The sequence below is a fragment of the Jatropha curcas genome, unplaced genomic scaffold (genome assembly GCF_041381405.1).
Source record: "Jatropha curcas cultivar XTBG-Jc1 unplaced genomic scaffold, XTBG_Jcur_1.0 HiC_scaffold_99_pilon, whole genome shotgun sequence".
Taxonomy (NCBI): domain Eukaryota; kingdom Viridiplantae; phylum Streptophyta; class Magnoliopsida; order Malpighiales; family Euphorbiaceae; genus Jatropha; species Jatropha curcas.
In genome coordinates, this window is record NW_028322355.1 from 1 (window position 1) to 62,019 (window position 62,019).

Consider the following 62,019-nt stretch of genomic DNA (forward strand, 5'->3'; position numbering starts at 1 on the left):
CGTTGGCCTTTTATCCTTTGAACTCTTTGAGGGAGGTGGCCCTTCCTCATCAGAGACCTCTTCAATAGTGCATTCCTGAGCATAGGAAAAAACAACTCTTGGTATGCAATGCCAAAATCGAAAACAATTAAAAATACCAAAAGTAAGCAGCATATGTAAATATGAAGTGCCATCATGGGATGGAGTCAGTTCTAGAGATTATTATGATGCTGCTAATAGAAAATCGTAGGCTAACATATAAAGAGTTTTGAACCAACAAACAATTTAAAGTGGGTAATGGCCACAATCTTCAGTTCTAGTAAAGATGTACATGCTAGAGAACACCAAAATAAATAAATACATAGATAAATACAACTTAATATACCTTCCCCCAACAAAGGCCCCTCCACAATTTCCACCACCACTTACAAAACATGCTAATTTCCCATGTTTACATTTGTTTCATTGCCATTAGCTGAGTTTCAAAACATATCAATACCACTTTTTTCCTTTAATTGTGTTATTATTATTATTATTATTATTATTATTATTATTATTATTATATTAGTTGCTCCTTGCTCATTTGATTTTTCCTTTTTCTTTTTTCGCCAAATACATAATTTAACCGCTCTACTTTCATAAAAAGATCGTGTCCCCCCCTGAATTTAAAAAATGACCTTGTAGCCTCTGAACTTCACTTCTTAACCTTGTCCCCTAAATTTATATTTTCTGCACTTGTAGGCCCCTGAAGCTTATTCACTTTTCAACCTACAAGGTGTGAGATACAAAAAAAAAATCCAGAAGCACTTAAGGTGAAAAAGTGAAGTTTATGATGTCACAAGGTCATTTTAAAGTTCAGAGGGGGCCATAATGCCTTTTTGTGAAAGTTAGGAATAAAATGATATATTCCGCCTATTTTTTTTCATTTGTTAGCTACATATATAGTGCTAGGTTACTGTCACGACCCATTTCCATGGACCGGACCGGCACTAGGACCTGGGGGGCTTAAGGCCCCCGAAGCCCGTAGTAAGCCTAACTTATTTAAATCTCACTTTCTATTCATAATTATGGATTCAGGCCCATTAACATTTTATACATATGCATCCAAAATGCAGTTCATATATTTAATATGGACTTTTACTATTTATTTACAACCCAACTGGAATACAATTGCGGAACTCTACCTTTACATTCACATCGTTATTTCTATCATTAACAATCTTCTATAATACGTGTTCAACTCCATAGGGCTTTCCTTCTTTCTATTACCTGAAAAAAATAGTAGGCAGGGATGAGCGCCAAACTCAATGAGTAGGGTTAGATAACCCTCTCACCCCATACAATCACACAATGCTAAAATATTTTAATTTGGTCACCGTTTAGTTATATGATCATGCAGTTTGTCACACAAATGGCAATACAACAGCAATCACAATTATTATCACCTTCATATAATCACATCACGTGGAAATTAGTCAATGGCACCACCTGAATCCCCAGCGAGCCGTCCTCACACATGGCTCGCCCTCTCATACATGTGCACCAGGGAGCCGATCCCCCATACGGCCAACTGGTCTAATCCTCACTGACCAGTCCTCTCATTGTTTTTTCCATTCTCTCTTTTCTTTTCCATACCAACAGGAGGCAACCCGGTGGTCTCCATCCAATCTAGATCATCAAGTGCTCACAACAGGAGGCCACCCTGCGGGCTACAATCAAATCTAGATTATCAGGTGCGCAACAACAAGAAGCCATCCTGTGATTTTCCATATAATCCATATCATCAGGTGCACATGGGGGCGCCGATCTCCCATTTTCCCGGCCGACGGTCAAATTCCATATCATATCATATTCAGGATCCATATCACAGACCGTCCTCACAAACCCATGGTGGTCCACGTCATCCCAATTCCACACAAACAAGGCACAGTATATTCATAGCACAAGTAATCAAACAATTTTTAATATCAACGAATAGTGCATCATAATATGGCAATTCAACAAAATAATGCATGATAACATTTAGCCGTGAATGCATGAATGCAGGCGGATGATGCTAGTTATCTAACACTACTCACAGTTCTTTATTGTCCTTTAAAAGGACTGCCTTTTTAGCCACATGCTTCCAGCTTTTGTCCTCGCATTTTGTATTTTATAAGCCTTTAAAATAAACAAGAAAATTCTAAATAAGAATTTTAATTCAAAAACTTATATTTCACATTCGTTTATTTATTTTGGCTACCGGTCATTTAATTCACTTGTTATATGCATATATATATCTAGGTTCCCTCATTTATATAAATAACTATTCTAATTTATAACCTTCAGATAAAATCTCTAATTATTCGGTGAGAAATATTATATAATGATAATTCTAATATTGTATAATATTTCTTAATACCTCAAATTTTCGTCGTCACTACTTCTTAAGAATAACTAATTTAATTCTTTATTAAGTGTTTTATTAAAAATTCGACAGCATTTCCTCTATAAACTGGACTATCCAAATTTTTTTCAAATTTTCACAAATCCACACACACAGCCCATCCATCGGGCAAATTCATATCCACTAATCCCGTCCGCCATATCCATCATTTATTCGGTCACTTAATTCACATAATCCATTATAATTAGTTGTTCTATAACTATTTATTTGTTAATAAAATTCCTAAAATTTATTATTAGCTAGGAATATATTTTTTTTTTGTACCAACCTTATAGTTATAATTAATATTCATAAAATCTATTTAATAATATTTAATTTAATTTACTTAAATACTTAATTAAGTTCATTAATTAATTAATTCAGAATTTATTCAAAAATTGCGGATTAAGCTTTAGAGTGTACCGATTTAAAATCAAATTCATTTCCGTGTTCCGCACGAAGAGGAGAGCATTCTGTCCCTTGAAGTCTCGCCGGAGTCTCGCCGGCCGGTCGCCGGACCGCCGCCGCCGCCACCGTGCACGGTGGCCGGAAAAATTTTAACCTTCACCAAAAATTGACAAACAATACATCATTTATTCGTTTCGATGAGAGGATCACTAATATGTGTTCAAATCAAGGTGGGTCTGAACCGTTGGCCGGAAATTGGGCGGAAAAGGTTCGGTGATACCCATTTTGGGTTTTCCGATTCCGGCTATTACAGTCGACGAGGAGGCCATCAAATGAAAGAGGAGAAGAGAGAGTCATTTGGTACTCACCTTGTGTCCAAGGCTTGCCTGAAACGGCGTGAATTGTCGGAAAAAGGTGTCCAAAACTTCAAGCTCTTCCCCTTCAAAATAGACACAATTCAGTTCAAATCTAAGCTTTAATCTTCTTCCTCACGTTGAGTAGATATTTTTAGAGTATTCATTTGCTGAATTTGGTGGCCGGAGGAAGGAGATCGAAGGAGAGGAAGGAGAGGAGGAGGAGGAGGCCACGCTACTGGAGAAGGAGAAGGAAAGAAAAGGAAAAGAAAAGAAAAAGAAAGAAAAAGAAAAGAAAAGTGGGCCGATCCGGTTCGATTCGAATCGGTTCGGTCTGATTCAGTGATTTGGTCTCATTTCGTTTGGTTTTTCGAGTTTCCAATCGATTTTTCGGATCCTTCGTGTGGTTCTCGACAAATTAAATTGATTTTTAGGTCCGGTTTATTTATTTTGATTATTTTAGTTAGGTTCTATAACATTCCTTCAATTTACTTAATGTTAATATTAATAATCATATATATATATATATATATATACATTTTTTTTTTTTTTTTGATAAATTTCGATAATGTGTTTTGGGCTTGAGCCCAACTTCGTAAACTTGGGCTTGAATTGAGGCTATTTTATACTTGCAGTCCACATGATTAAAATTTCTGATTTTTGATTTAATAAAAATTCAAAAGTTTCGAAAATAAGAATTCGGGGTATTACAATCTCCCCCCCTTAAGACAATTCGTCCTCGAATTGAATCTAGTGGGAAAGAATAAGAATGGATGCATGGGGAATTTGAAAGTCACAAGAAATTGCTTCCACTACCAAGGAGACAGCTCAAAAGCGAAAATACAGATCGAGGAAAGGCAGTGAGTGGGGTATTCGGGTTGTACTTCTACAGCCAATTATCATATTTAGAATAAAATTTCGTTCAAGCTACATAGTACCACCTAGCTGAAGCTTATAAGGAGTTTATTACATTAATCTTCAATACTATCATCGTTCGGCTATTGGAATCTTTAGAAAATCGTTCTTTAAATAAAAATCTTATAATTAACCGAGTTTTTTCAATAAAATGCTTAATATATATATCTATGTTCCCCAAGATTATTTAATTTCATTTGAAAATTAAATTTTATTACCCATTCCTTTATGAAATCCAAATATATAATGTAAAACAAATTTGAAATTTAATTTATTTATTATAAAACTTGATTTATTTAATTTACATATGTTATTGACTAAATATTTGCTTAATCAAAGTTGAAAAACTATTACTATAATCCAAAATTTTAAGAAATTTTTTTTTTTTTTTTTTTGTAATTCCCATTGTTTATAATATCGCAGGGTGATTCGAGCTCACTCTATCAGTTCTTTTTTTTTTTTTTCACGACTTATCCGATTACTATTGTTTCAATCTAATCTTATTATTTTCTTAAGTCCCGATCTAACGCTTTCTTACAATTTCGACATCACACCAATTAAGAAAACATCAATAACTCAATTTCTTTCACCCAACTCTGCGTCAACTAAATATTTATTCGTTTCCATATGAAGTTCAATTTATGCCTTAATTATGAAATGATAGCAAGGCCCTAATTAGCCCTTATAATACTTAAGCTAATCGTTAAATTTTTCCATCCAAGTTTTAAAATATAGTATCAATTTATTTATCTCATCCTTACTTATTTATGTCTAGCAAGGTATTTATAATTTCCTTAAATTTATCCATGTAACCTTATCATTTCTAGTTTCTCAGGTTAGCACACTGCCACCTGGTATTATTATCTAGACCTCGACTGAGTTTTGGTCCTTCCTCCTTTCGCTGACATGTCAAAATTTTTATCCATTACCTTACGATTCACTTCACTAGCTTCTTTTATTCTCTTTTCTGTAAGGATTTAAATTTATTAATTGTCATACTTATTGAAAAGCCTGAAGAAATTAATTGCCACATATTTCCATTGAACTCCAAAATATCCTCTAGAGTTAAATACTTTTCTTATGATCTCATAAATTACCAGAAAATTTAAATTTTCACATCAAATCTCTTTAGTTATGATTTGTCACAATTTACTACAGTTAAAAAGGTATAGTACTAAAACTTTCAATTCTAAATGTATCTATTTCTAAGTTTTCTTGATTTGTATTTCTTATTCTTGAGAAAATTTCCATTTTAATGAGTTCATTTATAATAATAGTCCACAACACTAATTATCTCATATCAGGCATTTCATCAAATGTGTCTACTAAAGATTTTTGAGTAATTTAAGAGTCCTCATTTATTCATATTTCCACTATACATTGTTTCACCCGTTATAAATTATTAGATTAATTGTTTATTCAAAATTCGACTAATGAGTTGACAACTACAGCCTAGATTGACCATCCTATGGGTAACTGACTATTTAAAAACTTTCAAAATAATTTTCCTTTCCAACTTTTAAAACATCGGCATGTCACTCACACAAAACCTTGAAATTCTTTTAATAGAAATTTGCATTTACTTTTATTTTAAACCAATCTCAATCGTGGTATAAAAAATATTTTTATAAAGTTTGAAAATCAACACTCATTGTATTTTCTAAAACCTTTGGTATTTAACAAAAATGAATTGTCTATCTCCACGAGGACAATCCTTAAATCTTCTAGTTCCAGTCTACTGTTACATATTTCCTCCCTAAATGATCCTCTTAAACCAAGAATATTCTAATCTCCATCATTACTATTCCTTTCGCTATTACTAGTCTCTCAAGTAGATTGGTCCACACCTTAAATTTTCCCAAAAGTTATTTTCATTAGTGATTTATATTTATATTTATATTTATATTATATTATTATTATTATTTTATTTATTTCGTTACTTATTTTATAATCATTTTATATATATATATATATATATATATTATATATATATGTATATTTCTTACATCTGAATTTTACTTCTTTCCCAATTTGTTTCTAATTATTTATTCTAGTATTTTCACAGTAGATAAATTAATTGATCATCATTGGCTTTTCTATTATTTAACATCCCCCTAGTTCTATCCAAGTTCTTTAGTTGTTTGATTCATTTTAATCTTTCTTTTATCATTCATGTCTCCTTAGTGTACCCAACCTCATTTAAGTCCTATCCCTGAAAGAGTTTAATGCTGGGTACATGAATCTATGGCGTGAAACTGTTATTCTACACAAATTTAATTCCGTCGTCAGGTCATTATTTCTTGAATTTCTTATTAAAAATTTTTTTTTTTTTTTTTTTCTACTTCATCATTATGAGTTATCTTTGACCTTTATTCTCTTCCAAATTATTAACTTTTATTTTATTTTATTTTATTTAGCACCTCGATCTAAATTTGTACTTAATTCTTTAAAGCAGGTTTTATACACGTTTCTTATCATTACCTTAGATTAATAAATGGTATTAGTCCTTTCTACATAACTCTCTACCTAGATACATCCAATTTCCTTAATTTATTAAGCTTCCTACAGCATCCACGTTCCTTTCCCCATTCATTCCCCATTATTCATCATCTTCTACATTCATTTTATTATAATAGATTATGAACTTAGTCTAGCCCTTTAAGCATCCTACATGTGCTAGGATCTTAATTATATAATATCTAATACACTTACTACACTTTCACCTTATAAAATTTTAGATTATACCAACTATCCCTTAGTTACACATTAGTTCCATAAGTCTATTATCGATTCAATCTAATTGCTCATTTTATTATAAAAGATTCATAATTATTTCATGACTTGTAATTACTTCTATTAACTATTAGTCAATCTTTTCCATATTAATCAAATTTTCGATTCAAACTTTTGCCCAATTATTTACCAACCAATTTTACTTTTAATTCTATATTAAAACACCCAAAATCTTACCCTTCATACTAGTTGTGCAAAGGAAGTTTTACCCATTTCCTTATTATATTCTGCCTCACCTCAATATGACCTATCCAGTTAAAAATTATTTTCTTCATATTTAATCACATAATTAGTTTACCTTTGTCTTTTATTTTAATTTCATTGCTCTATTTAAATTCTATGTCGAGATTCACCTCAATCAATACTTTTTAAGACACAAATTATTGTTTCCACGTCTAACTCTATTTAATTTTTCCAATAAGTCTCTATCCTCCTTAATGTTATGCTTAAGTAAGTTACAAATTTTCTCTTTACATCCTTAAGTTTCGCTTGGTTAATTGAGGATTTCTTGTCTAGTATAACTATTTGTCCTAAATCCTTCTTTTGCTAACCCTTAATTTAATGTACATTACAATTTTCACTTTTTATTCCCTAACAGTAACATTTCTAGAATTTAATCTATATCTTAATTGAAATTTTAATTCAAATTCATATTCTATACCATTTATTATTAATTTATCAATATTAATTTCTATAGGCCTAATTTAGTCCTCGGGATAGACAATATGATAAAATAAATCAAACATGCAATCATTGTAAATAATTTAAATTCTAAAATCAGATAAATTTTTTGACATGCCGACAAAACAATAAAACCAAACAATTAATTGCAACTTCAAAACAATTTCCAATAAGCAAATAATAAAACATGTTTCTCAATCATAGTTCAAATAAATTTACTTTCTTATTGTCTTTAAAACTCCGAATTCTTTTCTAAATAATTCAAATAATTTTTTTTTTTTTTTTTTTTTTTTTTTTTTTTTGAAGCAGTGTCTCTTGTCGAATCATGGTGTACTGGGTGATCAGGCCATTACACCAATTTCCAACTGATCTTCTGCTTCAAAATAGATGGAGGGGATTTAGCAAAACTCGAAATGTTTATTTTATAAACGTCAGTTACCCGGACCTTTTTATGATTTACTATTACTTATATACATTTAATTCTCATCCTAAGTTTCATATAGATTTCCTTCCATCCTCGTGCACGATGCGTCCACCGGCACTAAAATGGAATTCAATCCAGACTACACCTCCTTTGTTGGTTACGGCCGATCCCAACATAGGAGCTCTCTATTTAATTTCCTATGTTCCGCAATTGATTCCTAAGGCCCGACTTATGCTCTGATACCAACTTTGTCACGACCCATTTCCATGGACCGGACCGGCACTAGGACCTGGGTGGGCTTAAGGCCCCCGAAGCCCGTAGTAAGCCTAACTTATTTAAATCTCACTTTCTATTCATAATTATGGATTCAGGCCCATTAACATTTTATACATATGCATCCAAAATGCAGTTCATATATTTAATATGGACTTTTACTATTTATTTACAACCCAACTGGAATACAATTGCGGAACTCTACCTTTACATTCACATCGTTATTTCTATCATTAACAATCTTCTATAATACGTGTTTCAACTCCATAGGGCTTTCCCTTCTTTCTATTACCTGGAAAAAAATAGTAGGCAGGGATGAGCGCCAAACTCAATGAGTAGGGTTAGATAACCCTCTCACCCCATACAATCACACAAATGCTAAAATATTTTAATTTGGTCACTCGTTTAGTTATATGATCATGCAGTTTGTCACACAAATGGCAATACAACAGCAATCACAATTATTATCACCTTCATATAATCACATCACGTGGAAATTAGTCAATGGCACCACCTGAATCCCCAGCGAGCCGTCCTCACACATGGCTCGCCCTCTCATACATGTGCACCAGGGAGCCGATCCCCCATACGGCCAACTGGTCTAATCCTCACTGACCAGTCCTCTCATTGTTTTTTTCCATTCTCTCTTTTCTTTTCCATACCAACAGGAGGCAACCCGGTGGTCTCCATCCAATCTAGATCATCAAGTGCTCACAACAGGAGGCCACCCTGCGGGCTACAATCAAATCTAGATTATCAGGTGCGCAACAACAAGAAGCCATCCTGTGATTTTCCATATAATCCATATCATCAGGTGCACATGGGGGCGCCGATCTCCCATTTTCCCGGCCGACGGTCAAATTCCATATCATATCATATTCAGGATCCATATCACAGACCGTCCTCACAAACCCATGGTGGTCCACGTCATCCCAATTCCACACAAACAAGGCACAGTATATTCATAGCACAAGTAATCAAACAATTTTTAATATCAACGAATAGTGCATCATAATATGGCAATTCAACAAATAATGCATGATAACATTTAGCCGTGAATGCATGAATGCAGGCGGATGATGCTAGTTATCTAACACTACTCACAGTTCTTTATTGTCCTTTAAAAGGACTGCCTTTTTAGCCACATGCTTCCAGCTTTTGTCCTCGCATTTTGTATTTTATAAGCCTTTAAAATAAACAAGAAAATTCTAAATAAGAATTTTAATTCAAAAACTTATATTTCACATTCGTTTATTTATTTTGGCTACCGGTCATTTAATTCACTTGTTATATATGCATATATATATCTAGGTTCCCTCATTTATATAAATAACTATTCTAATTTATAACCTTCAGATAAAATCTCTAATTATTCGGTGAGAAATATTATAATGATAATTCTAATATTGTATAATATTTCTTAATACCTCAAATTTTCGTCGTCACTACTTCTTAAGAATAACTAATTTAATTCTTTATTAAGTGTTTTATTAAAAATTCGACAGCATTTCCTCTATAAACTGGACTATCCAAATTTTTTTCAAATTTTCACAAATCCACACACACAGCCCATCCATCGGGCAAATTCATATCCACTAATCCCGTCCGCCATATCCATCATTTATTCGGTCACTTAATTCACATAATCCATTATAATTAGTTGTTCTATAACTATTTATTTGTTAATAAAATTCCTAAAATTTATTATTAGCTAGGAATATATTTTTTTTTTGTACCAACCTTATAGTTATAATTAATATTCATAAAATCTATTTAATAATATTTAATTTAATTTACTTAAATACTTAATTAAGTTCATTAATTAATTAATTCAGAATTTATTCAAAAATTGCGGATTAAGCTTTAGAGTGTACCGATTTAAAATCAAAATTCATTTCCGTGTTCCGCACGAAGAGGAGAGCATTCTGTCCCTTGAAGTCTCGCCGGAGTCTCGCCGGCCGGTCGCCGGACCGCCGCCGCCGCCACCGTGCACGGTGGCCGGAAAATTTAACCTTCACCAAAATTGACAAACAATACATCATTTTATTCGTTTCGATGAGAGGATCACTAATATGTGTTCAAATCAAGGTGGGTCTGAACCAGTTGGCCGGAAATTGGGCGGAAAGGTTCGGTGATACCCATTTTGGGTTTTCCGATTCCGGCTATTACAGTCGACGAGGAGGCCATCAAATGAAAGAGGAAGAAGAGAGGAGTCATTTGGTACTCACCTTGTGTCCAAGGCTTGCCTGAAACGGCGTGAATTGTCGGAAAAAGGTGTCCAAAACTTCAAGCTCTTCCCCTTCAAAATAGACACAATTTCAGTTCAAATCTAAGCTATAATCTTCTTCCTCACGTTGAGTAGATATTTTTAGAGTATTCATTTGCTGAATTTGGTGGCCGGAGGAAGGAGATCGAAGGAGAGGAAGGAGGAGGAGGAGGAGGAGGCCACGCTACTGGAGAAGGAGAAGGAAGAAAAGAAAAGAAAAGAAAAAGAAAGAAAAAGAAAAGAAAAGTGGGCCGATCCGGTTCGATTCGAATCGGTTCGGTCTGATTCAGTGATTTGGTCTCATTTCGTTTGGTTTTTCGAGTTTTCCAATCGATTTTCGGATCCTTCGTGTGGTTCTCGACAAATTAAATTGATTTTTAGGTCCGGTTTTATTTATTTTGATTATTTTAGTTAGGTTCTATAACATTCCTTCAATTTACTTAATGTTAATATTAATAATCATATATATATATATATATATATACATTTTTTTTTTTTTTTTTTGATAAATTTCGATAATGTGTTTTGGGCTTGAGCCCAACTTCGTAAACTTGGGCTTGAATTGAGGCTATTTTATACTTGCAGTCCACATGATTAAAATTTCTGATTTTTGATTTAATAAAAATTCAAAAGTTTCGAAAATAAGAATTCGGGGTATTACACTTTGCCCCTACCTTATTTTTTTAATTGTTCTTTATTTCATTCTATTAAAAACCTTCAAGGCTTTCCCTTTCTTGATTTTGTTTACTCTTTACCTTAATATATTCTGTTTCTTTTAATATCAGAAGCAACGAAAACCTTCTATATTTTTTTAACAGTAATAGAAAAGATTGAATGACGGCTTAATTACTGACATACAGTAGAAATTATATGAAAATACAAAAAAAAAAAAAATGAATTCGGAGCTGTTTATCTAAGAGTTTAAATTAGAAGTAATCAGTAAGAATAATTGTTTAACTTAAAATGATAAAAAATGACGTTAGCTGTTTAATTAGTTGAATTCGAAGGAAAAAAGATAAAGAGTATGATTATCAAAAAAATTTAAATAAAATCTAAATGCTAAACGTTAGATATTTAACACTTCATAAAAAACTTCTTCAACTTCTAAAAACTATTATAAAAGCTATGTTATTGAATAGCTACAATTAATAGAAATAAAATTTTGAGTTGTTAAAACGCTAAAAATTAGCTGAAAAGCTGTTGCCGAACAGAATCTTCGACATGATCTGGCAAGGTATAATTCTTGTCTGGCTCCTTTGGTTTTTAATTTTGAGTTGAAATAGAAATTTCTAGACCAATTTTGGTCGAAATGGACCTACGGCCGTCCGTATTTGGTATAATAAATTATAAAATTTGATTTCATAATGTTTAGAACAATAAAATGAATATTTTTGTTCATATTAACTAAATATGAAACACGAAATTCCAAATGAATTTGAAAAATTTTTGTAGCATTTAATTATACCAAATGAGGTTTAAATGGATGTTAATAGGATGAATGAAATTGCAGGTGAAGAAGCAAGTTGGAGCCTACATAACTGAAGCAAGATGATTCAACAATCATTATGTGCCAACATTTGAAGAATATATTTTTAATGCTGTGATTAGTTATACTTATCCCATGTTGATAACCTTATCATTTTGTGCGATGGGTGAAGTTGCTTCAAAGCAAGTATTTGATTGGCTATTCACTGAACCTAAACTTCTATATACTGCATCAGGTCTCGCAAGGCTCATCAATGACATTATGTCCCATGAGGTATGCCAAATTAGTAGTGTCATAGCTATTTCACTTTAATGTTTCTTTTTATACTTCAACGAGTTGTCTATATCCATATCTGTTTTTACAATCCATAGTAATCTTCATTCGCCTTTGAAGACAAAGGTGCTGACCTGAGGGAGTTTAATACTTCACTTTAAAGACACATGAGGTGAGAAAATTTTATTTAGACTTGGTCGTAATAACTAAAGACACATGAAGTGGATCTCATATTTGAAATCCATCGTATATATTATATATATATATATATATATATATAGATCCTTTTTTTTTTTATACAGATCGATAGTATGGTGCTACAATTTCAGCAGACTTCAAACTCAAACTCATAAATCAATGCAGTACAAAGGCTCATTAAGGGCAACCTATATAGAGTAGAAAATAATTGGGGGGGCAGGATAGATTCTTGTACAGTAATTTTAATTAAGTCCAATTAGAGAATTATTAAATGCTGCAATTTTCAATATGTATGCAGTTTGAGCAAGAAAGGGGACATGTTGCTTCTGCAGTAGAATGTTGTATGAAGCAATATGGTGTGTCAAAGCAGGAAGCTTACGAAAAGCTGAATAAAATAGTTGCTAATATGTGGAAAGATCTGAACGAGGAGCTGATGAAAGAAATTGATATTCCAAAACCTATTCTAATGTGCATTCTGAACATTGTACGTGTAATGGATGTTGTGTACAAGGATGAAGATAGCTATACCCACTCCAACACTTCTCTGAAGGATATTCTGGCTACCTTTTTAGTCAATCCTGTGGCTGTTTAAGCATTAATCAATTGCTTTGTGTTTCCGAAATGCAATTGGAGAATCAAATAAATGGTTGTGATGTGAAGTTCAGTTTCATATATTATGAATCTGAAAGTGATCTAATAAAGTTCAACCTTGTTCTGGATTTGGTTTTCTAAGTTTTGCTTAATTGCTAATTATTGTATTTCTGATGATAATTGGTTTATATTAGTGAATATTGCATGTTGAGATTGTCTTTTAGAGGAGTGGGTGATTGAAAGAAAGCTTTGAGGCATGAATAATCACTTTCTTTTAAGGATTTATTAAGGCTTAATGTATCAGAATATTTGGAACTTTGTTTATTTTTCAATTTCATCTTATTTTGACCTTTATGTATATTTTATCCTAATTTTGACTTTTTTGCAGCAATAATACTCTCAACTACAATTAAGGATGGAATTGCAATTTACAAATAAAAAAAATACTTTTTATCATTCTTTTAAATTAATAATAAAAGTACGGTTTAAATGCCTTTTGGATATCAAATTATAATCAAATTTAGGGAGTAACACACTTATAAATTTATAAGTATAGTATTTGAGAGATGTGCAATTAAAACAATTAACAAGTTATTTTTTTATTAAATGAACACTAATATAACTATATTATCAATCCAAAAAATTGCAGCCATTAGGATTTTTCATCTTGAAAATATAGGTAATATGAAAATTAAATATGTAATTGAAAAAATTATACTTTTATTAAATTAATTTTTATGCCACGTGGCAAGTAATATAAATTTATGTTATTAAATTTTTAATTAGCACATTTATTTAAAAAATAAATTTTAATTTATGCAACATTAATTGGATAGACCGATGGAAATTTTTTAAAATTTTATAAGTGTCTCATGATAATTTAAAAAAGATAAAAATACTTTTTGCATCTGTAATTTTATTTTTAATTACAATTGAGGATATTATTGCTACAAAAAGTCGAATTAAAGTAAAATTAACAAAAATATCAAAATACGGTGAACTTGTGAAAATTTACAAAGTTCAAGTTATCAGAATATTTTGATATATTAGGCTAGGACTTAATTACCCCCCACTTAATTATTGCAAAGTCATAGCAATAATCCTCCCAGGATATAACAAAGATCAGGGTATCTACACGCAACAACCTTGAAGATATTGCTTAAAGAAATTTTGTAAGTCTTATTTACAAATAGATGACAAATGAGAAGAAATTATTTTTCAGTCTTTGAATCGGTTATTATAAAACACTTATTTTTTTAAGTAAAATCAAATCCTTTTTTATTTAATTTACAAACTTACTTCGGTTTCAAGTAAAAACTATTTTCAATTTTTAATTTTTAATTTTTACAATTTCATTTAATTCGGTTTGAAATCAAACCACCCATTTGCATACCCCTACTTTATGGCACCTTTTCTATCAAAGTATTATATTTATGAAATGAAACATATGTGGGGTCTACATGATTGTACCATCTATCCTCTCATTTTATATCTAATTTCTGATACTTGTCTAATGTAATCATTTATGATTTTGTGTACCTTACGTGACCACACATCCATCTCAGAATTCGTATCTCCAAAGCATTCAACACACTACTATATAACATAAAAAAAAAAAAAAAAAAAGAATTCAATAAAAAAAATATCTAATTTAATATGTAAGGATGATATAATATTTGTTACAAAATAAATTATGAAATTCACCTATCTAGACTGGGTCTATAGGCCCATCCATAAACCAAACATACGTCAATTCAACATAAAAATTGTCACAAACTCCATAGAATTCTAACACAAAGCCAAACCATAAATTAAGTTGTTCTTAATATATCACGTCCACACAATTAATAACGGGGTGTAAATGAGCCAAACCAGCTCGTGAGCTATTCGAGCTTGGCTTGAAAAAAATTCGAAAAAGTTCGGCTTGAATCGAGCTTGAGCATTCTCATTTAACAATCGAACTAAGCTTGAGGTTAATGATATTCAAGTCGAAAGCTCGTGTGGCCTTATCGAGCTTTTATATATATATATATATATATAAAATATTAATTCAACTGGAGCTTTTACTCGAGCCTAAAAATATTATATATAATATAATATAATATTAATTTTAAAAATAATCAAATCAAATCGTAAAAAATGAAGGAAATTTTCAGAATTTTGAAAGAAAATACAATATTAAATAAAGAGAGTGTCTTGAAATTTCTCTTTTCGGGCTTTATATATATTCTTTGTTATTATATTTTTTTGAGGATAATTCTTTGTCATTATTAAATGAGTCATTTTTAGTTTTTGTATTACACATAATGAAGTCTTCAAGCTTTGTTCTATCATTTAAAAAGAGTTAAACATATACCTAGTCAATCATGAAGAAAGGATCAGTAACACTCAATATAACATAAAGATTTTAATCATAAAAAAAAAATTGTCAAGAGTTGGTAAACTGTCAAGAATTTTGAAAATTAATATAAGAAGAAGACAAGCACATAAAGACATACTGAAGATGGCTAAATAATTAAAATTTTCATTAAAAAATTTATAGTCCTCAAAATTTAGTGTTTTCACATTGAATTCTTATTTCTTTTACATTTTTTATTCATTAGAAGCTATATATTCGGAATAATAATATATGTTATAGTTCTCTTCTTTAAATTTATTATAAATACTTTAATATGAATTGAATTGGAGATTGAAACATTTAAATGCAGCTTCAACTTTAATCACTGTCTTAGTTAAAAATCAATAATAAATTGGTTAAAAATCAAATCAATAATAATTATTCACTTCGATTAGTTTAATTACATTTTTTAGTCGTTTTAATTTCTGATTTTTTTGCTCAATTATAGAAATAAACTAAATTTTTGCAAAATCGAACCAAATTAATTAAATTGAATCAATTTAATTCTATTCAATTTAGTATATAATTTTATTTTTGTTCTGTGTAGAAAAAATATAATGCAATTTTCGGATTACCAGATCGGTTAGGTTGAAAATTCTTTTCACAGCAAAAGAAGAACTAATAAAAATTATATTGATAATCGTTTAAAAATGTTAAAAATCTGTTTTTTCTTTCGTGAAGAAAATATCAAACTTTATTATAATCATTAAAAACTAAATAAGTGGTAAGCAAATATTTTAATACGTGATATATAGTCAACGGATGATGTGATTGAAGACCAAAAAAACGTATATTCACCCTGAAATTTTTACCAAAAAAATCTTATTATCTCCTCAACTTTCAAAGTGGTTCTATATCATCTTAAATTTTATTTTTTATAATAATCTCATACCTTATCATATTCACAAAAAATTGTGCTCCACGAGCGTGTGATGATGTGTACAATTACACCCTAAATAATTAAATAATCAAATTCCAAGACCTTTAATATGAATAAAGCTAAATTCTATTAAAGGAAATTCAATTAAAATATAAAAATACAAAAGAAATTGAAATAATGAAAATATCAGCCAAAAACAATTGAAGATATGAAATCCAAAATGGGCAATATTGCCCTTTTGGTAAAAATATTGGTGCCACTTGTTTTGCCTCCTCCATGACAAACAAACAAAATAAATAAAAAGGGGGAAAGAGAATATCATATTAGTTAGGATGAAAAGTTAATCTAGGAAGAGAAAAAGGAAGAATAAAATAAAGAAATTTGTTTGTATAGAAGAGAAAGAAAGGGCTCGACAATTATGTAGGTATGTATAAATGTGTTCCTTCTTATCACATTAACACTCCGTTTGGTAATGATTATCTGATATGTTCTCTATTGTAAATTACTGATTTAGTTAGATCTACTGTTGGAAAATTAGGTGCTACTACTAGGTTGGTAAGGCCAGGACTCTCCACACGAATTGTTTGCAGCAAGTTAAGCAAATGGCTATACTGGTCTAAGGTCAATGCCACATTTGTGCTCAATCTCAAGGCTTCCTGATTTGCAAGATTCACTGAATAACCATTGTCTCGAGATGCAGAGGAGAAATCTACAGTATTAATAACATTATTTGCAGAGACTGTATGAAGCTTCTGTTTAGAGCCATAACCAGGTGGAAACCTGTGCTTCTTGCTTCTTGTAACAGGTATCAATTGTGTGTCTAGATTGCCCATAGTAGGTGCCAAACCTATTATCAGCAGTAGATCATTTGTAATTAAACCTTTGAAAAGGTTGTTTTGTCTTAGGGAAGCTTTTAGCATCAATAAAAAATCTCTTGTTTACAAATGCTTTGGCTTCTGATAAAGTTGAGTTATGGATACTATGAAGAGAGCCATAGTAATCTTTCTTGTTGCAGAACTAGAGAAAAAACCTTATTTATTACTGGAAGAGGATCAAGTAACAAAATCTGTGATTTAACTGTATTAAATTAATCATTCAAGCCTTTAAGAAATCTAATAATATGATCATTCTCTTGATATTGCTTAATTTTGTTCACAATTCCACAAGTACAAGGATTCTGACGTATACAAACAGGTAGAGCTCTAAAATTAGGAAGTTCATCCCATAAGATTTTCAGTTTAGTGAAATATTCAGCAACTGACTTCTCTCCTTGTTTAAGAGCATAAATCTCCTCTTGTAAGTCAAAAATTCTAACAATATCTCCCTGTGAAAATCTTTCTTTGAGATCATTCCAAATCTCAACAGCTTTGTCTAACCACAAGACACTTTTTGTAAGTGAAGGCGATAAAGAATGAATGAGCCAAGAGAGTACCATAGTTTTGCATCGTTCCCAAACAGGATAAAGCAGGTCTCCTATAGCTGGTATTATAAGAGTTCCATCAAAGAACTTCGATTTGTTCTTGGAAAGAAGCGCCATCTTTATAGTGCGAGACCAAGTATGATAATTTGCTCCTGTCAAAACCGGTAAAACCAGAACAAGAGCTCAATTCTCATTTGGATGGAGATAAAAGTGATGCATTGGATCTTGTGTTGGATGCAAAGTTGGAGTCGTCATCGAGTGAATCAGTCAAACGAAATTAAATTGACAAAGGAAATCTCTTAATTTGTAGAGAAATCAAAGATTAATCAAGAAAATTCTGAAAATGGTTAACCAGATTATGTTTGGCAAGCAAGAAAGAGAAAGAAAATCAAAGGAAGCGGAAGTAAATCAGAGAAAGAGCTCTAATACCATATGAAGTTTCAGAAAAAAGAAGAAACTGAATTTGATTATGTGTATAAATGAACCAAAAAGAATAATTACACTGATGTTTATTTACAGTTATATATCACAAAAATTACAAGCTACTGCCAACTAATTTGCTTAACTGTACAATTGGTTGCAACAAACTAATTTCCTCTAACTGACATTGGTGTTCTTTTTCCTTTTTGATTGCTAACTTGGTTTATCATCTAACAAGTACAAATAAATTTTAAATATAAAATTCATTTAAAAATAAATATTTCATGTTTAGAATAAATTTAAAATTGAAAATTTATTTACTTTTATGTTCTAAAATATTCTTAGTATAATAAATTCATAAGGCTAGGGGATGAATAGTTTTCCCATAAAATTTTGGGTTATTTAAGTTTGTGGAATTCACTTGGAAATTCTATATTTTTTATAAAATTTTTTGTTTAGTTATATTCAAATCCATAAAATTAAATTCGTAGAATTTGATTTTTCATTTTTTCTCACACCTTATATGAGAATTTATATTTATAAATGAATTCCATAAATTTTTGTGGAATTCATTTATTCTAAACAAAGGGTAACAGTGAAAAGTTTCAAATTAGATATGAATTAAAGAAATCATTCAACCATCTCAGTTTGAAAAAATATATAATTGTCTAAATTATTTTTTATTAATTTTTTAAATAATTAACGCTTCTTTAGTGAAAGTACCAAGAGATAAAATTAAAGTTGCAAACAAATAATTAATAATTTTTTCAATTTTTTAAAATAACACATAAAATGATACTTAAAATTTTACTGGAACTTATTTGCACAAAAATTCATGGAATAAAATGAGAGAGCTGTTGATCTAGGGCTATTTGTTTTAGGTTAATGACAATTTATTGGACATGAAATTTATTCTTTTGAATAATAGAAAATAATCTTGTTCCTACGAGCTATCAATAAATTGTTTATCTTAAAAGTTAAATTTTGTTAAAATGAAAAATATTCTTTTTAATCTAATATAAAAAAAACTACGTTACTTATTGCCAAACAATTTTAAATTCACACTATATATTACTCGTTAATCATTCAGCGATAAGTTATTGATATCACTTTTTAATCATTTAGTTCAATAAGATAATGATTCAAATTCAGCATTTCACAATATTTCAATCCAATTCCTTTTCGTTATTTCAAGTAGTACAATTTTGTTTTCTTTGTCCTGTCATTGCAGGTGTGGGCATACGAAAGTTAAAGGCTAAATATATATAAATTCACCCCTCAAGTATGTAATTTTAATTTTATGGCACTCTGAATTTTATGAATAGTCTATGATGACTGGAATTTGTAAACTTTAATAACATTGCACAATTTTCCATATTAATAGCAATAGTTTTTAAGATTTTTTATTTTTATATGCAAAATATTAATTCGATGTGAAGTTAGTATAACTTTTTAAACAATAATTTTCACGTTTTTTAACTATATAATAAGTGTTTAATTGATACCAATTTGGAAATTAAAGCGCTCAATAAAATAATTATGTAAATTAAGATGTTTAATAAGTGTAATTTTATAAGTTCAAATGTTTAATAGATCAAAATAAAAAATAAGAATCGGTCGCAAATTAGAGACCGATACAATCGGTCGCAAAATTGAATAATCGGTCGCAATTTTTGGTCGTGGTTTAATTGGAAATTCAGCCGCAAATTTGGTTGCAGAATATCGGTCGCAGTTTTTTGAAAGAGGTCGCAAATCGGTCGCAAAAATGGAAAAAAAAAATAAAAAAAAATTAAATATTATTTTGAAACCAAAATTTTTCTGCACCTGTGAAAATTGACATAAATGCATATATATCACACACGCAATTCAAGAACAGTATAAAAATATAATTTTTATTATTCTGAACAAATTAAAATATGAAAATACAAATGAAAAAATAAAAATGTCCAAAATCAAATCTATATATGCTGCTGCTCATCTGCAGGATCCGATGTCGGATCTCCCGATGTCGGATCGCCGGGAGGAGTACCTGCTGGATGTGATGTAGCGCCAGGAGGGGTGACCAAGGTATCGTCTGCAACATCGGGATCAGGAGCCGATAGTGGCTGCTGCTGAGACGTCGAAACATGTCGGTCTGTAGCAGGCGCAGGATCAGAGGAAGAAGTACCAGCACGGTGCTCACCGGACAGCCGCATCACATGCGCTTTAAGCTCTGCAATCTGTCTCTGCTGATCAGCAAGCTGAGCCCGTATATCCTCATCATAGTGCGAGTCAGTGTGCTCCGGCTGCGGTGCTGCGCTGGCTGTAGAAGCGTGAACTGCTGAGCCAGTGTAAAACTGTGATGCTTGAGACCCGATGCCGTATACCTTCCTCTTCTTCTCGCCCCCTACAGCCTCGAGATAAAGCGCTACCTCGTCAATTCTTGACTCAGCTTCGGATTCATCGGTCTAAGAAGTAACAATATGCTCCCGAGCTGTAGTATAGTTCTCATGAAAACAAAAAATTAATTAATCAATGCAATTGCAAGCTTTATTATATTGAACTTTGTACATCTTCGCAATGATTAGAGGGTAAATGTAAATATTATTCATTGTTACTTACATTGACGGTCAGCGCACGTCTGTCGACAAAGGTATTACGATCGTGGTCCTTCGTGTGAGTGTATGTAAACACCTCCATCGGTGTGGGCTCACGACCTAATTCTTTAGCCTGTAATGAATTTTTATGCATGATATATTAATATATATAGTGTCCTTTCATTAAACATCAGTTTCTTGTAAAGGGACTAGTTCACTTACTAATAATCGAGCTGTCTCTATAGCAGATATAGATCCGCCTGTGTGTCGCGAAGGTCCTGCTCCATCACCGCCAGTCTCACTGTGCCTGTTTTGTGCAAATATCTCCCGCTTTCTCTTGAATGCAGGATCCTCCCAAGCCTTTTGCCAGCTCTCCCATATCTCCTGAGACACGCACTGCTGCTTCTTACCGCTTCTTCTCATCCTATAGGTGAAGTCAGCATATCGATCGGTGCATATCTTCTCCCAGGCTACTTTCAGCATAGCCGTAATGGCCTCGTCCCATATGAAATGTTTCTGCAAAAAAATTGAAATATAGCGTTTAAACACTAAGGATGTATCTTGAATTGTAAACATTGAATGATGATATAACTTAAACCAAAGAGTACCTGGAACTCCTCCCAATAAAAGTCTCTCGCCTCTTGTGGTACGGCATCCCATGTGTATCCTTCTTTATGCAGCTGTAGCTTGATTATCTTCAAAATTTGCCTCGCTGCTCGAGAAGATAGATATATGCTGAAAAAAAAAACAGAAGTGAAATATAATTACACGAAAGCATCACAGTTATGAATAAGTACAAAATATAATTACAAAATATGCCTGTAGAAAATTTGAATAAGTACTTACTGTCCCGCTACCAAACTGAGGGTGATACGTGGCTCTGATGAAGCTGCGAAAGAAATGACAAATGTTATAAATTTTTAGATAATTAATATATAATTAAAATGACAGTTATGACATTTATGATTACCTTGCACAGTAGGTGACTGTGCAGCTGGTGGAGTCTGTACTGGTCCAGAAGAGGAAGGAGCAGAAGAGGAAGGAGCAGAAGGCTGTGATGGCGGCAGTATTGGACGCTGAGCAGAGGATGAAGCCCCAGACGTACCTGAAGAAGGATGTGATGGCGGCAGTACTGGTTGCTGAGCAGATGACAAAGCCCCAGACGTACCTGACGAAGGACGAGGGATCGACCCTCCTCGTCCAGGGCCATGACCTCCACGCGAACCACTACGGGACGCGTCAGAATCAAACAGTCTGCCTCTAGCCATCTGTACTGCAGATATCAGAACCTAGATAAAATGAATTTATACAATTATATGAATTGTAGAACATGTGGTAAATATGAGTAAACAAAGTGAATACCATTGAAATTCTTCATTAATAATATTAATTACATATACATTTATCAATTTGTAACAGTAAAATTGCTCTAAGTTTTAAGTGTCTTGAATATCATCTGCTTCCTCCTCCTCTTCATCAGCTTCCTCTTCTTCATATTCGTCTTCTGAGGTACCCATGATGATTTGATCTTCTTCCTCTTCATCATCTGATGGTCCTATTTCAACATAAGATCGGCTTTCATCATCCAATCTATCTGTTAAATCTTCAACAACTTGCATCGGTTGCGTTTCAACCCTAACTTCTTGAAATGCCTCTGATACTGCGAGTGAAGAAGATTGTTTCGTTTCAAGTGCATGAACAACTGATCTAGCCTTGATTTTACACACTGCCATCCAATCGCATCTATCTCGTTTAAACGATGGATATAGGACATAGTACACCTGTGCAGCTTGCATTGCCAAAACAAAAGGTTCATACTTTGTATATCTTCTTCTTTGATTAATATCAACCAGATTATACTTAGGATGAACCTTCGTGCCAATGTTTGGCGTAGGATCAAACCATTCACATTTGAATAAGATTGTGCACTTCATTGGTAGGCCTGGATATTCTAACTCCAAAACCTCAACCAATTTCCCATAAAAATCGTTTGACACGTCACTGTAGTTTGATCCCTTTATGCACACACCGCTGTTCATTGTCTTTCTGCTTCTCCCATAACCCTCAGTGTGAAACTTGTAACCGTTTACAAAGTAGCCAGAGTAGGCATTAGCAACCGGTAATGGCCCCTTTGCCAGATCCGTAATAAATCTGTTACGAATATCGCTTTCTGAGCTTCGAGCCTATGGGAAATAGTAATGACATGAGTCAGATTTAATAAATGTACATTCCGCGTTGTGTACATTGAAAGTAACTTACATAATATTTGAACCATTTGATCTGCAAATTCCGTGTCCAGCTTTGCATCAACTGCAATATCAGTCAAATTGAGATTTTGAAGCTGCAGAAGATTGATATATTTCCTATTTATCAACGAACCATATTAGCATAAGTACGATTTAACAACGGCCCACGTCAAGTTTAGAATGTTTACATTATTTATACTTACTGTACATATGGTGTGATCTCTTCGCAATTCAATAAAATATAGGTTTGAGCCGCTTGTATCTCTGCATCAGTCAATCGTCTTTTTTTTTATTTACCAATCGTACGCCCAGGGTAGGTGAAAATTTTTAGATTTCCTTCAAACTCAGATTGAACGCGATCTCCTCCGTCATCGTTACGTGGCACTCTCCGATGTTTGGTGAAAACATGTTGGTCAAAGTAGTGTGAACAGAATGTGGAAGCTTCTTCCACCAAATATGCATTGCAAATGGATCCCTCGACCTTTGCCTTATTGTGCACATTCTTTTTAATTTTCTGTAGGTGTCTGTGATTGTACAATGCCAATATGTAAGTATAAGTTCAAAAAAATGATGTAATCATTAGAATGAGATGTTAGTGAATCACCTCTCAAATGGATACATCCATCGATATCGTACCGGTCCTGCTAAACGACATTCATAGGGCAAATGAACCGGCAGATGTTCCATAGAATCAAAGAAGCCGGGTGGAAAAATTCGCTCCAACTTGCACATCACTACTGGGATTTCTCGAGCTAATTGGTCCATATCATCGCATAGGATAACAGTCATCGTCAATTCCTTGAAAAAGAGACTCAATTCTGTCATTGCTTCCTAAATTTTTCCTGGTAATAATTCCCAGAATGCCACAGGGATCAATCTTTGCATGAAAACATGGCAGTCATGGCTTTTCATGCCAAACAATCTGTACTTCCTCATGTCCACACATCTACCCATATTTGAAAAGTAGCCATCTGGAAACCTTAATGATCGTAACCATTTGCACAATAATTGCCTTTGGGGTTTATCTAAACAATAACATGCCTTCGGAAACTTACCAGTAAGTACAGATTGCTCGAGTTCTGGTCGACGACAAATTTCCTTCATGTCTGCTCTCGCTTTTGCATTATCCTTGGTTTTCCCTTCAATGTTCATGACAGTGTTGAACAGATTTTCAAACACATTTTTTTCTATGTGCATGACATCAAGGTTATGACGAATAAGAAGTGAACTCCAGTATGGCAAATCCCAGAAGATGCTTCGCTTTTTCCACCCGCTATTCCTGCCAATTCTTGTATTTACCTCATCTGCACCTAACTCTGTAACTTTCATAAGCCCCAGATCTTCAATTTCTTATAATATTTGTGCTCCAGACTTCACAGGTGGAGGGGGTTCAACAATAGTCGTGTTCTTTCTAAAGCATTGTCGATTTCTCCTCCAAGGGTGAGATTCTGGTAAGAATTTGCGATGACAATCAAACCAACATTGTTTACCTCCATTCTTAGTGTAAATGCATTAGTGCTTTCCATGCAGTGAGGACAAGCCAATTTGCCAGCCGTACTCCACCCAGATAACATTCCAAAAGCTGAAAAATCACCGATGGTCCAAAGCAAAGCAGCTCGCATTATGAAATTCTGATTGGTCGAAATATCGAATGTTTCAACCCCATATTCCCATAAATAATTAAGTTCAGCAATCAAAGGCTGCAGAAACACATCAATTTTATGTTTTAGATTAGTAGGCCCAAGAACAATAACACACAAAAACATATATTCATCTTCATAGACATTGACGGTGGTAGATTATACGGTGTCACAATGACAGGCCATGATGAATATTGCTGTCCTGATTGGCCAAACGGCTGAAACCCATCAGTACAAGCCTCAATCTCACGTTTCTCATATTCAGCAGCAAACACAGGATGAATGTTATCAAAATGTTTCCACGCTTCAGAGTCTGACGGATGAGTCATTATACCATCCTCATATTCATGCAAAGCATGCCATGTCATGTGTTCAGTTGTCGCCTTAGATGCATATAACCTTTGAAGGCGAGGAATAAGAGGGAAATAATACATCTTCTTGAAAGCCTTCTCTTTTTGTTCTCTACCAGTCCCTTGACCCCGCCGTTGATATCTTGGAAGATTACAAAACTTGCATTCTCTGAATTCCGAGTCAACACCCCAGAATATCATACAATTATTACGACAGCAATCAATCTTTTCTACGGTAGTCCCAACCCCCGAACTAATTTTTTGTCCGATAAAAATTATCAACATGAATGGCCTTCAGGCAACATTTCTTTTGCTAATGCACAAAATCATCCTACACCTTTCTAACTAAAAATGGGTGCTCCACTTTTCATGTGTAGTAATCGGCAACAACAGACAGAAACTGAATGATTCTTGCATCCAGGCCACAGTTCACCGTTAGCTGCACTTAGCATGTCAAACAATTGTTGTGCTGCTACGTTTGGCGATTCCTCCATATTATCCCAATCACATTGTACTCTACTCGCATCGATTACCATATCATTGCATTGATTACCATACAGAAATTGATAAGGCTGAACTTCTAAACTTACCGGAATGGAGTGGCCTGACCCACTGGCAACTCGAGCTTCACCATGATGTATCCATTCGTAATAATTTTCCACGAACCCATGTTTGCACAAATGAAGTTTCACTGTATCGATGTCTAAGAAGGCTCGATTTCGACACTTCTTGTGATTACATGGACACCTCAACTTATTACCATCCATAAAACTGGGATTACCAACTGCAAACTGTATAAACGCCTCCAATCCTTGCAGGAACTCTTGTCTTAATATCCCATTGACCTCGAACCTCCAGTACATCCAATCTCGATTATTTTGCATTTTTTTTACCTAATTAACAATGTGTTTATAAAGGGTCGTGTCATGTAATTGCATTAGTCTAAACCATCCTTAAAACATGCACCTAATGTAATGTTCAATTTACAACACTTATAAGTAACTAAGGTTATTTCTATAATAAGGGTAACTATATATAAATGTAAAATCACTAAGTTCATTTATTGAATACAAAGACTACTGTAATAAAGGTAAGTGTACTATTCTACATATTGAATTTTTGGGAAAAAATTCGGCAGCATTTCGGCACAACACAATCAAATCTCAAATAAAAAACAAATCAATAAACACTTCTATATCATACCAACATTCTCCAAAGGCAATATGGCCACTACTAGGCCTCCAATCCAAACTCATCATTCATTTAAGTCAAAAACATATTTAAGAAAATAACGACAATAATATAAAATAAAGAAAAACACAGCCAAAACTTCTCAAGAAAGAGTTGCCAATAATTAAGAACATGTAATAACCTAAAACACAAAAAATTATTTATATACATTCCAATTATTCTTCAAAAAAAAAAAAAAATTGGAGCAATTAGTTTTTGTACTTGTTATTATTTTTGTTCAGTACTTTCACAGAGTTAGTTTTTATGCATCAACTACGTATACGCTGATCTTAAGATATTTACAATTAGTTTTTGTAGTTTGGAGCATATATTGAAAACTGAAAACTCTTAAGTACACATCGCATTTGCATATTTCTTTTATATTCTTTTTCGATTAACTTGAATAAAATGTAAAATATTATATAATAAAAAGAAAATTGCTTTCATTTTCAATCCCATAATATTTATATTGTATATTTGAAATGACACTTGCTTTGAAACTTTGAAACTTTTCCGAAGTGGTTGCAGACTTTGAAATGGTCTACTAAAGTAGCTATCAAAGTTTGATTAAATTTTTTTAATAATTTAATTATTTCGGTTCAATTTTAAACTTTGATGAATTTGTGAAAGGTATTTTATAAGTTATTAAAAATTAGATCACTTATTAGATTTGAGAAATTTTGATGGATAAAATGAGTTTATTTTTTTATACATTCAACAATTTTTTTAGTAAATAAATGTTGAAATAAGAAAAACTACTAAATGTTAATTTCACATTTTTCATTAAAAGTCCTAACAAAAAATATATAATAAATCAACCACAATATATTTAGAACCTTTAAAATATTTTTCTCTCCTAATAACAACTGTAAAAATCATTCTACTATATATTTACAATAGTTTTATATGTATTGATTACTAGATTTTATATTAATAAAATAGAACTTTAAAGCAAAAAGAAAATGCAATTTTTAATGAATAAAATGTTTTTTTAGAAAAGATAAATAAAAATAGAGATTGAATAAGCAAAAAAATTTGGCGTTCTCACTAATCACATTCAATTTTGTTGCTAAATTTCATTATCATCCATCGGTAAAATTGCAGAAATTAATGTAATTTGAAAATTAAAATTTTTATCGCTCGATATCACTCGAATGTATCTCCAAATGTCGTTCTTCCTAAATATTAATGGCGCGTTCTATTTATTCGATTCAATTTAGTCAAATTTGTATGATAAAATGATATTTATCTATTTGCTTGGATATTAAGGGTTATTAATTTTATATAGCAACAATTTTTAAATTTTTTTTCGTTTTTTAAATAAAATATGTAAAATATAATTACGGCTTTTTGTTGACTGAAACTCTCAATTTTTAATTTATTTAAGTTGCATATATATATGTTAAATTAAAAAAAAAAATAACAAAAAAAAAACAGGAAAAGAAGAAGAAGAAGAAGACAGAAAAAGGAAAGAAGACAGAAGAAGAAGAAAAAAACAAACAACAGGAACAAGAAGAAAAGAAGAAGAAGACAAAACAAAAGAAAAGAAAAAGAAAAAAAAGAAGAAGAAGAAGAAGAAGAAGAAGAAGAAGAAGAAGAGAAGAATGAAGAGAAGAAAGAAACAAGAAGAAGAAGAAGGAACAGAAGAAGAAGAAGAGAAGAAAAAACAAGAAGAGAAGAAGAAAAGAGAAGCAGAAGAAGAACAACAAAAAAGAAAAGAACAAGGAGACGAAGATAAGAAGAAGAAGAAGAAGAAGAACAAGCACAAGAAGAAGCAGAAGAAGAACAGGAAGAAGAAGAGGAAGAAACAACAACAAACAAGACGAAGAAAAAGAAGAAGACGAAGAAGAAGAAGAACAACAACAAGAACAAGAACAAGAAGACGAAGAAGAAGAAGAACAACACAAGCAAGGAAGAAGAAGAAGAACAGGAGAAGAAGAGGAAGACAACAACAAGAAGACGAAGAGAAGAAGAAGAAGAAGAAGAAAAGAAGAAGAGAAGAAGAAGACGGAGGAAGAAGAAGAAGAAGAACAAGAAGAAGAAGAAGAAGAAGAACAAGACAAGAAGAAGAAGAATAAAGGAAGAAGAAGAAGAAGAACAAACAATAATACAAATAATAATAATAATAATAAAATAATAATAATGATAATAATAAAATAATAAATAATAATACCCTAAAAAAATCTAATCGCAACTCTATATACAAAATCAACCATAACCTAATACAATAAAAACAAATAAAATCGAAAAAAAAAATTGGAAAAATTAATCACAAAATAAAACTAACCTCAGATTTTCGCAACAGGTGACCGGAGTGCAAAGCGAGTGGGGCTGGCGGCGTCAGGCGGGCTGGAACGGTGTCAGGAGGGGCCGGAGTGGCGCTGCGGACGGAGGAGAGGAGAGGAGAAGGAGAAGAGAGAAAGAAGAAGAAAGAAAAAAGAGAGGGCCCGACGCTTAAAGCCCTAAATTTGCGACCGACATATCGGTCGCAAATGTTATAACTATCGGTCGCAATTTTAATGAGCTGACGTCGTTTGATAGGCTCAAAATTTGCGACCGATTTGCGACTAAATATATCGGTCGCAAAAAATCGGTCGCAATGTAGTCTCCAATCGGTCTCAGAACTTTGGCCCATTTTTGACGCGCGAAATTTTGCGACAGAAGAACACTTAGTCGCACATCGGTCGCAAAATCGGTCGCAATCCGTAGTAACAGGTCGCAAATCATTAACCATTCTCGCGGGAATTTTCAGCGCCAAATTTTGCGACCGATGGCTTATAAGTCGCAAAGCGGTCGCAAAATTGCGACTGAATTAAGTCGGTCGCAATTGTGCGTTTTTTTGTAGTGAATTAGAGAGTTTTGTGGGAGATAAATAATATTTGAAGGAATTTAATTGGAGAATATTTGGAGAAAAGACCAAAACACCCTCCAATTTGGAGAAAAGACCAAAATACCCTTTAGTTGCTTTATATGTCAACTCCTCATTATTGAGCAACACTTTTCTTTTCTTCTCCTCCATTTCCAACGCCAACTTCCTCTCTTCTTCTCTTCTTGTTTTTCTTCACTTCTACTCACTAAATCCACCAAATTCACACCATTAAACTTGATTTAATTAATTAATCTTTGAGATAAAGCTTGAGAAGTAATTTTTGGTGAATTCTTTAAAGAAATTTGGAGTTCTCTACTTGAGCCAAGGTTGGAGAAACCTCTACCATGGAGTAAGGCAAGTTAGGGCTTAGAAAGCTTTCATTTAAGCTTGCTAAAGCTTATTTTAAGGTTAGTGTTCATAAACACACTTACCTTACTCAAATTTTTGTTTTGTGCCTTATGCAATCATAGTATATTTGGGATTTTGTATGAAATGATTGATTGTTGAATTTTGGTTGCAATAATATGCTCTTGGGTGATGTTTGATGAGTACTTATTATGTGGTAGACATTGCTACCTGTACCTTTATTGTTCATGTTCTTTTCAGGTTGAAGAAAACTGAAGTTGGGGAAAAAACAGGTTATTGAGTGAGATTAAGGACCATTTTTCGATCCTTTCTATTTCCATTTATGTCTGAGTCCTTCATAAAAGTTGTAGGTCTCTCTCTTAGCTTTCCAAACCCAACCTCTTGTGTCCAATTGGAGATATATAGCTCAACTTATGGCTAAAACACCCAAACTGACTGTTTATGACGGGCCACATGCATCACTGAATTGATTGCCCATTTTGACCACTATAATGGCAAGATTATGTTCTGAGTTCTTCATGAGAGTTGTTGCCCTGTGTCTTAAGAACTTCTCTGGTTTTGGATTGAATTAATTGAGGTTTGGTTAAGGAGTAATTCAATAAACATTGGACTTGGTTCTGCTGAATCAGGTCTGGACTGTTGGTCTGTGTTCCTAGCTTTTGTTTGCTACCTTGTAGATTGATATGGGCTGTGATCCCTAATAACATTTGTAGTTTGTCTTAGCTTTCTAATGAATCTGATTTCGCTCCATTTGGAGACCTATAACTCAAGTTATGTCTTAAAAACCCTGCAAAGGTCAAGGTTATTTTAATGCTGAAATTTCCTATGTCTTAAATCATAGGTTTATGTGGATAAGGGTATGTATGAAGCATGTGTGATGAAGTTCTCTTGATTATTTGTATATTTTAGGATTATTTGACAAAACTAAGACAAGTTGACTAGTGTTATTATGGATATGTTTAAATGGATAAATGGGAAAAATTGTTGGAAATTCGGGAAAGAGTGTGGAATTGGCTTAGATAATGCATGATGAGGGTTGAAATGAATACTTGGTGCATAAGAGTTATGTTAGCATGCTTGATTGGAGAAGGAAATTCCTCCCCTTGGTTTTCATTAAGAGGTCAAACCACCTTAGGGTAATAATGCTTACTTAATTGTTTTCTATATGTGAAATATGTATGAATATTTTGATAACTTTCATATTTAGAGTTTTAAAAAAAATGGGTATTTAAGGTGTATGGCTTTCATATGTTTAGAGTTTTAAAAATGGGTATTAAGGACTTATATATATATATAATGAATGCATTAATTGATGATCATTAAAATGCTATTGAGGGTTTCTATAGTTATGAAGGTATAGAAGTGTTGTTGTGTTGCTATGGTGATTACTGGAATTTGCTGGGGGTTTAGAGTTATAATTGGGAGTGTTTTGTATTCACATGTTGGCGAGCTCAGTTTTTAAAGGGAAACTCTTGCAGTTTTGCTGTAAGATTTTCCTAAATTATTTCATAAGTTATATAATATATTTCAAAAACAAATTGAAAAAAATTATTCGCTAAACTTGTCAATACTTAATCACTTCTAATTCATAATATGATTTTATGATTTATATGTTATGTTAGGACGGTGTCTCCGGCACCGAATGTGGCATCCGCCGTCGGGTCTCTTGGGGCTGGGCGGCGGCTGTTACAGCTGTGTCTTTTTTAACTGCGAGAGTACCGGGTCTTCCTTGGCTCATCTGCCCTCTAGTAGGGCTTATTTGGACTTTGTCCAGTACTAATGGCTCATACTGTCTCCCGCTCCTGGTTATTGCATCGACCTCTTCAGATAAGTCATTCAGGTTCAGGACACAGATGTCATTCATTTCTAGGAATAGTTCGAAAGGATCGATCATTCCTAGTCAGCAACAATAGCATTTACCCCGTGATTTGGTAAGGGATTAGTGCTAATGTTTGGCTTACTCCTGGAATAATTGAACCGTTGTCCACGAGGTCTTGGATGCGGTTCTTAAGTGTCCAGCACGCTTCAATCTTGTGCCTGTTACCCTGACTACTCACAGTATTCGTCAGCTCTGTAGTTCCTTGGTAATGGGTTGGGTGGCGGCCTTGCTTCCAAAGGCTTGATGTAGTTTGCCTTGACAGCCTCTCGGAATACCAAGAGGATTGGCATCCCGAGATCAGTATATGTCCTTCTCGACTGACTGCCATTTCTCATATTTCCCACGTAAAGGATTCGTGGGGTGATGCTTGCCACTTCGTGGACTTTGCTAGCTTGGCTAGGCTTCTTGTATTTTGAGGTTCCCGAGTCTTCTTTCAGTTGCCTCATTTGAATTAAATCCTCTACCTTTGTAGCAGTGGCAATGAGCGACTGGAACGTCGGTAGGTACTGAGTTTGTAGTTGTTATTGGTAGACAGGCAGCAGGTTCTTTATAATTATGTGCACCTATTCTTGCTCAGAAGGTCGGTTGATCATTTGGGCGGCCTTGGCCCTTCACCTCGTAAGGAACGAGGAAAAGGGTTCATTGCTTTTCTGTTTGGTGGTCTCCAACTCCCTCCGAGTAACGTCCACTCTATGTTATAATGATATTGCGTATTAAACGCATTGCAGATGTCTTCCCAGGTCTTCATTTTAGACCGATCCAGGCTGACAAACCACCTCAAAGCAGCACCGGTGAGTGATTGTTGAACAATTGAGCAAGGAGCTCGCTGTTCAGTCCGAACAGGTTTAGGGCACCCACATACATTTCAGGTGCGTTTTGGGACAAGTGGTTCTGTCAAACTCGTCCATGTTGGGCATTTTAAACTTTGTTGGCAGTCTTGCTTCGGGGAACGAGGACAAGGAGTCCATGTCCACCACTTCCTTGTGTGTCTTAAGGGCAGTAATAGACCTTTCCAACAATTCCAGTTTTTCTCTCATTTCTGAGCTTCCAGCTCAGAAACAGTTCTGGAGGGCATGTCATCCAGGTTAAGGGCAGGGTTTGTCGGTTCAGCAGCAGGTCCCTGATTGGAGGTAGCAGGTCCACTTCCCCCAGCGGAAGCCCCATTTCCATGACCAATACCTAGCTCAGCTATTAGGGCTGTTCTCTGGGCAGCTAATGCCTCATTCATTCTAGCCTCCATTCTGGCTTCCAGTTGTTCCATAAGATTTTGGATGTCAGCAAGTGATGCCATTTGGATTGCAGGTGAAGTTGGTGAAGCTGGTGAGGTTGGTGAAGCTGGTGAGGTTGTGTGATAGCACTGTAGGTGTGACTGGAACTTGGATAGGCACTCGAACAGTGGGTACCTGTAAGTATAAGGGTAATTGGATTAGGGTATAGGTTCGTGAATCAGGGTAGCTGATGTGAGGTAGATCGACTCTTTGTCCAACTGTGCATGACTAAAAAGAATATTTTGTGTTCTTTTTAATGTTCTTAATGTTTATGAGCTGATATGTCATGAATGCGCAAACATCACGTCATAATTCGTCTTAATGATATGATTCACATCATTGGGTGCATACAGCCCTAAAGGATAGGTTCTATAGGCTATGACACAAATAGAGCATTGGCTTATTAAGGGACCCTTGAACCTTGAGCATGGATATACCTAACCACATGTGAAACAAGGAGTTTCGCGTGGGTCCGACAGTACGCATACTCATGGGCCACCCCCAAAAGGATTAGGGATGGTTTGCGGTAACAGGGAGGACGCTTTGGCTGTCCGTCGACATAATCAAGGAGACCTGCCGATCAGCGACTTGCTACCCAGACTCAGAAGTTTGAACAGAGAGAGAAGAAATTCATTTGAAATTCGTTTTTTATGCAATGGAGAAAAAGATTCTCAATTCGTGCAAATAAATCAACAAATTTAAATGATTTAAAGTAAATTTCAATTAGGTCCAAATTCTCCTTATTAAGCATTCTTAAAGAAAGAATACTTAATCTTTGTTGGGGTACCCTGCAAAACAAAGCATAGTAAAATAATACCCTGAAAAAGGGCTGGTTAGTTTACACAACAATCGTAGTCCACTTTATGCAATATGATACATCACTCCCCAGTGAAGTCGCCAAGCTGTGAACCCCTCCCCCAAAAATAGGCATATAATGAATATGACTAAGGGCAGAAATGCACGTGAATGTGTGAGTCGCCACCTTGTTTAATTATTTTAGGGTAAACTAGGAAAAACCCTATGTTGACTCCAATTTTAATCAACCTACTTACTAGATTAATTATCCCAATGTTTAAGGCATAGTTTGCGAACCCGAGGTGGATCCCGAGACCATGTCATGTTGATGAACTAACCAATGAATGAATGCTTTGCAAGGTAAATGATGTAATTGGACCAATGAAATGTTTAAATGATTTCGACTTGCCGCTCGGGGTTAAATCCAAACGTGCCTACGTACTTCCGTTTGAATGGAAGATCAAAGTCGACGTAGTTCGATAGGCCTTTTTAAAAGGGCTTTGAATGGGTATGCTTAATGCATGAGTGTCTGTATGCTTTGTGCATTTTGTTTAGGCATTTTGCCAAAGAATTGATTGATTGATTAGGCGTTTGTTGCCAAAAGTGTTGATTTAAGGCTTTTAGCCAAAAAGATTGATTTGGGCAATTTGTTGCAAAAAATTGATGTGATTAGGCGATTGTCGCCAAAATTGATTAATTTAAGGCTTTTAGCCAAAATGGGTTGATTTAGGCAATTTGTTTGCCAAAAAGTGTTGATTGGGCGATTGTTGCCAAAATGATTGATTTAAGGCTTTTAGCCAAAAGATTTATTAATTCAACGCATTTTGCCAAAAATTGATGTGTAATTTAGGCAATTTGTTGCCAAAATGTGATTGATTAAGCTGTAGGCAATTTGTTGCCAAAAAACGTGATTGATTAAGGTTTTTAGTCACAATTATTGATTAATTGGACTTTTGCCGAACTTGTTCGAAATAAAGGCAATTACACCGTAGTTATTAATTAACTAGGCTTTTTAGCCAGTATGTTCGGATTTAGGCTTTAACACCACGATTATTAATTAACCGGGCATTTAAGCTTAATCATATTTAATTGAGGCAGTTTATTTGCCAAATTGATGACGTGAATGCATTTATGTAGCAGTTTAATTCAGAATTGGAGTAGAAGAGAAATATGCACAAAATGCTGAAATTAAGTAGACAGGGTTTTGTATTACCTGAGTCAATCGTCGGCCGCTTCTTAGCTTCAGCTTGAAAATTCCAGATTAAGCTCCTCGTTTGGGGGAATATTAATTAAAATTAATTCAATTAAGTGACCAAGTATCCAACAGCAGAATAATAAAAGCCTACACTAAATGCAGAAAAGCAGTAAAAGAACCGCAAGGAGCATAGGGGAGAAGAGAGCATCCGTCAACATAGACTGAGTGCCTAAAAAAGATGAACCGGGGCTGTATTTTATAGGGAAAACCCAGGCTGGAGGGCACTGCCGCCGTGGCCGGCGGCCAAAGCCGCCGGTTGCAGGCCGCCGTGAAGGGCGGGCGCCACCGCTGCCTTCGCCGGGCGGACGCCGCCGCCGTGGCTTGTCCACTTTCTAGTTTTTCGTTTCGAAGGCTTTTTCAGGAGTTCTGTACCTCCAAAAAATATTCCGGGACCAGTTCTGCGATCCTCATAATTTTCCGGACGTTTCAAGTACCATATTAGCATACTTTCGGTGAACTTTTTCGAATGGCCTCCGGTCCGATCGGACTGTTTACAGTCCGAAAAAATAGGCTTTTTGAGCCTCAAAATTGAGTATTCACAGCGGGTACCTACTAGGATAAGGGTAACTGAATTAAGGTACAGTGGGTAGTATTGTGTATCAGGGTAGCTGAATGTGAGGTAGACCGACTCCCTTGTCCCAACTGTGCATGACAAAAAAGAATATTTTGTGTTCTTTTTAATGCTTTTAATGTTTATGAGATGATATGTCATGAATGCGCCACATATCACGTCATAATCAGTTTTAATGATATGATTCACATCATTGGGTGCATACAGCCCTAAAGGATAGGTTCTATAGGCTATGACACAAATAGAAAATTGGCTTATTAAGGGACCCTTGAACCTTGAGTAAGGATATACCTAACCACATGTGAAACAAAGAGTTCGCATGGGTCCAACAGTACGCATACTCATGGGCCACCCCCAAAAGGATTAAGGATGGTTTGCGGTAACAGGGAGGACGCTTTGGCTGTCCGTCGACATAATTAAGGAGACCTGCCGATCAGCGCTACTTGCTATCTAGACTCAGAAGTTTGAACAGAAGAGAAGAAATTCATTTGAAATCGTTTTTTATGCAATGGAGAAAAGATTCTCAATCGTGCAAATAAATCAACAAATTTAAATGTTTTCATTAAATTTTACAATTAAGTCCAAATTTCCTTATCAAGTATTCTTAAAGAAAGAACACTTGATTCGTGTTAGGGTACCTGTACAAAACAAAGCACAACAAAATAATACCCTGAAGAAGGGCAGGTTAAAGGCAGTAATTATAGTCCACCTTATGCAAAATGATTACACATAGTCCCCAGCAGAGTCGCCAAACTGTGGCACCTCCCTCGAAGGCACAATTGTGCTAGAACGAGGTATGCTCACGTGTGTGTTTTATGAAGTCGCACCTAGTTTATTTTTATAAGGGAAAACTAAGAAAGAACCCTAAATGACTCCAATTTTAATTAACCTAAGTCTAGATTAATTATCCCAAAGTATAAGGCACAATCTTCGAACCCGAGGTGGGTCCCGAGACTATATCATGCTGACTAACTAACCTAAGTGTGAATGCTTTGCAAGGTAATTTGATGCAATTAGGCCAGTAAAGTGTTTTGATGATTTCGGACTTGCCGCTCGGGGTTAGATCCCGAACGTGCCTACGTACTCTCGTTTGAATGAGAGATCAAAGCCGACGTAGTTCGATAAAGCCTATTCAAAGGCATTTTGAAGGGGTATGCTTCTGTGAATACCCAAATTTTTGAGGCTCAAAGAGCCAGTTTTCCCGGACTGCAAACAGTCCGGCCAAACCGAAGGCCATTCAAAAAGTTCACCGAAAGTATGCCAATATGGTACTTGAAATGTCCGGAAAATTACAAGGATCGCAGAACTAGTCCCAGAATATTTTTTGGAGGTTCGAAACTCCCGGAAAAGCCTCTGGAACGAAGACTAGCGCACCCGCCAGCCACGGCGGCGGCGGCCGCCCTCGAACCCGATTTTTGCCTATAAATATTGTCCCCGGCACTCCGTTTTGACTCACTCAGTCTGTGTTGATGGATGCTCCTTCTCCCCTACGCTCCTTGCGATTCTTTACTGCTTTTTCTGCATTTAGCATAGGCTTTATTATTTTGTTATTGTGATACTTGGTCACTTTAAATTAAATAAATCCTAAATTAATATTCCCTAAACGAGAAGCTTAATTTGGGGTTTTCAAGCTGAAGCTAAGAAGCGGCCATCGAATAAATCAGGTACATAAACGAAACTCTGCCTATTTAATTTTAGCACTTCATGCATATTTCTTCTTCTACTCCAATTATGATTTAAACTGCTGCATCAATGCATTCACGTCATCAATTTGGCAAATAAGACTGCCTTAATTAAATATGATTAAGCTTAAATGCCCGGTTAATTAATAATCGTAGTATTAAAAGCCTAAATTCGACAATATTGGCTAAAGTGCCTAGTCGATAATGACTATGGTATAATCGCCTTTATTTCGAACAATCCAGCTTAAGTCCAATTAATCAATAATTGTGGCTAAATAGCCTTAATTAAACACGTTTTTTCTTGGCAATAAATTGCCTATATTACAAATCAATTAATCACTTTTGGCAAACAAATTGCCTATAAAGTAAGATTAACCCTTTTTTAGCTACAAATCGCTTAAATCCATTTTTGGCAAAAATGCCTTGAATTAATCAATCTTTTGGCTAGCCTTAAATTAATCATTTTTAACGACCAATCCCCCAATCAACATTTTTGGCAATAAATTGCCTGAATCAATCTTTTTGGCTAAAAGCCTTAAATCAACATTTTGGCGACAATCGCCCAATCAACATTTTTGGCAATAAATTGCCTGAATCAATCTTTTTGGCTAAAAGCCTTAAATCAACATTTTTTGGCAACAAACGCCTAATCAATCAATTTTTGGCAAATGCCCTAAACAAAATGCACGAAGCATACACACACTCATGCATTAAGCATACCCATTCAAAGCCCTTTAAAAAGGCCTATCGAACTACGTCGACTTTGATCTTCCATTCAAACAGAAGTACGTAGGCACATTCGGGATTTAACCCCGAGGGGCAAGTCGAAATCACTTAAACATTTCATTGGTCCAATTACATCATTTACCCTGCAAAGCATTCATTTATTGGGTTAGTTCATCAGCATGACATAGTCTCGGGATCCACCTCGGGTTCGAAGATTGTGCCTTAGACGTTGGGATAATTAATCTAGTAATTAGGTTAATTAAATTGGAGTCAACTAGGGTTTTTTCCTAGTTTACCCTAAAATAAATAAACAAGGTGGCGACTCATACATTCACATGCATTTTCTGCCCTTAGTCACATGCATTTTTTTTATGCTTGATATTTGGGGGGAGGGGTTCACAGTTTGGCGACTCTGCTGGGGACTATGTAATCGTTTTACATAAAGTAGACTACAATTGTTGTGTAAACTAACCTGCCCTTCTTTAGGGTATTATTTTACTATGCTTTGTTTACAGGGTACCTAGCAAAGATTAAGTATTCTTTCTTTAAGAATGCTTAATAAGGAGAATTTGGACCTAATTGAACTTTATTCTAAATCGTTTAAATTTGATATTTATTTGCACGAATTGAGAATCTTTTTTCTCATTGCATAAAAAATGAATTTCAAATGAATTTCTTCTCTGTCTGTTCAAACTTCTGAGTCTGGATAGCAAGTAGCGCTGATCGGCAGGTCTCTTTGATTATGTCGACGGACAGCCAAAGTGTCCTCCCTGTTACCGCAAACCATCCCTAATCCTTTTGGGGTGGCCCATGAGTATGCGTACCGTTGGACCCACGCGAAACTCTTTGTTTCACATGTGGTTAGGTATATCCATGCTCAAGGTTCAAGGGTCCCTTAATAAGCCAATTCTCTATTTGTGTCATAGCCTATAGAACCTATCCTTTAGGACTGTATGCACCCAATGAACTGAATCATATCATAAACGGATTATGACGTGATGTTGTGCGCATTCATGACCTATCATAAACACATAGAGAACACAAAAACTCTTTCGTTCTTAGTCATGCACAGTTGGACAAAGAGTCGATCTACCTCACATCACTACCCTGATACATGAACCACCGTACCCTAATCCAGCTACCTTATCCTATCAGGTACTCGATGTTTGAGTACCTATCCAAGTTCCAGTCACACCTATAGTGCTATCACCTACCTCACCAGCTCACCAACTTCACCAGCTTCAACTTCACCAACTCCAACTGCACCAATGGCATCACTTACTGACATCCAAACCTCATTGAACAACTGGAGGCCAGAATGGAGGCCAGAATGAATGAGGCATTGGCTACCCAAAGGACTGCCCTGATAGCTGAATTGGGTAATGGTACTGGAAATGGGGCTTCGGTTGGGGGAAGTGGACCTGCTACCTCCAATCAGGGACTTGCTGCTGAACCAACAAACCCTACCCTTAACTTGGATGACATGCCCTCCAGAACTGCTTCTGAGCTGGAAGCTCAGAAAATGAGAGAAAAACTGGAACTTTTGGAAAGGTCTATCACTGCCCTCAAGACACACAAGGAAGTGGTGGACATGGACTCCTTGTCCTTGTTTCCCCGAAGCAAGACTGCCCACAAAGTTCAAAATGCCCAACATGGACAAGTTTGATGGAACCACTTATCCCAAAACGCACCTGAAAATGTATGTGGGTGCCCTTAACCCGTTGGATTGAGCAACGAGCTCCTTGCTCAGTTGTTCCAACAATGCCTGACTGGTGCTGCTTTGAGGTGGTTTGTCAGTCTGGACCGGTCTAAGATGAAGACCTGGGAAGACATCTGCAATGCGTTTAATACGCAATATCATTATAATATGGAGGTTGATGTTACTCGGAGAGAACTGGAAACCACCAAACAGAAAAACAACGAACCCTTTTCCTCGTTCCTTATGAGGTGGAGGGCCAAAGCCGCCCAAATGATTAACCGGCCTTCTGAGCAAGAACAGGTGGACATAATTATAAAGAACCTGCAGCCTGTCTACCAACAACAACTATAGACCCAATACCTACCAACGTTTCAGTCGCTCATTGCCACTGCTACGAAGGTAGAAGATTTAATTCAAATGGGGCAACTGAAAGAAGACTCGGGAACCTCAAAATACAAGAAACCTAGCCAAACTAGCAAAGTCCATGAAGTGGCAAGCATCACCCCCACGAATCCTTTACATGTGGGAAATATGAGAAATGGCAATCAGTCGAGAAGAACATATACTGATCTCGGGATGCCAATCCTTTTGGTATTTCGAGAGGCTGTCAAAGCAAACTACATCAAGCCTTTGGAAGCAAGGCCACCACCCAACCCATTACGAAGGAATTACAGAGCTGATGAATACTGTGAGTACCATCAGGGATACGGGCACAAGACTGAAGCGTGTTAGACGCTTAAGAACCGCATCCAAGACCTGGTGGACAACGGTTCAATTATTCCAAGGAGTAAGTCGAACATTAGCACTAACCCCTTGCCGAATCACGGGGTAAATGCTATTGTTTCTGACTAGGAATTGATCGATCCTTTCGAACTATTCCTAGAAATGAATGAAATCTGTGTCCTGGATCTGAATGACCTGACTGAAGAGGTCGATGCAATAACCAGGAGCGGAAGACAGTATGAACCACTAGTCCTGGACAAAGTCCAAAATAACCCCTACCAGAGGGCAGAGGAGCCAAAGGAAGATCCGGTACTCTCACAGTTGAAGAAGACCCAGGCTAAGTGTCAATCTGGGAACTTCTGGCATCATCCTTTCCTCATCACCAAGCTCTTTGCAAGGCTTTGAGTCAACTGCAAACATTGGTGGATGTTAGCCCCGAAGTGCTGGTATCCACCCTCACCCAATCATCAAAGATGCAAAGCATCGGGTTTTCTGATGATGACTTCCCAAGGAGGGAGGCAGTCACAATAATGCCCTTTACGTCACAGTTCAAACCAGAGAAAAGACTCTGCCCATGGTTCTCATTGATAATGGGTCAGCACTGAACGTCTGCCCACTAAGGGTAGCCAGCTGTCTAGGGTTGGAAGAAACAGATTTCATTCCATCAGACCAGATAGTCAAAGCCTACGACAGCACTCGGAGGGAAGTATTAGGGGTTGCTACGTTGAAGTTAGCAATTGGGCCAGCCATAATGGAGGTACCGTTCCAGGTAATTGATGTGCCTACCAGTTTCAACCTACTTCTGGGTCGACCATGGATACATCATACTAAGGCAGTGCCCTCTTCCCTGCACCAAAAGGTCAAGTTTCCTTATGAGGACAAGGTTATCACTATCCAGGGGGATGACTACAGCCAGCTCAAGAAGCCAAAGGGCCAGCCTCTCTTTGAGGTCAACCCCGAAACTACCAATTTGCCCCTCTCGGGATTTCAATATGACACTGTGCAGTTCATAGAAGGAAAGGCTGCAAACTCTCAAATTCTCTTTGATTTCGGGACAGTGCAAATAAACTGCATAATGCCTTTAATGCTGAAGATGTCCTACCTGTCGGGAATGATTATGGCAAGATCTGGAAAGACATACCCCACATTGCAAGCCTGGGAGTGTCCGGTGAATGAAGGGACCTTTGGATTGGGTTATGAGCCCACTGATGAAGACCGTGCTGTGAACCCCTCCCCCAACTATCATAGCATGCGAATGCATGTGACTAAGGGTAGAAATGCACGTGAATGAATGAGTCGCCACCTTGTTTAATTGTTATAGGGTAAACTAGGAAAAAACCCTAAGTGACTCCAATTTTAATTAACCTAGTTACTAGATTAATTAGCCCAATGTCTAAGGCATGGTATGCAAACCCGAGATGGATCCCGAGACTATGTCATGCTGATAAACTAACCATGAATGAATGCTTGGATGCTTTGCAAGGATAATGAAATAATTGGACCAACGAAAGATGTTCATGTGATTTCGACTTGCCGCTCGGGGTTAAATCCCAAACGTGCCTACGTACTTTCGTTTGAATGGAAGATCAAAGTCAACGTAGTTCGATAGGCCTTCTTTGAAGGGCTTTGAATGGGTATGCTTTATGCATGAGTGTGTGTATGCTTCGTGCATTTTGTTTAGGCATTTTGCCAAAGAATTGATTGATTTGATTTGACGTTTGTTGCCAAAAAGAGTTGATTTAAGGCTTTTAGCCAAAAAGTTTGATTTAGGCAATTTGATTGCCAAAATGATTGATTTTAGGCGATTGTCGCCAAAATGATTGATTTTAAGGCTTTTAAAGCCAAAATATTGATTTAGGCAATCTGATTGCCAAAATAATTGATTTTAGGCGATTGTCGCCAAAATGATTGATTTTAAGGCTTTTAGCTAAAATGTGTTGATTTGAAAACTTTTAGCAAAAAGTGTTGATTTAGGCAATTTATTGCCAAAAATTGATGATTTTAATGGCCTTTAGCCAAAAAGGTTTAATTTAAGCAATTGTTGCCAAAATTAATGTGATTTAGGCGATTGTCGCCAAAATGATTACTTTAAGGCAATTTATTTACCAAAAGCAATTGTTTGAAAAGACTTTTAGCAACAATTACTGATTAATTGGGTTTTTAGCCGAATTTATTTGAAATAAAGGCAATTAAACCGTAGTTATTAATTAACTAGGCCTTTTAGCCAAAATTGATTTATTGAAACAATTTATTCACCAAAAGTGATTAATTCGCAATGTAGGCAATTTATTGCCATGAAAAACGTGTTTAATGAAGGCCTTTTAGTCACAATTATTGATTAACTGGACTTAAGCCGTAAAAAAATGTTCGAAATAAAGGCAATCATACCATAACTATTAATTAGCTAGTATTTTAAGCCAAATATTGTCGGATCTAAGCTTTTGATACCACGATTATTAATTAACCGGGCATTTAGCTTAATCATGCTTTAATTGAGACAATTTAATTGTAAAAAACGATGACGTGAATGCATTTTATGCAGTTATAGATTTATTAGGAGTAGAAGAGAAGCATGCATGACGTGCTAAAATTAAATAGGCAGAGTTTTGATTTACATACCTGATTTAGTCGACGACCGCTTCTTAACTCCAGATTAAGCTCCTCGTTAAGGGAATTAATTTTAATTTAATTTTAAGTGACCAAGTATCACAACAATAAAATAAAACTAAAATTAAAAAATGCAAGAAAGCAATAAAGAATCGCAAAGAGCGTAGGGAGATGGAGCGTCCGTCAACACAGACTGAGTGTCGAAAACAGAAGGCCCGGGGCTGCTTTTATAGGGCAAATCGGATTGTTTCGGCGGCCGGGCCGCCGGGGTTAGGCGGCCGAGCTCGGCGGCTGGGCCGCTGGATCTCGGCGGCCAGGCCGCCGGTGGTCGGCGGCCGGGCCGCCTGGTCTCAGCGGCTGGGCTGCCGGAGCTCAGTGGACGGGCCGCTGGGGCTCGGCGGCTGGGCCGCTGGCAATCGGCGGCCAGAGCCGCCGTGCTTGGTGGTTTTGCTATTTCTCGCTCCGGAGGCTTTTCCGGGAGCTCCGGACCTCCGAAAAAAATTTCGGAACCAGTTCCGCGATCCTAGCGACGTCCCGGACGTTTCAAGTACCATTTTGGCATACTTTCGGTGAACTTCCAAAATGGCCTTTGGTCCGGTCAGACTGTTTGCAGTCTAGGAAAATTGGCTCTTCGAGCCTTTAAGGGCGGCTGCCACCGCTGCGGCCGGGAAAACTGGCTTTTTGAGCCTCAAAATTTGAGTATTCACAGTTGCCCCCCATTGGCTATCATAAAAAATGATTTATGAGAGCCAGTGGCTGTCTGAAGAAGCAAATTTTGAGGATGGGCAGAGGAGGAAAACCCCGCCGTGGTTTTTTTCTATGAAATGAAATGATCAAATGCATGGATTTATGTTTGTAACTTAAAGATGTTTTTGCCTCTTTGAGGACTTAAAAAGAAGTTTTGCCTCTTAGAGGGCTTGAAAAGATGTTTTGCCTCTTAATGAGGGCTTGAAAAGAGATTTTGCCTCTTAGAGGACTTGAAAAGATGTTTTGCCTCTTAATGAGGGCTTGAAAAGAGATTTTGCCTCTTAGAGGACTTGAAAAGATGTTTTGCCTCTTAATGAGGGCTTGAAAAGATGTTTTGCCTCTTAGAGGACTTGAAAAGATGTTTTGCCTCTTAATGAGGGCTTGAAAAGATGTTTTGCCTCTTAATGAGGGCTTGAAAAGAGATTTGTTTTATTTTTGTTTTTTTTTTTCTTTGAGAACCAAGGGTCCACCTAAAGTCGAAATGATCAAATGGTTTGGTTTTTGGATGAAAAATGGTTGGCTATTGGTTAGGGTTTCACCCTAGGTTTTATGTAAAAGAAAGGTTAACCATTAACCGGGTTCTACCTTGGGTTTGTGTAAAAGAGATTGACGATGGTTGGGTTTCACCCTGGGTTGTGCATGTTGTTTTTCTTTTTTACACTTGCCCCTGAATCCGACTTGGAGGATTTTGCCCCCTGCTTGAGAGAATTGATGCCCTTATTAGCTGAAATAGAATTTTTTCTTAATGAAAGACTAAAAATTCCATGATTACTTCTGTGATGGGAGAATGGTGAAGGTTCTTATCACTTCTTGCCCCCAGAATGGTGCTGACCATGGAATACTTCAAGACATTGGTGTTGTACTTGTCCAATCGATTGAGGAATCAAAGAGAACAAAGCCACTTATGTGACTCGAGGAAACGGACGATGTGGATGACATCGCTCGTCTGAAAGGATCGAAGAAACGATGGTCCGAGTGGAGACGAGGTATTAAAGAATTACCTCTCAACGATTATGTTTGACATTTTTTAGGGTTGTTTGGAAACCCCGGGAATTGAATTGATATTTTCCTCTCTCTCTTTTTTTTTTTTTTTTTTTTTTTGGAATGACTCAAAGAGTGACGCTTTCAAAACGAACTTTTGAGAATGACTCGATTTTTGTGACTCGTTGTGGAATGACCACTGGTGATGGAGACTTGATTTTAGAGACTCATTGGAGACTCGATTTAGAGACCCAAATTTTTCTTGTAGTGAATTTTGACTCGAAGGAACTCAGTGATTCCTGGAAAAAATGATTTATATACTCCCAAGGAGACCTTTGAAAGCACTTTTTTTTCTTTTTTTTTTTTTTTTTTTTACCTTAACTTTTGCCTAGTAGCCGCCCTTTTGGGTTTTCGACTCTAGCAGGCTCTTTGCCCTAACTTTTGCCTAGACCGCCCTTTCGGGTTTTCAGCCTAGCGGGCTCAATTCTTGCCTGAAGCCGCCCTTTCGGGTTTTCAACTCCAGCTTTTATTTTTCTTTTCTTCTCTTTTTTTATTATTTTTATTATTATTTTTTTTTATATTGGCAAAGAGAAAATGCTTTTTATGATGCAAACTTATGTTTGTGACCGTGCCTTTGTGGCTGCCTACGTATCTCCAAGAGCTCTTCGGGGGATGGGGAGAATCAGGTCTTTCGTAGTTCCTTCCGGGACGCGAACTTCGTGCTCGGCTGGTGCGGAATTCATCTCTGACTTCATGTTAGTGCCAAATTCCTTTCCGTCTTGGTGCGGAATTTATTTCCGACTTACTGTTGGGGCAAAATTCAATTTCGCCTTAATGCTGATTGTGGAATTCATTTCTGATTTGATTTCTTTGGGATTCCTTCTCGACTTGATATTAATACAGAGTTCATTTCTGACTTGATTTCTTCGCGGGATTTCTTCCCGGCTTGATGTCTTTGCGGGATTCCTTCCCGACTGGATGTCTCTACGGGATTCCTTCCCGACTTGATGTTGATGCAGAATTCATTGCTGCCTTGATTTCTTCACAGGATTTCTTCCTGGCTTGCTGTCTTTACGGGATTCATTCCCGACTGGATGTCTTTACGGGATTCCTTCCCGACTTGATGTTGATGCAGAATTCATTGCTGCCTTGATTTCTTCGCAGGATTTCTTCCTGACTTGATGTCTTTACGGGATTCATTCCCGACTTTGATGATGTTGAATCAACTTATTGACTCGAGCTCGTATGATAGTGATGACCCTAGGCGAATCTGACTTTGTTGTTGTAGTGGTTTTACCACTGGTTGACTGAAATATGACTTGTATTCATCACAAAGAGTTTTGAATACCCACATTGTGGTGGTAACTTAAGTGGCTTGAGCGTTGAAGAAGCTTTTATGCTTTGAGTTTGTGGCTTCGCCATGTTTGAATTCTTGAGGTTAATTTGATTCCTTTTCTTGAACTTTATCTTCCTCTGAATTTGAAACTTATTTCCTCAATGGTTCTCCTCTCCATAAGGAATTTTGAGGAGACTCTTCCTTTTCCTTGTTTTGAGAAATGATCCTTGTTTATAAGGACACTTGTACTTGTGCCATGCCTAGCGCTTGATTTTCAAGGTGTTTGTTGTCATCCAATTTGTGGAAATGACTGCTTTTTTTAACTTGCTTTTTCGAAATGTGAGCAGCCGCTTGGTCTTTGTCCTTATGGCTGAAATGATTTGTCATCTACCCTTGATGGGCTTGAATTTAACGGAGAGCTTACGGTTGACCCGTTTTTGACAACTTGATTTCTTGTAGCTTTGCCCTTGATTTCTTTCTTTTGTGCAGAAGTTCCTTTTGACCCATTTTTTTCTTTTGCTTTGTTGCTTCCTTTTGCTTGCTTAGAAGCAGGCTCTCCATAAAGAATTTTGAGGCAACTTGATCCTGAGATGACCTGAGTAGTGTATGGATAGCATTGCGACTTCGTGCAGACCCAACCCAATTCCAAACATAACTTCTTTATTCTGTCGCTTTCAAGCTCAAAATTCAGACACCTCTCTGTCGGAGCATCTTCCATTCCTGGGTTTTCGGAGAAACCATTCTGGCCCTAACCCCTTCAATCGGCTTTGCCTCGGTACTATTTGAAGTCTTGCGTGCCCTTTGCTGGATCCTTTCCATGATTACCCTTCAAAACTTCCCCTTTGATGGTGCTTCTTAGGATGCCCCCAGCTTTGATTGATGCAGAGCAAATGAAAGGATGAATGCATTTTTCTTTGCCAATTTTTATTATCTTTTTTTTTATCATCATTTTTTTTAATTTTTTTTATTATTTTTTGTTCGATTTTTTTTTTTTTGTTTTCACAGGAAAGGATAGGGAAAGAGTATAAACATGATTGGAACGTAAACTGATCCCTTTTTATTGATAAGACAAAATTTGTGTACAAAAGACACTTAGATTTACAAATTTGAATTGAATGAAAACTTGAATGGAAATGAAAATGAAAAGAAAAAACTAGATCCTAAAAGATAGACTCTAGGTGGACTGTGATGGACTAGGATTGGATTGACTATAGTGACTTTGTTCTTCTCGATGCTTAAATCGATCAGACATGTTGTTGTTGGTCTTGAACAATTCCTTTGTTCTTTTGGAGGCTTGATCTCAACCTTCTCAGACACAAACTTCATTCATTTCTAAGAAAAGTTCAAAAGGATCGAACGATTCTTGTTCAGCATTTTTTTTTTTTTGCATTAATCCCATGGTTAGGCAAGGGATTGGTTGATGTTTAGTTTGCTCTTGGGGATGATGGACCCATTGTCAACCAGGTCTTGTAGACAGTTTTTCAAAGTTCAGCATGATTCTGCTTCTTGTACGAGTCTTCTTTCAGTTGACCCAACTGGATTAAGTCTTCCACTTTAGTTGCAGTTGCAATGAGCGATTGGAACATAGGCAAGTACTGTGTTTGAAGCTGTGACTGGTATACAGGCAGTAAATTCTTGATTATTATGTCAACTTGTTCCTGTTCAGAGGGTCAGTTGATCATTTGAGCAGCTTTGGCTCTCCACCTCGAAAGGAACGAGGAGAAAGGCTCATTGTTCTTTTGTTTAGTGGTTTCCAGCTCCCTCCGGGTAACATCCACTTCGATATGATAATGGTACTGCGTGTTGAAAGCATTGCATATGTCCTCCCAATTCTTCATTTTGGAACGATCTAAGCTTACCAACCATCTTAATGCAGCACCAGTCAAAGATTGCTGAAACAACTGAGCAAGGAGCTCGCTGTTCAGGCCAAACGGGTTGAGGGCACCCACATACATTTTCAGGTGCGTTTTGGGACAAGTGGTTCCGTCAAACTTATCCATGTTGGGCATTTTGAATTTTGTTGGCAGTCTCGCTTCGGGGAACAAGGACAAGGAGTCCATGTCCACCACTTCCTTGTGTGTTTTTAAGGGCAGTGATTGACCTTTCCAAGAGTTCCAATTTTTCTCTCATTTTCTGAGCTTCCAGCTCAGAAGCAGTTCTGGAGGGCATGTCATCCAGGTTAAGGGTAGGGTTTGTCGGTTCAACACCAGGTCCTTGATTGGAGGTAGCAGGTCCACTTCCCCCAGCGGAAGCCCCATTTCCATTACCACCACCTAGTTCAGCTATTAGGGCAGTTCTATGGGCAGCCAATGCCTCATTCATTCTAGCCTCCATTGTGGCTTCCAGTTGTTCAATGAGGTTTTGAATGTCAGAGAGTGATGCCATTGGTGCAGTCGGGGTTGTTGGACCTGTGGGTGAAAGCTCAGTTGGTGTTTCGGGTACAGGTGGTCTTTGGAGGGGTACCTGTGAAAGGACATAGTCAAAACGATTAGACTATCCTATATAAGGTGTTTCCATATGGTATGTGAGATAGTGTGAGGTAGGGTAGTGTATGGGTAAGGCATTTGGACTTGACCCTTGTGATGTGGGGTGGTATGACCAAACAATGTAGGATAGTGTTGGTATGCTAGGATACCTAGGATAGGACCCAATGGGAGGTGATATGTAAGGTAGAGTGCTTAGGGCTGGACACCTCGACTTTTCGAAAGGCCCTAAGTTCTCAAAGAAAATTTTTTTTTAGGCCTTAGGGGCCAAAATGTGAATTTTTGGGCCTTAGGGGCCAAAATGGGAATTTAGGGCCTTAGGGGCCAAAATGTAATTTTTCAGGTCTTAGGGACCAAAATGTAATTTTTCAGGTTTGAAAAGGAATTTTTTTTTTGTGAAGGATGGGATGAATGCGTGAATGAGCACAACATCACAACATAGTTCATTTTAATGGAATGATTCAGCATCATTGGGTGCATATAATCCTAAAGGATAGGTCCTATAGGCTATGACACAAATAGAGAATTGGCTTATTCAGGGACCCTTGAACCTTGAGTATGGATATACCTAACCACATGTGAAACAAAGAGTTTCGCGTGGGTCCAACAGTACGCATACTCATGGGCCACCCCCAAAAGGATTAGGGATGGTTTGCGGTAACAGGGAGGACGCTTTGGCTGTCCGTCGACATAATCAAAGAGACCTGCCGATCAGCGCTACTTGCTATCCAGACTCAGAAGTTTGAACAGAGAGAGAAGAAATTCATTTGAAATTCATTTTTTTTATGCAATGGAGAAAAGGATTCTCAATCGTGCAAATAAATCAACAAATTAAAAATGTTTTAATTAGTTGTACAATCAAGTTCAAATTCTCCTTATCCCGTATTCTTAAAGAAAGAATACTGGATTTTTTTCTGTTGGGGTACCCTGCAAAACAAAGCATAGTAAATAATACCCTAAAGAAGGGCGGATTAGTTTACACAACAATTGTAGTCCACTTTATGCAAAATGATTACATAATTCCCCAGCGGAGTCGCCAAACTGTGAACCCCTCCCCCAAATATCATAGCATGCGAATGCATGTGACTAAGGGTAGAAATGCACGTGAATGAATGAGTCGCCACCTTGTTTAATTGTTTTAGGGTAAACTAGGAAAAAACCCTAAGTGACTCCAATTTTAATTAACCTAGTTACTAGATTAATTAGCCCAATGTCTAAGGCATGGTATGCAAACCCGAGATGGATCCCGAGACTATGTCATGCTGATAAACTAACCATGAATGAATGCTTGGATGCTTTGCAAGGATAATGAAATAATTGGACCAACGAAAGATGTTCACGTGATTTCGACTTGCCGCTCGGGGTTAAATCCCAAACGTGCCTACGTACTTCCATTTGAATGGAAGATCAAAGTCAACGTAGTTCGATAGGCCTTCTTTGAAGGGCTTGAATGGGTATGCTTTATGCATGAGTGTGTGTATGCTTCGTGCATTTTGTTTAGGCATTTTGCCAAAGAATTGATTGATTTGATTTGGCGTTTGTTGCCAAAAAGAGTTGATTTAAGGCTTTTAGCCAAAAAGTTTGATTTAGGCAATTTGATTGCCAAAATGATTGATTTTAGGCGATTGTCGCCAAAATGATTGATTTTAAGGCTTTTAGCCAAAAAGAGTGATTTAGGCAATTTGATTGCCAAAATGATTGATTTTAGGCGATTGTCGCCAAAATGATTGATTTTAAGGCTTTTAAAGCCAAATATTGATTTAGGCAATCTGATTGCCAAAATGATTGATTTTAGGCGATTGTCGCCAAAATGATTGATTTTAAGGCTTTTAGCCAAAATGTGTTGATTTGAAAACTTTTAGCAAAAAGTGTTGATTTAGGCAATTTATTGCCAAAAATTGATGATTTTAATGGCCTTTAGCCAAAAAGGTTTAATTTAAGCAATTGTTGCCAAAATTAATGTGATTTAGGCGATTGTCGCCAAAATGATTGCTTTAAGGCAATTTATTTACCAAAAGCAATTGTTTGAAAAGACTTTTAGCCACAATTACTGATTAATTGGGTTTTTTAGCCGAATTTATTTGAAATAAAGGCAATTAAACCGTAATTATTAATTAACTAGGCCTTTTAGCCAAAATTGATTTATTGAAACAATTTATTCACCAAAAGTGATTAATTCGCAATGTAGGCAATTTATTGCCATGAAAAACGTGTTTAATGAAGGCCTTTTAGTCACAATTATTGATTAACTGGACTTAAGCCGAAAAAAAATGTTCGAAATAAAGGCAATCATACCATAACTATTAATTAGCTAGGTATTTTAAGCCAAATATTGTCGGATCTAAGCTTTTGATACCACGATTATTAATTAACCGGGCATTTAGCTTAATCATGCTTTAATTGAGACAATTTAATTGTCAAAAACGATGACGTGAATGCATTTTATGCAGTTATAGATTTATTAGGAGTAGAAGAGAAGCATGCATGACGTGCTAAAATTAAATAGGCAGAGTTTTGATTTACATACCTGATTTAGTCGACGACTGCTTCTTAACTCAGATTAAGCTCCTCGTTAAGGGAATAATTTTAATTTAATTTTAAGTGACCAAGTATCACAACAATAAAATAAAACTAAAATTAAAAAATGCAAGAAAGCAGTAAAGAATCGCAAAGAGCGTAGGGAGAAGGAGCGTCCGTCAACACAGACTGAGTGTCGAAACAGAAGGCCCGGGGCTGCTTTTATAGGGCAAACCGGATTGTTTCGGCGGCCGAGCCGCCGGCGGGGCCGCTGGATCTCGACGGCCGGGCCGCCTGGTCTCGGCGGCCGGGCCGCCGGGGCTCGGCGGCTGGGCCGCTGGCAGTCGGCGGCCAGAGCCGCCGTGCCTGGTGGTTTTGCTATTTCTCGCTCCGGAGGCTTTTTCGGGAGCTCCGGACCTCCGAAAATATTTCGGGGCCAGTTCCGTGATCCTCGCGACGTCCTGGACGTTGCAAGTACCATATTGGCATACTTTCGGTGAACTTCCAAAATGGCCTTTGGTCCGGTCGGACTATTTGCAGTCCCAAAAAATTGGCTCTTCGAGCCTCAAAATAGTGGGTATTCACAGTCCTGGCGCTTGATTTTCAAGGTGTTTGTTGTCATCCAATTTGTGGAAATGACTGCTTCTTTTAACTTGCTTTTTCAAATGTGAGCAGCTGCTTGGTCTTTGTCCTTATGGCTGAAATGATTTGTCATCTACCCTTGATGGGCTTGAATTTAACGGAGAGCTTGCGGTTGACCCGTTTTTGACATCCCTGATTTCTTTCTTTTATGCAGAAGTTCCTTTTGACCCTTTTTTTTTTTGCTTGCTTAGAAGCAGCCTCTCCATAAAGAATTTCGAGGCAACTTGATTCTGAGATGACTTGAGTAGTGTATGGACAGCATTGCGACTTCGTGCAGACCCAACCCAATTCCAAACATAACTTCTTTGTTCTGTCGCTTTTAAGCTCAAAATTCAGACACCTCTCTGTCGGAGCATCTTCCATTCCTAGGTTTTCGGAGAAACCATTCTGGCCCTAACCCCTTCAATCGGCTTTGCCTCGGTACTGTGAATACTCAAATTTGAGGCTCAAAGAGCCAGTTTTCCCGGACTGCAAACAGTTCGGCCGGACCAGAGGCCATTTTGGAAATTTACCGGAGGTATGCCAATATGGTACTTGAAACGTCTGGGACGTCGCGAGGATCGCGAAACTGGTCCCGGAATATTTTTTGGCGGTTCGGAACTCCCGGAAAAAGCCTCCGGAACGTAAAACTAGAAAGTGAGCCAGACCGCTGCGGCGGCGGCGGCCACCCTTCACGGCGGCGGTAGCTGCTATCGCCGGCGGCTGCCTCCGCCGGCGACAGCGACTGCGGCTTGCCCTCACCGGCGGAGGCGGCCGTCCTCACCGGCAGCGGCCGCCGGCATCGAGCGGCCCAGCCGCTGGGCTCAGGCGGCCTGCCCGGCGGCCCAATCGCGGGGCTCGACGGCCCGGCGCCCTAAACAGTCCGTTTGGCCTATAAATACAAGCCCCGGTTGACCTTTCAACTCACTCAGTCTGTGTTGACGGACGCTCCTTTTCCCTTATGCTCCTTGCGATTCTTTACTGCTTTTCTGCATTTTTATTTAGCTTTATTATTTTCTTGCTTTGTTATTTGGTCATTTAAAATTAAATTAATTAATATTCCCTTAACGAGGAGCTTAACCTGGAGTTAAGAGTGGCCGTCGATTAAATCAGGTACATGAACTAAACTCTGCCTATTTAATTTTAGCATTTCATACATTCTTCTCTTCTACTCCTAATAATCTATAACTGCATAAATGCATTCATGACATCTTTAGGCAATAAACTGCCTCACATAAATAAGTTTAGGCTAAATGCCCGGTTAATAAATAATCGTGGTATTAAAGCCTAAATCCGACAATATTGGCTTAAAATACCTAGTTAATTAATAGCTATGGTATAATCGCCTTTATTTCGAACAAATCCGGCTTAAGTCCAATTAATCAATAATTGTGGCTAAAAAGCTTTAATTAAACACGTTTTCTTGGCAATAAATTGCCTACGTTATAAATCAATTAATCACTTTTGGCAAACAAATTGTCTATAAGTGAGATTGATCCTTTTTTGAGCAACAAATCGCTTAAATCACAATTTTTGGCTAAAAGCCTTCAATTAATCACTTTTGGCAAATAAATTGCCTTAAATCAACCAATTTTGGCGACAATCGCCCAATCATCAATTTTTGGCAATAAATTGCCTAAATCAATGTTTTGGCTTTAAAGCCTTCAAATAAATCAAATTTTGGCGACAATCGCCTAATTCACATCAAATTTTGGCAACAATTGCTTAAATTAAATCTTCTTGGCTAAAAGCCATTAAAATCAACATTTTTGGCATCAAATGCCTAAAACAATCAATCTTTGGCAAAATGCCCAAAATGCACAAAGCATACACACACTCATGCATAAAGCATCCCCATTCAAGCCCTTCAAAGAAGGCCTATCGAAGTACGTCGACTTGATCTTCCATTCAAACGGAAGTACGTAGGCACGTTTGGGATTTAACCCCGAGCGGCAAGTCAAAATCACATTTCATTGGTCCAAATCACATTAATCACCCTCCAAAGCATTCATTCATGGTTAGTTCATCAGCATGACATAGTCTCGGGATCCACCTCGGGTTCGTAGACCATGCTTTAACATTGGGTTAATTAATCTAATAATTAGGTTAATTAAAAATTGGAGTCACTTAGGGTTTTTTCCTAGTTTACCCTAAAATAATTAAACAAGGTAGCGACTCACACATTCACGTGCATTTCTTCTCTTAGTCACATGCATTCATATACCTATGATATTTCGGGGGAGGGGTTCACAGTTTGGCGACTCCACTGGGGAGTAATTGTAATCATTCTGCATGAAGAGGACTACAATTGTTGTATAAACTAACCTGCCCTTCTTTAGGGTATTATTTACTATGCTTTGTTTTGCAGGGTACCCCAACAAAAAATCCAGTATTCTTTCTTTAAGAATATGGGATAAGGAGAATTTGAACTTGATTGTACAACTAAATTAAAACATTTAAATTTGTTGATTTATTTGCACGATTGAGAATCCTTTTCTCCATTGCATAAAAAATGAATTTCAAATGAATTTCTTCTCTCTCTGTTCAAACTTCTGAGTCTGGATAGCAAGTAGCGCTGATCGGCAGGTCTCATTGATTATGTCGACGGACAGCCAAAGCGTCCTCCCTGTTACCGCAAACCATCCCTAATCCTTTTGGGGGCCCATGAGTATGCATACTGTCGGACCCACGCGAAACTCCTTGTTTCACATGTGGTTAGGTATATCCATGCTCAAGGTTCAAGGGTCCCTTTATAAGCCTATTCTCTATTTGTGTCATAGCCTATAGAACCTATCCTTTAGGGCTGTATGTACCCAATGATGCTGAATCATTCCATTAAAATGAATTATGTTGTGATGTTGTGCGCATTCACGCATTCATCCCATACTTCACAAAAAAAAAAACATTCCATTTCGAAGCTGGAAAATCACATTTTTGGTCCCTGAGACCTGAAAAATTACTTTTTGGTCCTAAAATTCACATCTTGGCCCCTAAGGCCCTAAAATTCCCATTCTGGCCCCAAAGGCCCCGAAAATTCACATCTTGGCCCCTAAGGCCCTAAAATTCCCATTTTGGCCCCAAAGACCCAAAAATTCACATCTTGGCCCCAAAGGCCCAAAAGTTCACATTTCGGCCCCTAAGGCCCAAAAATTCCCAATTTGGCCCCAAAGGCCCAAAAGTTCACATCTTGGCCCCAAAGGCCCAAAAATTCCTAATTTGGCCCCAAAGGCCCAAAAATTCCCAATTTGGCCCCAAAGGCCCCGAAAATTCACATCTTGGCCCCTAAGGCCCTAAAATTCCCATTTTGGCCTCAAAGGCTCAAAAACTCACATGTTGGCCTCAAAGGCCCAAAAATTCACAGTTTGGCCCTTAAGGCCCAAAAAACAATTCTTTGAGAACTTAGGGCCTTTCGAAAAGTCGAGGTATCCAGCCCTAAGCACTCTACCTTACATATCACATTCCATTGGGTCCTATCCTAGGTGTCCTACCCTACCAACGCTACCCTACATTGTTTGGTCATACCACCCCACATCACAAGGGTCAAGTCCAAATACCTTACCCTTACACTACCCTACCTCACACTATCTCACATACCTTATGAAAACACCTTATATAGGATAATCTAATCATTTTGACTATGTCCTTTTACAGGTATCCCTCCAAAGACCACCTGTACCCGAAACACCAACTGAGCTCTCATCCACAAGTCCAACAACCCCGACTGCACCAATGGCATCACTCACTGACATCCAAAACCTCATTGAACAACTGGAGGCCAGAATGGAGGCCAGAATGAATGAGGCATTGGCTGCCCAAAGGACTGCCCTGATAGCTGAACTGGGTAATGGAAATGGAAATGGGGCATCCGTCGGGGGAAGTGGACCTGCTACCTCCAATCAGGGTCCTGCTACTGAACCAACAAACCCTGCCGTGAACCTGGATGACATGCCCTCCAGAACTGCTTCTGAGCTGGAAGCTCAGAAAATGAGAGAGAAACTAGAACTCCTGGAAAGGTCTATTACTGCCCTTAAGACACATAAAGAAGTGGTGGACATGGACTCCTTGTCCTTGTTCCCTGAAGCAAGACTGACCACGAAGTTCAAAATGCCCAACATGGACAAGTTTGATGGAACCACTTGTCCCAAAACGCACCTGAAAATGTATGTGGGTGCCCTCAACCCGTTTGGCCTGAACAGCGAGCTCCTTGCTCAGTTGTTTCAGCAATCTTTGACTGGTGCTGCATTAAGATGGTTTGTAAGCTTGGATCGTTCCAAAATGAAGAATTGGGAGGACATATGCAATGCTTTCAACATGCAGTACCATTATAATATCGAAGTGGATGTTACCCGGAGGGAGCTGGAAACCACTAAACAAAAGAACAAGGAGCCCTTCTCCTCGTTCCTTTCGAGGTGGAGAGCCAAAGCTGCTCAAATGATCAACCGATCCTCTGAACAGGAACAAGTTGACATAATAATCAAGAATCTACTGCCTGTATACCAGTCACAGCTTCAAACACAGTACTTGCCTACGTTCCAATTGCTCATTGCAACGGCAACTAAGGTGGAAGACTTAATCCAGTTGGGTCAACTCAAAGAAGACCCATACAAGAAGCAGAATCATGCTGGGTCCATTGAGACAAATGAAATAGCCAGTATAATCCCCATGAATCCTTTACGTGTTGGGAATTTGGGAAACAATCAGCCAAGGAGGCAATATACTGATCTCGGCATGCCAATCCTTTTGGTGTTCCGAGAAGCAGTGAAAACAAATTTACTGAAGCCCTTAGAAGCAAGGCCATTACCAAAACCCCTGCCTCGGAATTTCAAAGCCAATGAATACTGTGAGTACCATCAAGGACATGGGCATAAGACCGAATCATGCTGGACTTTGAAAAACTGTCTACAAGACCTGGTTGACAATGGGTCTATCATCCCCAAGAGCAAGCTGAACATCAACCAATCCCTTGCCTAACCATGGGATTAAGGCAAAAAAAAAAAATTGCTGAACAAGAATCGTTCGATCCTTTCGAACTTTTCTTAGAAATGAATGAAGTTTGTGCCTGAGAAGGTTGAGATCAAGCCTCCAAAAGAACAAAGGAATTATTCAAGACCAACAACAACATGTCTGATCGATTGAAGCATCGAGAAGAACAAAGTCACTACAGTCAATCCAATCCTAGTCCATCACAGTCCACCCAAAGTCTATCTTTTAGGGTCTCGTTTTTCTTTTCATTTTCATTTCCATTCAAGTTTTCATTTGTAAATCTAAGTGTCTTTTGTACACAAATTTTGTCTTATCAATAAAAAGGGATCAGTTTACATTCCAATCATGTTTATACTCTTTCCTTATCCTTTCCTGTGAAAGCACAAAAAAAATCGAAAAGAAATAATAAAAAAAATGATGATAAAAAAAAAGATAATAAAATTGGCAAAGAAAAATGCATTCACTTGCTCTGCATCAATCAAAACTGGGGGCATCCTAAGAAGCACCATTAAAGGGGAAGTTTTGAAGGGTAATCATGGAAAGGATCCAGCAAAGGGTACGCAAGACTTCAAACAGTACCGAGGTAAAGCTGATTGAAGGGGTTAGGGCCAGAATGGTTTCTCCGAAAACCCAGGAAGGGAAGATGCTCCGACGGAGAGGTGTCTAAATTTTGAGCTTAAAAGCGACAGAATAAAGAAGTTATGTTTGGAATTGGGTTGGGTCTGCATGAAGTCGCAATGCTATCCATACACTACTCAAGTCATCTCAAAACCAAGTTGCCTCGAAATTCTTTATGGAGAGGCTGCTTCTAAGCAAGCAAAAGGAAAAATGGGTCAAAAGGAACTTCTGCACAAAAGAAAGAAATCAAGGACAAAGCTACAGGAAATCAAGTTGTCAAAAACGGGTCAACTACAAGCTTTCCGTTAAATTCAAGCCCATCAAGGGTAGATGACAAATCATTTCAGCCATAAGGACAAAGACCAAGCGGCTGCTCACATTTTGAAAAAGCAAGTTAAAAGAAGCAGTCATTTCCACAAATTGGATGACAACAAACACCTTGAAAATCAAGCGCCAGGCATGGCACAAGTACAAGTGTCCTTATAAACAAGGATCATTTCTCAAAACAAGGAAAAGGAAGAGTCTCCTCAAAATTCCTTATGGAGAGGAGAACCATTGAGGAAATAAGTTTCAAATTCAGAGGAAGATGAAGTTCAAGAAAAGGAATCAAATTAACCTCAAGCATTCAAACATGGCGAAGCCACAAACTCAAAGCATAAAAGCTTCTTCAACACTCAAGCCGAAGAAATCAAGTCAGAAATGAATTCTGCATCAACATCAAGTCGGGAAGGAATCCCGCAAAGACATCCAGTCGGGAATGAATCCCGTAAAGACATCAAGCCGGGAAGAAATCCCGAGAAGAAATCAAGTCAGAAATGAATTCTGCATGAACATCAAGTCGGGAAGGAATCCCGTAAAGACATCCAGTCGGGAATGAATCCCGTAAAGACATCAAGCCGGGAAGAAATCCCGCGAAGAAATCAAGTCAGAAATGAATTCTGCATCAACATCAAGTCGGGAAGGAATCCCGCAAAGACATCCAGTCGGGAAGGAATCCCACAAAGACATCAAGCCGGGAAGAAATCTCGCGAAGAAATCAAGTCAGAAATGAATTCTGTATTAATATCAAGTCGGGAAGAAATCCCGCGAAGAAATCAAATCGGAAATGAATTCCACAATCAACATTAAGTCTGAGTTGAATTTTGCCCCAACAGCAAGCCGGAAATAAATTTCGCACCAAGACGGAAAGGAATTCCGCACTAACATCAAGACGGAGATGAATTCCGCACCAGCCGAGCACGAAGTTCGCATCCCGGAAGGAACTACGAAAGACCTGATTCTCCCCATCCCCCGAAGAGTTCTTGGAGATACGTAGGCAGCCGCAAAGGCGTGGTCACAAACATAAGTTGGCATCATAAAAAGCATTTTCTCGTTGCCAATATAAAAAATAAAAAAAAATAAAAAAATAAAAATAAAAAAGAGAGAAGAAAAGAAAAATAAAAGCTGGAGTTGAAAACCCGAAAGGACGGCTTTAGGCAAGAATTGAGCCCGATAGGCTGAAAACCCGAAAGGGCAGTCTAGGCAAAAGTTAGGGCAAGAGCATGCTAGGGTCGAAAACCCGAAAGGGCGGCTACTAGGCAAAAGTTAAGGCAAAAAAAAAAAAAACAAAAAGTATGTCCTTAAAAAAAATCCCTTTCAAAGGTCTCCTTGGGAGTATATAAATCATTTTTTCCAGGAATCACTGAGTTTCTTCGAGTCAAAATTCACCACAAGAAAAATTTGAGTCTCCAATGAGTCTCTAAAATCAAGTCTCCATCACCAGTGGTCATTCCACAACGAGTCACAAAAATCGAGTCATTCTCAAAAGTTTGTTTTGAAAGCGTCACTCTTTGAGTCATTCCTCAAAAAAAAAAAAAGAGAGAGGGAAATGTCAATTCAATCCCCCGGGGTTTCCAAAACAACCCTAAAAAAAAATGTCAAACATAATCGTTGAGAGATAATTCTTTAATACCTCGTCTCCACTCGGACCATCGTTTCTTCGATCCCTTCAGACGAGCGATGTCATCCACATTGTCCATTTCCTCGAGTCATATAAGTGGCCTTGTTCTCGTTGATTCCTCAACCGATTGGACAGGTGCAACACCAATGTTTTGAAGTATTCCATGGTCAGCACCATTCTGGGGGCAAGAAGTGACAAGAACCTTCACCATTTTCCCATCACAGAAGTAATCACGGAATTTTTAGTCTTTCATTAAGAAGAAATTCTATTTCAGCTAATAAGGGCATCAATTCTCTCAAGCAGGGGGCAAAATCCTCCAAGTCGGAGTCAGGGGCAAGTGTTATAAAAAAAAAACATGCATAACCCAGGGTGAAACCCAACCAGTCAATCTCTTTTACACAAACCCAGGGTAGAACCCGGTTAATGGTTAACCCTTTTCTACATAAAACCTAGGGTGAAACCCTAACCAATAACCAACCGTTTTTCATCCAAAACCAAGCCATTTGATCATTTCGACTTTAGGTGGACCCTTGGTTCTCAAAGGAAAAAACAAAATAAAACAAATCTCTTTTCAAGCCCTCATTAAGAGGCAAAATCTCTTTTCAAGCCCTCATTAAGAGGCAAAACATCTTTTCAAGCCCTCATTAAGAGGCAAAACATCTTTTCAAGTCCTCTAAGAGGCAAAATCCCTTTTCAAGCCCTCATTAAGAGGCAAAACATCTTTTCAAGCCCTCATTAAGAGGCAAAACATCTTTTCAAGTCCTCTAAGAGGCAAAATCTCTTTTCAAGCCCTCATTAAGAGGCAAAACATCTTTTCAAGTCCTCATTAAGAGGCAAAATCTCTTTTCAAGGCCTCATTAAGAGGCAAAATCTCTTTTCCCTCATTAAGAGACAAAATCTCTTTTCAAGCCCTCATTAAGAGGCAAAAACATCTTTAAGTTGCAAACATAAATCCATGCATTTGATCATTTCATTTCAAAGAAAAAAACCAACGATGGGGTTTCCTCCTCTGCCCATCCTCAAAATTTGCTCCTTCAGACAGCCACTGGCTCTCACAAATCATTTTTATGATAGCCAGTGGGGGGCAACTGTGAATACTCAAATTTTGAGGCTCAAAGAGCCAGTTTTCATGGACTGCAAACAGTTCGGCCGGACCAGAGGCCATTTTGGAAATTTACCGGAGGTATGCCAATATGGTACTTAAAACGTCCGAGACGTCGCGAGGATCGCGGAACTGGTCCCGGAATATTTTTTGGAGGTCCGAAACTCTGGAAAAGCCTCCGGAACGTAAAACTAGAAAGTGAGCCGGCCGCTGCGGCGGCGGCGGCCCCCCTTCACGGCGGCGGTAGCCGCTATCGCCGGCAGCGGCAGCCGCCGGCCGCAGCGGCTGTGGCCGCCCTCACCGGCAGTGGCCGCCGGACAGGCCGCCAGACACGGCGGCTAGATCAGCCGCCGGGCTCACGGCCGGCCGCCGAGATCCGGTGGCCCAGCCACCGAAACAGTCCGTTTGGCCTATAAATACAGCCCCGGTGTGACCTTTCAACTCACTCAGTCTGTGTTGACGGACACTCCTTCTCCCTTACGCTCCTTGCGATTCTTTACTGCTTTTTTGCATTTTTATTTAGCTTTATTATTTTCTTGCTTTGTTATTTGGTCATTTAAAATTAATTAATTAATATTTCCTTAACGAGGAGCTTAACCTGGAGTTAAGAAGTGGCCGTCGATTAAATCAGGTATATGAACTAAACTCTGCCTATTTAGTTTTAGCATTTCATACATTCTTCTCTTCTACTCCTAATAATTCTATAACTGCATAAATGCATTCATGACATCTTTAGGCAAATAAACTGCCTCAAATAAATAAGTTTAGGCTAAATGCCCGGTTAATAAATATCGTGGTATTAAAGCCTAAATCCGACAATATTGGCTTAAAATACCTAGTTAATTAATAACTATGGTATAATTGCCTTTATTTCGAACAAATCCGGCTTAAGTCCAATTAAGCAATAATTGTGGCTAAAAAGCTTTAATTAAACACGTTTTCTTGGCAATAAATTGCCTACATTATAAATCAATTAATCACTTTTGGCAAACAAATTGTCTATAAGTGAGATTGATCCTTTTTTTGAGCGACAAATCGCTTAAATCACAATTTTGTGGCTAAAAGCCTTCAATTAATCACTTCTGGCAAATAAATTGCCTTAAATCAACCAATTTTGGCGACAATCGCCCAATCATCAATTTTTTGGCAATAAATTGCCTAAATTAATGTTTTGGCTTTAAAGTCTTCAAATAAATCAAACTTTGGCGACAATCGCCTAATTCCATCAAATTTTGGCAACAATTGCTTAAATTAAATCTTCTTGGCTAAAAGCCATTAAAATCAACATTTTTGGCATCAAATGCCTAAAACAATCAATCTTTGGCAAAATGCCCAAAATGCACAAAGCATACACACACTCATGCATAAAGCATCCCCATTCAAAGCCCTTCAAAGAAGGCCTATCGAACTACGTCGACTTTGATCTTCCATTCAAACGGAAGTACGTAGGCACGTTTGGGATTTAACCCCGAGCGGCAAGTCAAAATCACATTTCATTGGTCTAAATCACATTAATCACCCTGCAAAGCATTCATTCATGGTTAGTTCATCAGCATGACATAGTCTCGGGATCCACCTCGGGTTCGTAGACCATGCTTTAACATTGGGTTAATTAATCTAATAATTAGGTTAATTAAAAATTGGAGTCACTTAGGGTTTTTTCCTAGTTTACCCTAAAATAATTAAACAAGGTGCGACTCACACATTCACGTGCATTTCTTCTCTTAGTCACATGCATTCATATGCCTATGATATTTCGGGGGAGGGGTTCACAGGTACTGTTTGAAGTCTTGCGTACCCTTTGCTGGATCCTTTCGATGATTACCCTTCAAAACTTCCCCTTTAATGGTGCTTCTTAGGATGCCCCCAACTTTGATTTATGCAGAGCAATGAATGCATTTTTCTTTGCCAATTATCTTTTTTATCATCATTTTTTTTTATTATTATTTTTTTGATTTTTTTTTTTGCTTTCATAGGAAAGGATAGGGAAAGAGTATAAACATGATTGGAACGTAAACTGATCACTT

The 62,019-nt window shown here is 37.0% G+C and overlaps 1 protein-coding gene and 1 long non-coding RNA gene across 5 annotated transcripts; both read right to left on the reverse strand.

Annotated features, from left to right (window-relative positions):
* Positions 1-18: 18 nt before the first annotated feature.
* Positions 19-10,914, reverse strand: LOC149492143 (uncharacterized). Of its 4 annotated transcripts, none has more exons than XR_016319119.1 (6): positions 10,480-10,914; positions 10,126-10,263; positions 9,356-9,437; positions 8,457-8,543; positions 2,058-2,139; positions 61-75 (listed from the first exon to the last, which is right to left on the reverse strand). It is a non-coding gene; the product is annotated as an uncharacterized LOC149492143 (long non-coding RNA). The 4 variants fall into 4 exon arrangements; XR_016319118.1 differs by lacking the exon at positions 61-75 and adding an exon at positions 1,017-1,248; XR_016319117.1 differs by lacking the exon at positions 2,058-2,139 and having other exon boundaries at positions 19-75; positions 10,480-10,906.
* A 6,516-nt stretch (positions 10,915-17,430) lies between these two features.
* LOC149492144 (uncharacterized) lies at positions 17,431-17,880 on the reverse strand. Its single transcript, XM_089716850.1, has one exon. It carries the CDS (start codon positions 17,878-17,880, stop codon positions 17,431-17,433), a length of 450 nt encoding a protein of 149 aa, XP_089572976.1.
* Between the last annotated feature and the right edge of the window lie 44,139 nt (positions 17,881-62,019).

What these genes read in the sequence shown, in the direction of transcription:
- LOC149492144 (XM_089716850.1), bottom strand. Translation starts at nt 17,880, where the DNA reads ATGGCGCTTCTTTCCAAGAACAAATCGAAGTTCTTTGATGGAACTCTT.